The sequence below is a fragment of the Anolis sagrei genome, chromosome 3, assembly GCF_037176765.1.
Source record: "Anolis sagrei isolate rAnoSag1 chromosome 3, rAnoSag1.mat, whole genome shotgun sequence".
Taxonomy (NCBI): domain Eukaryota; kingdom Metazoa; phylum Chordata; class Lepidosauria; order Squamata; family Dactyloidae; genus Anolis; species Anolis sagrei.
In genome coordinates this window covers 35730757-35784596 of record NC_090023.1, presented here as the reverse complement: position 1 = coordinate 35784596, position 53840 = coordinate 35730757, and the positions used below count along the sequence as shown (strand labels likewise).

The 53840-nt window shown below is 38.9% G+C and overlaps 2 protein-coding genes across 8 annotated transcripts; one reads left to right on the top strand and one right to left on the bottom strand.

Moving 5' to 3' along the window:
- Window positions 1–889: 889 nt before the first annotated feature.
- On the top strand, window positions 890–19490 carry LOC132772080 (beta-1,4-galactosyltransferase 3-like). Of its 3 annotated transcripts, none has more exons than XM_060770802.2 (7): window positions 890–955; window positions 7592–8080; window positions 12819–13054; window positions 13963–14153; window positions 15876–15998; window positions 17293–17397; window positions 18283–19490. In XM_060770802.2, exons 2-7 carry the CDS (start codon window positions 7825–7827, stop codon window positions 18461–18463), a joined length of 1092 nt encoding a protein of 363 aa, XP_060626785.2. In that variant the 5' UTR covers window positions 890–955; window positions 7592–7824; the 3' UTR covers window positions 18464–19490. The 3 variants fall into 3 exon arrangements, with proteins under 3 accessions (XP_060626785.2, XP_060626786.2, XP_060626787.2); XM_060770803.2 differs by lacking the exon at window positions 890–955 and adding an exon at window positions 1093–1114; XM_060770804.2 differs by lacking the exon at window positions 890–955 and adding an exon at window positions 6421–6442.
- A 1252-nt stretch (window positions 19491–20742) lies between these two features.
- B4GALT4 (beta-1,4-galactosyltransferase 4) lies at window positions 20743–47117 on the bottom strand. 5 transcript variants are annotated; one of them, XM_067466599.1, is made up of 10 exons: window positions 46942–47117; window positions 41039–41324; window positions 39417–39595; window positions 37929–38042; window positions 35656–36126; window positions 33995–34227; window positions 29830–30017; window positions 27903–28025; window positions 23008–23112; window positions 20743–21939 (listed from the first exon to the last, which is right to left on the bottom strand). In XM_067466599.1, exons 5-10 carry the CDS (start codon window positions 35924–35926, stop codon window positions 21798–21800), a joined length of 1062 nt encoding a protein of 353 aa, XP_067322700.1. In that variant the 5' UTR covers window positions 35927–36126; window positions 37929–38042; window positions 39417–39595; window positions 41039–41324; window positions 46942–47117; the 3' UTR covers window positions 20743–21797. The 5 variants fall into 5 exon arrangements, with proteins under 5 accessions (XP_067322700.1, XP_060626788.2, XP_060626789.2 ...); XM_060770805.2 differs by lacking the exon at window positions 37929–38042; XM_060770806.2 differs by lacking the exon at window positions 37929–38042 and having other exon boundaries at window positions 41039–41091.
- Between the last annotated feature and the right edge of the window lie 6723 nt (window positions 47118–53840).

The following is a 53840-nucleotide window of genomic DNA, read 5'->3' as shown; positions in this document are numbered from 1 at the left end:
CAAAAATTTAAAAGTGCTGAGCCTGACAGGTAATATATAGAGCTATTTGGCGGTAGGTGCAATGTGCAGATAATCCTGAATCTCTAACAAAGTGCGTTTGGGACTTGAAGCCAGGAGTTTCCTATTCTGGGAAGGCACACTGGAACAGCCAGGTCTTCAGGCTCTTCCTAAAGACAGCCAACGTTGGGGCCTGTCTGAGGTCCTTAGGGAGAGAGTTCCAGAGTTGGAGGGCCACTACAGAGAAGGCCCTGTCCCTTGTCCCCACCAAACGCACCTGCGATGCAGGTGGGAGCGTGAGCAGGGCCTCTCCGGATGATTGGAGGGAGCGTGCGGGTTCGTAACCTCTTTTAATATAATAATAATTATAACCTTTCCAGAGTCAGGGGGCCACTACTGAGAAGGTCCTGTCCCTCGTCCCCACCAAACGCGCCCGCTACGCAGGTGGGATTGTGAGCAGGGCCTCCAGATGATTGGAGGGAGCATGCAGGTTCCTAACCTCTTTTTTAATATAATAATAATTATAACCTCTTTTTATATTATTATTATTATTATTATATAACCTCTTTTAATCTATTTTAGGAGAACAAATATGAGGTAATATATATATTACTATTCACAATAATAACGTCAATGGTGGTTGGAGATGCCCTTAGAGATGATAAACACTTTCCTAACAACCTACTCCGACGACGGTTCACTCAGAACTGAGGGAAAACAGCCGCGCTTCACTCTCTTTTATAGATTCCGACGACTCCCGGCATGCAACGCCCCGCGTTCGAAGAGTTCTAATCCTCGCTTTGCATCCTAGGAATTGTAGTCCTGCTCACTGTAGTCCTGCTGTTATGCAAAACACAGAACGGAGGGAATAAACAGCGAGGGCGGGGCCAGGGGAGGGGCGTGTCCTTGGGAGAGAGCCGTGTGGCGGAAGTGCTGCTCGCGCGCGCCGCTCGAGCAGGTGAGCCGTTGCTTCTCTCTCTCTCTCCCCCTCCCCTTTATTGGTCAGGCGAGGAGGGCGGGATTAAAGGGGAAATGATTGACGTGTGAGCCCCCCTCAGTTGCCTCCAGTTCATATCAGTCTCCAGTCTGTAAGAGGCCCAGGGATAAAAGTTCACAGGTTTACTGTGGAATGAATACGATTTGACACTACTTCAACTGCTGTGTGGACACTGGAGTTGTGGTTCCTACAAGGCCTTCTCTGCCAAAGAGTGTTGTAGTCTCACCAAACCTCAACTCCCACTATACCATAAGCATTGACTCATGGCAGTTAAAGTGCATTAATTCTACTGTGTAGATGCACCCCACTTTTTACATATGGGGTGTCCCCCCAAAAAGTGACAGCTAGTAATTGATATAGTGGTTACTTGAAGCTTAAGGAAATACTTTGATGTAGAACAGGCCTGGACAAACTTGGGCCCTCCAGGTGTTTTGGACTTCAACTCCCACCATTCCTAACTGCCTCGGGCCCCTTCCTTTTCCCCCTCAGCCGCTTAAGCGGCTGAGGGGGAAAAGGAAAGGGCCTGAGGCAGTTAGGAATGGTGGGATTTGAAGTCCAAAACACCTGGAGGTCCCAAGTTTGCCCAAGACTAATGTAGAAGAATACATATTGTAGTAATGATTGACTCAGAGCTGCAAGTTTCCATCTGAAACTACAATTTTGCTTGCAATTAGTGTTGTCCCTAGGCAGCAATGCACTGCTGACATTGTCAAAGCACAGGGTGCAAGCCTTCAAGGTTTATCTGGTAATTACAGCAATTTCTCTATTTTTGGTATCTTTAATCCTCAAAATCTGCTAGAGTTTGTAACCCCAAATTTGTGGATGCTCAGGTTAAATGCAACAACATAGTAAAATGATGTCAAGCTTTGCTTTTTATAGATACAATATTTTCAAGCTGTAGATCAGGGGTTCTCAAACTTTTTAAACAGAGGGCCAGGTCACAGTCCCTCAAACTGTTGGAGGGCCGATTATAATTTAAAAAAAACATGAACAAATTCCTATGCACACTGCACATATCTTATTTGTAGGTCAAAAACACTTTAAAACAATACAATAATTAAAATGAAGAACAATTTTAATAAATATAAACTTACAAGTATTTCAATGGGAAATGTGGGCCTGCTTTTGGCTGATGAGATAGAATTGTTGTTGTCATCATTGTGTGCTTTCAAGTCATTTCAGACTTAGGTTGACCCTGAGCGAGGGCTGGGTAAATGACCTTGGAGGGCCATATCCAGCCCCCAGGCCATAGTTTGAGGACCCCTGCTGTAGATGGTTGAATTTGTGAATGCTGAATCTGTGGGTGTAAAGAGTCAACATTTTTGTGGAAAGAAACGAGAAAAAATCTATAATTATAAGCTCTTGAGTGTATACGATTTACAGAACATGTATTTGAAGAGAGACAGAAGCCTAATCAGCCAGGCCCCATCTACACATCCATATAATCCAGTTTCTGTATCCAGATTATCTACTTTGAACTGGATTATATGGCAATGTGTAGACTCGTTAATATCCTGTTCAAAGCAGATAATCTGGATATAGAAACTGGATTATATGGCAGTGTAGATGGGCCTCCACTGAGTCTACACCAGGGGTCCTCAAACTTTTTAAACAGAGGGCCAGGTCACAGTCCATCATAGAATCAAAGAGTTGGAAGAGACCTCATGGGCCATCCAGTCCAACCCCCTGCAAAGAAGCAGGAATATTGCATTCAAATCACCCCTGACAGATGGCCATCCAGCCTCTATTTAAAAGCTTCCAATGAACCCTCAAACTGTTGGAGGGCCGGATTATAATTTGAAAAAAAAAAATGAATGAATTCCTATGCGCACTACACATACCTTATTTGTAGTGCAAAAATACTTTAAAACAATACAATAATTAAAATGGAGAACTATTTTAACAAATATAAACTTATTAGTATTGAAATGGGAAGTGTGGACCTGCTTTTGCCTGATGAGATAGGATTGTTGTTGTTGTTGTTGTTGTTGTGTGCTTTCAAGTCATTTCAGACCTAGGTTGATCCTGAGCAAGAGCCAGGTAAATGACCTTGGAGGGACGTATCTGGCCCCCGGGTCTTAATTTGAGGACCCCTGGTCTACACACTACCATATAATCCATGTTATGTTTTTCACACAGAACAAACCCAAACTGGAAATGTCCCAAACTAGGATAACATGTTTTTCTTTTAGAATAGGGTGCACTACTTCTAATCCCAGTTATTCAGAAAGCCATGGTTTCTCCATGGTTTTCTCTGGAATGCTTTGCATCTGGGGCTGTGGTTATTATGGCTGGATGTGAAAATGGGAAACTAGTTTTTACCCTTATAATGATCAGACCCCCACCCCCACCCCAAATCTTCTTTCAGTGTAGACAGCCAGGGGTCAGACTTGGTTATGAAAAACCGAGTGGAGAGGATTGTCAAACTATCTTTTTTAAGAAGGAAAAACACAATTAAGATTTAGCATTACTTATAGGACTAACGTACATTTATTTCGTAACCTTCAGTTGACTTTATCAGATGCAGTAAAGTAAAATTAGTGCTACTAATTTTAATAGCTATAAAAACGTACCCTGCATGTGCTGAGATGTTCTTCTATGATCTATTTATATGCTCTTCCGTCTGAACATATATAACTAATATTAAAATATTGAGGAACCCAGGGAATCTACAATTACAGTATCAGTTGAAAATATCTCTTGTGAGTCTAGCTTGTCCTAAAAGGAAGTTTGTTTTCAGATGTTTGCCAAGGATCAGCCAGAAACCACTGAGCAAACTCTCCACCTGTGTGAATTTATTTAAGTAGTTCAAAACAGCTAGCTATATTCTTTTGTACACTTGTAAGTCATGCCATTGCAATAGAAACCCTGAGGTGCAAGTATAATGCAAAAGAAAAATGGCAATAGGAAATAGTAAAGATCCAAAAACAGCACCAGTCAGGAAGAATAGATATCAATAGGTATCAACCTGCCTGGGAGCTCCAGAAGTATTAAAGAAAGTGGTTGAAAGGTGAAGTAATTTTGGATGGAAAAAAAAAAGAATCGGTAAGATTGTACCATATGATTGTATGGAGGAAGGAGGAAGTAGAGTTTGAATCTCCAAGTAGAGGTCGGTTCAACAAAGTTGTCTCCTAGGGACATAAGACAGAGGGACCTTTCACACTAAATAATTACAGCAATATCTTTGCAGACTTTGCCCTGATGACCAAACTGATATGAATTTCAAAAGACAAACCAAACAGGGTTTTGAAGGTTAAGTCAAATCTTGAGATAATAAGGTACAATAAAAGAAGTTGTTTAACATGTGAAGTTAGCAGGATGACAATATTTTCATTGTACGTGTTTAGATTGAGAAGTTCATTTTGACTTTTTATTTTACGTAGGATTATTATTTTTATTTTATGTATGACTATGATTATTATTTTTAGGTGGTGGAGGGTGGGAAAGTTAGTGTTGCACCCTAGAGCAGGAACAGGGCCCTGTAATCATTAATCACACCACACCTTCAATGTAGGAAGAGTCCTTTTTATTGAATAATAACTTGAGCCAATAAAAGAGATGATTATAAAATAGGTAGAAGTCCAAAAGCAAACAAACCAAATAGAGCAGTGTCCAAACATAGGAATAATAACCATGTCCAAAAGCTTTCAGAAATAATCCAAATGCAGTGAATAACCAAAAGCCTTCGATAGAAAACTATGAACAGACTAGCCACTGCTAATCCACTTGAAAAGCTAGTTATATCCTTAGAGACGAGGCCACTTGAAACAGGAATTTCCAAGAGACTTGAGCTTGATTCCAAACGGTGCCTGAAGAAGATTCTCTAAGGGCCCAATTTAAGTCCCAAAAACTGGTTTCTACTCCCCCCAGTTTTTGGCCTTAACTGCCAAATTCTTTCTTACCTGCGTAAACATTGGGCCTTTTGATGGTTCTGGCTGATTTCCAGACGGCGACTGGTCTTATCTATCTCCTCATTAACTCTTCCAGGTGTCAAGCTGTCTTGCAAACTCGAGCCTGGAGAAGGGAGTAAACTTTCTTCCCTTGGTCTGACAGAAACTTTCTCATGAAACTTAGCCTTTCCCCTGACCCCTCTTGATCAGTGCCTGCAGTAACATTACTGTCCAAAGTGTCTCCATTTTGCACCTCATCCTCATTGATCAAATCAGACCCAGAAACATTAGGAGGGGAAAACACAATCACAGATTCAGGCTCAAACACCGACTGAGTCCCAACAGTTAGTTTTAATGCATGTATTGGTGGTACAAGTGATGTATTGCAATTTTTGTAATTTTATGAATTGTATAATTATACTTATACTGCTGACAAAATAAATAAATATATAGATTAAAATTATTTAAAAATAAAACAAAAAACAAATCAGTTGAAGGCTTTCTGAAAGACTGGAAACTATTAATGGACTTTTTGAGCCGTACGAAATCTAATGATGTAATAATCTATAGTTATGGTTACTAGTAAATTGAATTTAGATAGATCTGTAATGGTACATTAATATATTTTTACCGGTTTCTTTTTCCCCCCCATAATTTTGTGTAGGGAGGGCTGAGAGGATTCAGAGTTCTTTTGTGTTCTGGTTAGCGATTAGTTAGGTTGTATTTATTGTAATAGATAAGTGTTTTAGTAATGTATGGTCACTTTAGGTTAGGGTTAGCTCTGTATGTGTGTGTGTAATCATATACAGTATAACTTGTTAATTCATGGATTTATTATCCACAGTTTCACTGACACTTCTAAAATATTTCTCTGGAAGTGTTTGTGGACCTCTCTAGGTCATTCAGTGAAATCCTATGCCATTCTTCTAGCACATTCTTTCAGGTCCTTTAGTGCTCTTCTATGGTATGCTTCCAGCCGAATTATAGTCAAAATTTAGGGTTCGCTATTATCCACACTTTCAGGTATCCACTGTGGAGTGTATCCCCAGCAAATATGGTGTCATACTGTATACTGTATATGTATAGTGCTTTTCTTTTTCTCCTTTTCTCTCTGAATATTGATTATTCTGCAGTGAATTATTTTCCATTAATACAAAATAACAATTGGTTGTTATTAAAAAAAAACCAACCAATTATTGCAATATGATTCCACTGTCACAATTCATTCTTATGGAATCTAAGAATTGTACTTGAGAGAAGCACATATGCTACATTTATACTGCCATATAATGCAGTTTGAACTGCATTATATGATGAATATGTAGACCCATATAATACAGGTCAGTTCATTTCAAACTGCATTATATGGCAGTGTAGACCCAGCCTTAGAATTCATTCATCGCCAGAGAACTCTAGTGCCCCTCCCAACTATAAAGCATGTGATGTCCCTGTGGCAATTAAACTGGAATACAGTCCTGCAATTGTGTAGTGAAGCACCCAGAATCAGACTACAGGGTTGGAGTGTGAGGGAGAGACGTCAGATGATTGGAGGTGAAAGGTAGGATGAAATGAAGGGAGGAGATGAGGGTGAAGTTCTATATGTAAAATAATTGAAATGCTCTTATGAGGGCACAAAACATCTTTTAAATGTAAGGGAGTAATTTCATACTCTTTAGCACGGAATAAGAGCTGACGGTGTTCAGCAGCCATGGTAAATTATCAAATGACAAATGTAAAACTGTAAAGGTACAAGAATATGGTGGAACGGTTTGGAAGAGTGTAGCTCATTAGTACGTAGAACTAGTGTTAATCAGTCTCATTTACAATAATACTTCAGTAACAGAAAAGAGCATTCTTGGCTATTCCCCCTCCCCCACAATACTTTCATCTGGAGTGTGAAGGTCTATATTGATCTCCGAGACATCTTTAACATCTGCATTTTGAAATGGTACTCCCTTTTGTGATGGAAGGAAGAAAGGAGAATGGATTGCATATATCTGAAGTAAGAACTAAATAAGAGAGCCAGTGTGATGTAGTGGTTTGAATGTTGGAATTGGACCCCATTTACACTGCCATATAATGCAGTCTGAACCTGCATAAAATGGTCAGTGTAGGCTCATAAAATGCACTTTAACTGCATTATATGGCAGTGTAGATAGGACCTCTGACTCTAGGAGACGAGGGTTAAAATCCCTATTCAGCTATGGAAACCCACTCTGTGACCTTGGGCAAGTCATGCTCTCAGCACCAGAAGCAATAGCAACCTTTCCTTTCCATCCAAATCCTCCCAAGAAAATCTTATGAGATTGTCAACCTAAGTCAGAAACAATACACATTAAACTTTCACATTAAATAACTTTAAAGGTTTATACATTTCTATAAATTAAGAATATAAGTGAACAGAGATTCACAGTTCTCACTTCTAGTATATACAGATCTTATACATTCAACTCATTTGTCTACATAGTCCAGTATTTGCTAATTTTGATTGATAGTGGCTCGCTCAAGCCTCAAAAAAGGGTGTTTTGGAGCCATGTCTCTTTAACTGGAGATGCTGTGGGGCCACTTCATACAAAGATATTGCAACCTTTCTTAGATCTAAAATGGTCTTCCAAGCCATCAGTGCTTTTATATCCAGTTAGAAGAGTAAATTTTTGTGAAGTTCTATATTAGCATATTTTTATTGTTTCTCTCATCTTTATTTCAGATTGAATAATGGAATATTGGGTGAAGATGCACAGAAGATGGCTAAAATCTGAAATGTTAATCTGAAATAATATGTGAATTGCATAATATTGCACTGAAGATGTAGGGTACTTTCTGGAAAAATGCTAGCTCCCTTACTCTGCTGTCCAACAGGAATATTTATTGCTTTTAAACCACTGTACCCATGAAGCACTGAAGTGTCCTGAAGAATTTAATATATTGTACAGCTGACTTATGGCGTTTTGGAGGAAAGCCACACTTTCTCGCATTGAAAATCCTTGTTTCCTAATTTTCTTGATAATCTTTCAAGCAATATTTATCTTGCTACTGTACAGAGGCAGCTCTTCAGTTGTGCTTCAGGATCATTTAGATATACCTAACCAAGTGGACTATTCAAAAACACAAGATGTATACACAAATCTCAGTTTGTATGCCCCTGTTCCTGATAAAGCAACTATGAAATACTGCACATCCGATACTGTGATGAATGGTATGTATAACATTAAATTTTTGAAATGCCGAGTAAAAAAAATACCCTTTTTTGTTCCACAGTTCTAGGGTCATGAATTGATCTGGATTAGTTCAACAGCTTAATTATTTGACTAAGATGTGGAAACCATACAGATGTTATGGGCACTACAGCAGGTTATGTCTATCAATGGAGGTTGGATGAAGGCAATTTTCTCTTCAATTTCCCGTGTCTTAAAATCCTGGTATTGAAGGCTGGGAATTATCTGGTGCAAGGGAGCAAGGAGAGGATGAAAAGCCAGTTGCCACTTTAGGAGTATCATTTAGGAGTATGCCTTAGTAGTATATAGATATGTGACCTTTTTGTGCTGGGACATGCCCCAGTTGTACTGATGTGCTAAAGCAAGCTCAGTATCCATTACTAGCATTGGAAAAATGGATGGAAATTGAGAACTTTTTGTCTGGTTTTTATAAAAGAAAAGCCACCTGTTGCTTTTCCAGTGATGGGATTTCCAAATATATTTCCATCCAGTGTCTCGAGCCATTGGAAAATATTTGCATTTCTCTTCTGTATTTTGGATCAATAGGCAACAAGCATACATTCTGATGACCATCTCTGCTACTTTGTGTCTTTGTCTTCTTATGTGTTACATTCCATGTGGTGAAATCTGAGTTACTGCATGAGACACAGAGTTGAAACTGGATAACCTGTTAATGGAGCAAATAGTTCTTGCCTTAGGCTAGTTGACAAGCTGTTCAGGATGAATTAATGAGACATTATTTTATAGATATTGTTTTTCCCCATCAGCCAAATTAGAAAACTGAAAAACCTAAAATATTGTAAGAACAGTCAAAGATAGATCAGACACTATCCTTTAAGTGTATTTACGCGAGACTGCTGGTTTGTAAGTAATATTTTTGAGACATTTCTGTATTATAGCAATGTTTTGTAGATAATAATAGTATACAGTATTTAGAATACAAAAATTGTGGGTTTAGTGAAGGTTCAGGTACAACTGAAGGAAGAACAAGAAATAAAATTATTATTTCTTGTCTATAACACAGTTTGGACTATTTGTAGAACTTCAAAAGACAACTTATGTCAGGAGCAGTTTAGTTTTGTAGAACTGCAATATCAGTAAATAACTGATTAAAATGCTACCAAGAACAAAGAACAATATCCACAATACTTTATTGAGGAAGTGGGAGTAATATGGACATTTTTAAAACTACTTAGCCAGAGCTAGGAATTGAGCATTATCAAGCCTTATTCAGCTACTTTTTGTATTATCAAAAAGAGCTTGTCTTGGCAACAATGATAAAACATCCCATTTTTTAAATTTGGGCTTATGTTCTCTGCCTTGATTAGAATGGTGTCCTAGCTAGCTCTTGCTATGAAGTATCATCTGAAGAACTATTAAAAAATGTAAAGCAAATGTTTTAAGGGTATTTAAGTAATAAGTGAAGTAAGAGCCACAAACATCTGTTAAGGTTGCAATCCTATAGATGCAAAATCATACTGGTGCCACCCTGATTTATGACAAATGAACCAACCTAATATAAATTAGAGTTCTTAAGAAATAATGCTTCAATTAGACTTAACAATTCAAAACTAAAATGTTCATTATACCACTTGAACTATGGAAGTTATAGAAATTTCATAATCTTAAAATTAAGATGTAAAGTTGCTTAAGTAATAATTTAGAATCTGATTTATATAGTTCAGAAATGGAAAACAGAAACTGACTTGACTTCAGTGGTAATATTAAATATGCTTGTTAGTCATCTTCATCTCTTAATTTTATCCTCTTTAAATATTTTGAATTTCCTTCTCCTTTGATGTTATTGGAATTTTCAGTATTTTTTAATATGTCCTAATTATCTGGTATATAAAACTGTTGAAGGAGAATGCCATATTATTTGTGTTGGTTTTGCTCTTCATTGCCGACCCATGGTACATTGACTTACATGTATAAAAGAAATAACAAAGATCTGTTCCATTATGCAGTGGCAATCCATAGACTTGCTTGAGTTGCATGAATCATTGATTTCCTCCATATAAATCTAAACCATGGGGGATACTTTGATATGCAGTACCCCTTTTAGCTCTAAACTCTTTAACTCTAAACCAGCACATATTTGCAATGACCTTTCTCTGCTGGTGGAATGTCATGTTCATCTACATGCTGGCCCAGCAGTTGGCATAGCCCTATTATAAGCAGGATCAATCTATCAGAATAGTAAGTAGTTGGTCAATGTATAGCTTTGTTCTAACCTCTGGTGTCAAGGCTTTTGTTTGTGAAAATGGAACATTTTTAATTTTAAAATGTTAATTGAAGTGCTGTGACTTGAGTGACCCTGGGAAGCTGCACTGTATACTTAATAGCATTTGCTATGTAGAAATGAATTGAGGATTGATTCCACGGTTTCATTTTTCCTCGTTGAAGGAATAAGAAACATGATGCAATTGAAGATTCATATAAAGTTGATTAGCTTCTTTATGATGCCTGCTCCATGTAGATTTTACATCCTGTCATAACCACCAGATGGAACGTTTACAGGAATTATCCTCTTGGATTATGTTCCCTTTCTTTCTCTGTTGTGATTGCAATGTGATCAGAATAATTTGCTTCCATTTAAGACTAGCTGCACCTTGATGTGTGTCCAAACCTGGACAAACTGTGGTTTAGTTGATTTACCAACTTGCGATCACAGTTTACAAAGGTAGGCGGATATCTTGTTGGTTACTACCAATTACAGTAGGCATATTGAATCAACTGTAGAATATCAAGTCAACACAGAGATTAATCTCATTGCTGGGGACTAAGAATATGATTCAAGCCATTGACATTAAATGCTTCCAGAGGAAGAAAATAAGGTGCACAAGAGCTCAAGGCTTATATACCATCCTTTTATTGTAAAACATGGCTTTTAGTAGTACTGTCTGCTAGAAAAATTGTTATAATAAATAAATAAACAATAAATAAATAATAATAAACGTTATTTAGATCCCACCACCATCTTCCAAAAGGGACTCGGAACAGCTTACAAGGCATACCAAATGCAGTATATAACATAAAATGATACATGAGTATATAACAATCTATATAAATAAAAATGTAATGTTCGTTTGTGGGATTAACATAAATCAAAAACCACTGGACGAATTGGCACCAAATTTGGCCACAATACACATATCAGGCCACCGAGTGACCATCATTCATAAAAACCCTGAAAAACACAGCAGAAGAGATTTAAAAAGCAAAAAAACTAAAAGATACATTACAACACATGTGCCACACATATACACACTTATACACAAATATATACACACACATATATATGCATATATACATACACAAAACACATATACACAGACTGGACCACAGCAATGCATGGCAGGGGACAGCTAGTTATATAAATAAAAATGTAATGTTGTCCATTGTCCTAATTCCAACAGACCTCACTACCTTTGAGGATGCTTGCCATAGATGCAGGCGAAACGTCAGGAGAAATGCCTCTAGAACATGGCCCTACAGCCCAAAAAAACCCACAAGAACCTAATGTAATGTTCGTTTGTGGGATTAACAGAACTCAAACACAACTGGACGAATTGACACCAAATTTGGCAGCAAAACACATTCTAATCCGATCTATGTCTTTCAAACAAAAAAAACCTTTAAAAAATGAAGGGGAAATAAGTTAAAACTCCCCAAAAAGAAAAATGCCTTACAGAGCCTGCGCAAAAGCCCCTTTCGCCATCATGTGAGAAGAATGAAGCGCCAACCATTGTGAGGAAAGAGAATGTTTGTTCGTGGGATTAACATAACTCAAAAACCACTGGATGAATTGACACCAAATTTGGACACAATACACCTACCAGGCTAACAAGTGACCATCACTCATAAAAACACTGAAAAACATGACAGAAAGGACTTAAAGGGCCAAAAAAGTAAAAAGACGCTACAGTGGATGTGTAAAAACAACTCCCCCTGGCTAACGAAAGACACAAAAGCATAGCAACACTCTCTTTCGGACTACAGCTCCCAGCATCCCCTAGACCAGGCCCTTTAGGAGAGGAGGATGACCCCAATCCAAGCTGCAAGCTTTCTTCTCTTTGGATTTCTCTGAAAATATCCCAATCCCTGCATATTTCCCATTTCCTATTCCTGGACTGCAACTCCCAGCAATCCTCCAGATAGATTAGATAGATAGATAGATAGATAGATAGATAGATAGATAGATAGATAGATGATAGATAGATAGATAGATTCGATAGAGATAGGTAGGTAGATAGATTGATCAGAAGGAAAGCTGGGAGTTGCAGTCCAATAACAGGTAGAGAAGGAAGAAAGGGGGGGAAGGGAAGGGAAGGGAAGGGAAGGGAAGAAGGAAGGAAGGAAGGAAGGAAAGAAGGAAGGAAAGAAGGAAGGAAGGAAGTTAGGAAGGGAAAAAAAGGAAGGAGAGAAAGAGGGAGGGAAGGTTGGCCACAGCAACGTGTGGTGGGTACAGCTAGTATCACATGAAAATTATAAAAGAACCACTATCAACACATAAAATAAAATTACACAATTTAAATACATAGACCATCTGTAGTTAAAACTATCTGCCATCCATTCAACAATTATATCTGACTCCTCTCCAAATTGCCACCATCCAGATTTGGGGAATTATTTCTCCCATTGAATGTAAACACTGATCATGAAGCTTGTATTTCACAGTAGTCTTCTCTCACTCACACACAAACTTGTCTTCTACAGTTGGACCCTTGACTATCACCTTTGACGTCCTACCCAGTGAAAGAACAATAATTGACAAAAACCCATATGTCCAGTCAGGTGGCTGCTATAGCCCTCCTCATTGCCTAGCCAGTTACAAAACTGCTGTCATCGTACCCCACAGGAATCGCGAGAGGCAGTTGCACCACTTTCTCTATTACCTTCATCCCTTCCTCCAGCGTCAGCAGCTTTACTACTGTATCTACTTGATCCATCAGGTAAGCCCAGCCAAAGGCATGTTTGAAGTCCCTAGTTCAGCTCACATGTATATGTAAATGAATTATACTAACACAAACATATGTACTTGTAATACAGTATACTACCTGAGATTGTCTACAAAATTCATAGTAAGAGCAGAAGTTGCTTTATATGAAAATTCCTCTAGAGAGATGAAATTTCAAGGATGAAAGAGCTTCCCAAATTTTATGTGGGTTATCTTTTAATCAGCCATGCTGTTTTTTGTGCCAGGCAGGGGAAATGCTGTATAGTCTGCCTTGTCCAGACTATTACCATGGATCCTTCTGGGAAAGAAGCACTCCATTCATGTAGTTTCTTGATGATTTTTTAAAATAATTATTGGTAACCAAGGGAAAGTGTTAAAGGGGATGCTTGTTAGGAAGGGAGTATTTTTGTGTCATTCAGCCTTGTTTTTTACAGCTATGAATCAAACAAGTGTCCCAAAATTCTAATTTCTATTCTTCACTTTAGAACAATACAATAAAAATCCTGAAGATGTCAGGAAACTTGGTCCAGAGCATGATTATTCTCTGTTTCTTCTGTCCCGTCTTCACTTTGCATTATCTGTTTTCAGGATCTTACTATTTAATTCATTTGTTATTCTGTACTTCTCATTCAGTCCCCCTTTTCTCATGAATGGACATCTTCCCAGTGTTCAGCCTGTTTTGTTTGAAGTGTTAATTCCACCCAATGATAATCCTAGGTCTTCCCACAGATATTGGGCAGCAAAAGGTCTAATTTCCTTTTTTAAAAACCAATTATATGACTCAACCAATCACATCATTATCTTCTGTATCAAAAGGGTGATACAATTTGCATTTTGTGAGTATACATTGCCTTATCACTTTCTTCATTTGGTCTGTGACTGAATTGCATGCTCTCTTGCCAGACTGGAAGTGGTCCATTTAACCGAGCAAAGCTCCTTAACGTTGGAGTCCGTGAGGCCCTGAAGGATGATGACTGGGACTGCCTGCTTCTGCACAATGTGGATCTCATTCCAGAGAATGATTATAATGTTTATATCTGCGAGGAATATTACCCCAAACTCATGTCTTCTGCCATTGACGTGTTAGATTACAGGTAATTTCAGTTTTATTATATTGAGAACTTTCAGTAAGATTAGGTCAAATATTGTCATGTAAATCAGTGCTTCTAGAGAATTAAAAAGAGCCAAGAGAGAAGATTTCTTTCTCTGTTTTTTTAGAACTGAATAGTTAATGTAAACAGTAAAGAATGGATGCATAATTTTATATGCCCTGCTGTGTGTGCAATTCCTATTATCTGTTTCTGATTTTAAATGAGTAGGAATTTAATGAGTAGGAATTGGTACCAAAATTAGAAATATTAATGTTGTGAGGAGGGAGGATACAGTTAATGCAAACAGAAAATCCAAGTAGTTATGGTAAAATTAAAGCTAGCTAAATCTTCATTAACAAATGCAAAAGTACTGATGCAAAGAATTAAGTGCTGAAACTATTGATTAAGATGATGGAGGGTGAGAAACTTTATTTCTTAATAAATTGTGGGTTTGCTGCATATACATTTCCCTTTTGTCAGCAAGTATACAGACTTCTGCATAACAAAAAATAACCTATCTGAAAAGTTGTTACATGTGCAGCTTCTATTTGACACTTTTGAGTTGCAATCTTATACACACTGTCTTATGTTAAGTTCTCAGTATAGATATGTTTATAGGCATTTATTGCATATTGTCCTGATAAATGCCCAGTTTGCTTCTGCGGAGTTAGATTTATCTTCATAGAGGGCCAAATCCAACTTCAGTCCTTTTTGGAGAAGACCCACATAACTCAATGAGAAGTTAATTTAGTTGTGACTGACATAAGCCATTAATTTAAGTACGACATGCATTAGATTTAGTCTATAGAAATGTATTGTTGTACTTTCAGCAAAATATTCTTAGCTTTTACTTGTTCAAGAAATACTTGTTGCAAAGAAAAGCTAGTTCCCTTGTAATGATAATTAAAAATCAGTACCAGTTCTAGGTCAGAAGAAGGCAAAGGAAAACCCCTTCTGAACAAATCTTGCCAAGATAATTTTGCCTTTGGGTCACCATTAGCTGGAAATGACTTGCAGACACACAACAGCAACAACCAGATGTATTCTCAAAGGCTTTCATGGCCCAAATCACTGGGTTATTGTAGGTTTTTTGGGCTGCATGGCCATGTTCTAGAAGAAAAACCTACAACAACCCAACAACCAGATACCTTTTGTCTTTTACAACTGTATCCAAAATTGCTCTTTCGATAATTTCTCAAATAATTTTATTTTTTGGAATATGACTTTCAAAACAATTAGCATGCCTCACCTCTACGAAAATACTGTGAAATTATTTAACTTCCCTAAATTTTGGTCCAAGGTATTTACCTCAATGTCTGGATAACATTTTGTAATGCTGTACTGAAAACCTATCTGGTTGTTGCTCAGCACTTTGAAAGTAAATGTAATTAATCAAGTCTCATTGCTGTTTATCCAAATAGGGCTTACTTACTTCCACCTCAACTATATATAAGAGCATAGCCTTAGAATTGGGATGCAGCAACATTGAAATTTGATAGAACTCTGTACGATGAACCCATGAACATTTCCATAAGCAAATATACATACAGTCCTTTCTTCTCTGATATGAATGCTAAATGTGCATTAAATTTTTGTTTATGCTGCATGTGGAACTGAAGAAAAAGATGTTACTCTAGCATTTTATAGCCATTTGAAGGCAAATCCATAAGATCTTTTGTTTTAATCTATGTTTGTATACTGCCTTGAATTTATTTTTCTGTATAGCTTGCCCTACTGGTCCTTTTTTGGTGGTGTGACTGCTTTAACGCCAGAACATTACATGAAGATTAATGGATTTCCAAACACTTACTGGGATCGAGATGGTGAAAATGATGACATTGCTAAAAGGTATGATTGAAAGAGTCATTGAAAAAAAAGATGGAAATGTACACCAGCTCCAATTTGCCAGTTTTATTTTCCCAGGCACTCTCTTTTTAAATAATACATTTCAAAGACAGTTATTAAACCCCAGGAGATATGTAGGTTGAGTACCTAAATTTTAACATAAAATTCATTTGAGTTTCACATATACCTTATACACATAGCTTAAAAGTAATTTTATATGTAGTACGTTTAATAATTTTGTCCATGAAACAAAGTTGGCGTACATGGAACCACCAAAAAGTAGTACCATGTTGAGAATTTTGGATTGTGTAGCTTTTTGAATTTCTGGATAACAGATACTCAATCTGTACAAGTTTCGGACTGGTTTGTTTACACCTAGAATATTAAGAATAAGCCAAACTGCTGCCTTCACCACCTCCACTCAGCTGCTACTTTTACCAGTTGAGGTGGGCCTCTCTTCCCTTTTTATAGGCTTAGGCATCCTTTGAGGAAGAGCAACAGGACTATCTGCTTTAGGAGCATGCCCGTGTCATTTGTATGCTCTAGAGCCTTAATTGCTGCAGTAGGAACAAGATTACATCACATTCTTTCTAGCAAACTCCCCAAAATGTCTATCTACAACCACAGTATCAAGCTGTATTATAGCCACTTTCAGGAAGACCAGGTAGCCAGTTCCTCACTGATTGCAGCTTGGAAAGGGGCAAAGACTAACTTGGGCATTTTTTAATGATTTGTGACCTGTTCTGGAAGCTTTCCTACCTGACAAGTGAGGTGAAATGCTTTATATAAAGTATGAAGGAGTGTTACAATAGAAATAATATACCAATAATATATCCTTAATTGCTGAAGCCCTATTCAAAATGAGCTCTGAAAGCATTCAGTTCCTTCCTGTATGCTGTGGTAGATGGTGAGATTGAGCAGTCTTCCGCAGAGCATACACAAGGCCTATCATTCACTTTTCCCAAGGTTTTCTACACAGGAACATTTGAGTTGAAGGGGCATCTTGTGGTACTATGTTGTGGTCTATAATATTGCACAACTGTCGGAAAATGAGGCTTTCTCAATTTAATTTCACCCATCCTGTATGAACAAATTAGCCAGACCGAATTCTGTATGGTTTTGCTGTGCTGAAAATGTATTCCTTTAGAAAGCTGGAAAGGGAATTGTATATACTGAATTGTTGCACTGTATTTTATCTTGGTTGAAGTGTTTTCTTATTAACAAGCACACTTCTGTATGTGACACATTGTCCTTAAGCTCTGAAATAACATTTTCCATTATGTCTTCTTTTCAAAAGGATACAAATTGTAGGGATGAAAATAGTTCGGACGCCACTTGTTATTGGAAGATATAAAACGGTGGGTGGTAAACAACCTTCTGATCATCCACAGGAAATTATAAGGTGACTACAGGTTTTTCTTTGATCCTGTGCCTTTTTCCTCCCTGTAGAAAGGCTAATCAGACATGGGGCACTAGTATGAAATTGTCCTTGGATCAGTACATAATCCTAGATCAGAGGTGTCATCCAGATGTTTGGGTCCCCAACCCCCAGAAACCCTAGCCCACTTGTCCAATGGCAAGGAATTCTAGGAGCTGAAGTCCAAAATGCCTGTGACACCACTGTTCTAGATGATACAAGCAGGATCCTTCACATTTCCAATACAGTGCATATCTGACAAATTGCTAGCAAAATATGGTTTGTGTTTAAACTGGAAGTGTTGCAAACAAAAAGCCTGCGATACCTGGCAACTGCATGAGAAACTAATCTAAATCTTCTCAGTAGAAACTGCTTCTGGCAGTTTAGAAATGTGAGGGAGACACTCCATATATGCTGAAAGACATATACATTAGGTTGTTCAATTACTTCGCAGCAGCGAGGAATGAAACTAGAACAATTCTTAAGGCCAGAATAACTAGCCACAAAAAGCAATTGTAAGAGTAAGTTTTCAAAGGACTTTTCAGGAGTTTGCTGAAGATTCATATATTAAAAAACATAATCTAGTCGCCAACTTTGAGAGTCACTATGAAAATGGAATTTCTAACATTTTGTGCTCATTTCACTTCATTAGATGCACCCATTGACAGTAGTCCAGGAAAGCTTATGTTAAAAAAAATTCCCAGTCAGATTGGCTTTCTTCAGTCTTTTATGTTAAAACAGTGTAACACACAATGTAAATACTATTGGACATTGTCAGCTATTCCATTTTTATTCTCTACTATCCTTAAGATGCATAAATTTTGCATTTTTATTTTCCTTTCTGCATTTTTTACTCTCCTTTTCTTTCAGACCCCAGTTACACACCAGGGAAACATGGAAAGATGATGGAATGAATTCTCTTGACTTCAAACTTCTGGCAAGGAAAAAACATCCTCTTTATATGAACATTACTGTGGATATTGGGGCTGCACCCGTGATATCTCCTCAGGGCAAAAAAGAAGGGAATAAAACAAGTTTTGGCAACCTGTGAGCCTTTTGCAATGTTGATGTTCTCTCAGGAACAAAATGTTGTGGGGTGGCAAGATGTAGCTACCCCTCTATCTGAGGATGAAGCTTCTTTTCTGTAAGCTACCTGTAAGCCATAAAAATTTCAGCAATGGAAACCACACATCTGAGTGAGAGATGTAGAAAGCAAGTCAGTGAGCCAGGCAGCAAGATGACATTTCTGTCACCAGAGAGTCCCCACGGAAAACTCAGTGACAGGATAATACACAGCATTCTCAAGCATATTAAAAGTCACAGCATTCTAAAAATCTTTGTTCTAGCAGCATGTTCCTAAAAAGGCACTTGAATTCTGCAAACTCTGGCCTTAGTCATTTCCTTTTGAACTCACCAAAAGGAAAATCCTCTCTTCCCAGTCTGACTGCAACAAAACCTGGGAAGGAGCAGTAGGTCTTCTATACAATCTTCCCATGGATTTGCTGGATATGTGTTGTGAAGTGCAGTATCTGCTGAACCCTACACTGTCCTGATTCTTGGATAATTCTTAGATCAGCTCTCCACCGGAGGTCCCTGTAGATGTTTTGCTCATAATTCCCATTAACTGTTGACGAACTGACCAGACCTGATAAAAGATGTAAACTTAAAAATTTAAAGAAATCCATGTTGGAGAAGGTTAACTTTGGTTGTAATGAGTAGGAATTGTGCATCCGTCCAGATCTTGCTGGATTTCAGTTTCCAGTATTCTTACAAGTGATTTTTTTGTAGGAGTTGTAGTCCAACATGTGAAAAGACATGTAATTCCTACTCTAGATTTAAACTCATAGGTACTTACCGTCGCTATACCCTCCAGCAACTGGCTGGGAGATAAATTGAGATATTTGACCTATTTTAGGCATCTCATTGTACTTTATTCTTCACTGGAAATCAAATTTTCCTTCAGCAGTGTTCAGACTTTAAGAGTGCAGTTAAATGTTAACTATATTTCAGAGTATTACTTTTGTCAAGGTGTATTTTTCAATGAATTCAAATAAACTATTGGCTTATGAAAGAACTCAGATGTGCCTTGGCTCTTTTCAAAAGAAACCTTTCTTAGCAAGTTTTACAAGCTGAACTTCTCTGAGACTTCTGTGTCCCAGAAGCTTCTGTTACACAGATATATCAGGCGGAACCAAAGCAGCCCTGATGAAGCAGCCTTGATTCTCCAAATACCTCACTGAAGAAGGCACTAGGCAGGCTCCAGCCTGAGTCCTGCCAGATAATGGTCAGTTTCAAATAAACACAAGGTGCTTACCCGTAACTGGTTCTTCAAAGTGGTCTTCTGTGAATTCACACCTATGTGCAGTGCAGTTTGGAACTTTCTAGCTCTCTCAATAACTTTTTAGTGGTAACCTCAATCACTCCCGAGTGTATATATACTGTGGCAGGTGACTTCATAGCCTTAATTTTTTCTTTTTTTCTCCACTGTGCCAGCAGCTAAGAACATTCACTCTTCCTTCCAATACTACTGATGGACATGGACTTTGGACTTGTCAATGGACCAACCTGACAATGGCTTTGAAGAACAGTTTGACTACTACTTTTAAGAAGTGTCTTGATTGCAAAGGCAAGGTCCCTAATAATGATGGCCTCCCGAAAAGCTTATTGTGTTTGGGGGAGGTGCATATTGTGTTGCCATGTAAATATTACCAAGCATTTACCCCAGCAGCTAAAAAATTAGAGAGAAGCACCTCAAAGTGTCTTTTATGAGACAGTCCTCTGCCAAGGGGCTGGCAAAGGCCTCAATGCCCTTAACATCTGGCAAAGGCCTCAACACCCTTCTAAGCCATCAACCTCAGAGGGTTCTCACTGCCTATCACCAGTCTAAGGAAAATCCCAAAGCTTCCAAACTATGATAGCACAATGCCCATAGGTGTGGGTTCACAGCGACCACAAAGAAGAACATTGTTTCTATTTTATTATTTTTTTAGGTTTTTGCGGATTGGTTCATAAGGTTGTCAATTTGACTTATTATTAATATTAGAATGTAAAGCCAGTAATACTGCATGAACTATTTTACCATACATTTCTTAAAAGCAGGATGAGGAAAGAAAATGGTTTTGTAGCACACTGCTATAATCCCAAACATTGACCTCATTTTCTGACAAATGTCAAGAAAACACAACAAGGTATAGCAATTGTGTTGGATGTAGTACGGGTGGTATAGAGAGAATCCTCATCCATGGAGTTTGCAAGGGGACACTGATATTGTCTCATAATTTTATTTTTGAACACTCTCTCACATCTCAATAAAAGTAACTGACCCAAAAATACTTTCTTTAATAATTCCAATTAGTTTTTATTTCTTAAAAAAAGTAGAACTGGTAAACAAAGACAAGTTGATTTTGTTCTAACATGAAGTTCTTGTAGAAGTTGTGATGTTTCACTTCTCCCAATAAAACCGGCTATACTTTTACATACAAAATCCAGGATTAATTAAAGGTCCCTAGAAGTCTTTTTCTGCCCAAGACACTTGCTGTGTTTCTAGGAAATCCTGCATCAGAACAGTGTGTCTACCTTGCAGGGAGTTTCAAATGCCTGCTTGTTATTAATCCTGCATTTATTTGCCATCCTTCTTAAATACAAAAAAACAAAAAAAAAACCCAACGACAAAAACATCTTTGCTACTGCCATTATGACAAACTAGCTGCCGAATAAAACAGGCTTCTGACACATTCCTAAACTGACACACTAATTGGAAAGCTTAACTAAGACAACAGACTCCTCTTTGGTGAGACCTGCTACATTCTAGTGAGTTTTCTGCTTTCTCTCATTCTCAATGTGTCTGTTCTTACAGATATTGCTTATGATGATCACTGGTTTGCGTAAGAACCTGCAATTGTCAACATTGTTAGCCTATTTTGTATAAAATGTAAGAAAATTGAATTCATTATGTTGAATGAAATAGCCCTTGTCTCATCTTTGCACCTTTGAAAAAGTATGGCAGTAGTGTTTGTATAAATCCCTCTTTCCACTTCAAAAAGGTGGAGATTCAACATCAATTATAAAAAGGATAGCTTTCAGATGGAGGGGAGGGATGAATTCTTCTCTGAAAAAAAGAATTGTTTTCATCAAAAGAAAAAAACCTGACAGACAGAAATGTCCTCCCAGCCAAACCCAATCATGAAATGATAAGTGCTGTCTGCAGGGAATATCTATCAAAATTACTAGGGATGAAAAAAAAAAACATTATTATACCTCCCACCCCATGTATTTGCTGCTGGGGAAGAATCCAAAACAAGGATGTCCAGTTGCTCCAGCCCTAACGCTAGAAGATTCCCCTCCCCAATCATTCTGACAAAACCCATTAGGCACAAAAGAGATGGTTATGAAATCTTCATTGGCTTGCCTAAATCCACTGTAATGTTGGTATACAAAGGGTTGTACTCCATAGCAAGCAGGTTATAGGAGCAGGAGTTGAGGCCATCCATTTTCCATACTCGAGAAACCTGACGCAAAAGATTCATCCTGAACAAATAAAAGGAATGATAGATTATAGGATATGAAAGCTCCTGTTTCAGACCAATTCCACTATGGAATTAAATTGCAATTTTGGAGACAAGATGCACCAAAACAGTGAGTTTTGAACTGGCACATCCATGTATCTAAGCAGTCATGCACTGCTTAGACCAGGGGTGTCCAATTCATTTTCACTGAGGGCCACATCAGCCTAATGTTTGTCTTCAAAGAGCCATTTTTAATTGTTAAATATATGAATGTAACTACTACTTAACATATTGTTAAATAACCTGAGACACCATATCACACACCATCCTCACTGCATCCTAGTTGGTGTTTCTCTCTATATTAAGTTCAGGCAGAAATAACATTGTTAAGAGTCAATTTTTAAAAGGGGGTGCACAGCGATGATCTGATTGATTTTAACACTCTCAGCTTCAGTAGAAGCATCACAATTGTTTGTCGAGTTATAAAGGACAAGGTTGACATCTGAAATATGTATTGCGGTCCTCTTCCCTCTCACCCTGTCTCTCTCCCCCCCCCCCCTTCCCCCAAATACACAGAAAGAGAAGAATTAAAGCTGCATACCCAAGGCAAGGAAAAGACAGGAGTGTATGAATGACTTCTTCTTTCTGACTTTCCTTTACAAAACCAGGGAAAAGTTAGAGGAATGGGTTAAGAGCCTTGAATGCACAGAGGCAGAAGTTTTGTAGAGGGTCAGGTTGTTGGGCTGAGGGGGAGATGTTACACACTTTTCCTTAAGAGCAAGTGTCTCTAGAGATCAGGATTTGGTCAGGGAGGGACAGAGTGTCCATCCAGTTGGCTCTTTTCTTTTTATTTGCTTTGGCAACGCTATGACCGAGGAGAATGGGAGGCTCTGACATGGCAGATGGGATTTGACCCATGGGCCTTGTGTTTGACACATGTAGCTTAGGCCAAAGTTGTCTTCAACTCGAGGAATTACATCTCCCACTGTCCCTAGTCAACAGTACACCAAATTTGGGAAAGCTAATTTAGACTGTGTCCATCCTATATTCCATCCATCTGCTTATGCTTCTGAGTAGATTTGTGTCTCACCTCTGTCCATTTGCCTCATTCCCTCGGTCTCTTGTATGAAAGATCATTGTGTACTTGGCTACCCTGGGTGAAGGCCTGATAACCTTCATTTTCTGCATTTCAACCCTGAAAGCAAGAACATAGTTATTAGAGAGCAATGATGTAAAAACCTATGGAGACAGAAAGGAGTGTATACTTCAACAACTAGTCAGGAGGAATACATGCAGCCTTTTAACATTTATCATTGTCAACTAACAACATAAATGGACACATTTCTGAAAACAAAAAAGGGAACTGGTTCTTTTTTAGGTTACCTGTTCATCAGCCTATCTTGAGGAGTAATAACAACAACAACAACACTTTATTTATACCCCACCACCATGTCTCCGAAGGGACTGGGGGCAGCTCACAAAAAGCACACCATAGTGGCGCAACAAATAGAATACATTTACATAAACAACATACTTTGTATAAAAACAACATGCATTTACATAAAACAGAATACTAATATAACCCTACCAATTTAAAAATTCAATAGACACAAGCAAGCTGCAGATAAAAACAAGCTGTGTATCATCTCATTCCATAAAATGCTAACATAAATCAGTCACTAGACTCTAGGGTTTCAAGTAGAATTCTAAGATTTGCCAAAATAAGGAAAATACAAGTCACCGATTACATGGAAATTATGAAAACCAATAATTCCAGTAATGGTAATGGGGTAGTTCCATAAAGTATAGTGAAGTTCTCCTATATGTCATTTCTCTTAAATGTTTAAACTACAATAATTTCAAAATAAAAGCAGGAAGGATACCGTGACTTACTTACTGTTACTAGAAGCTAGAGAAGAATTCCCATGAGCATATAATGCAATGAATCTAGCTTGAAGACAAAATATGTGGAACCACAGAGATACTGGGACGCCAAAAACCCCACAACAACAAATAATTAAACAATGAGGGCTACGGAGCAATATGTTCCTTAAAATTATTTATATTTAGAAGTGCATAACTAATAAGTAATAAAGAAATGAAAAGGTATAAAGCCAGGGTTAAGTCAAACCTACCACCACAACCAGTTTATCACCCAATTGCTGGAGGAGTAATTCTGGAGAGCATGCCATGGTCAGTCCTACTGTTAGATAGAACGGGATGACCACCTCAGGCAATAAATATGGGGTGCCAAAAAAGAGCTGCCATTTTAAAACTAACCAGTCTGTTTAATGCAAAGGGATGAATGTAGTATATTACAAAATTCCTTGCCTCTTGCACCCAGAACTCTGGCTGTCTTTAGAACTCTGAAAAGAGCATGCAAATGCATGTTTTAAAAAATCCCAAATGCCATTGTTTTTCAGAAGAAGAGGAAATACTTTTCTGAAGAAGAGATATGAAGCAGAGAAGGCTGCCCACATATCTCCTGCAACTTCTTTGCCTCCAGGGACATCTCTCTCTGCAGAATTCTAGATGAGTCTTTGCCCCATTAAAATGCAAGCAGAAACGTACAATGGAGAGAAACAAATAGAAAACTGAATTGCCAAGCCATACAGCTGAAACACAACAGACATTTTTTCTAAAAGGTTGCTCATCTGTAAAATATATAAGAACTATAATAACCTGGAAAGAAGAAATGAATCCAGTCATTTATAAAGATTTCTGAATAAGCAAGGAATGTTATGTTTCAGTATAATCCTTGGGGTATCAGGTAACATGCTAATCAATTACAGACACTTGGTGAACTGGACCCAGATACCTACTGCATATACTCATGAATCAGTCCAGAAATTTTAGTCAAAAAATTGACCCCAAAAATTGGGTTGACTTATCCACCACAGATCAATGTAAATCTCTCATGATCCTGGATCCATCACTGAGCCTGGAACTCCAGGTTTTAGCAGTGGCCAGGGGAGCTTTTGCACAATTAAAACTTGTGTGCCAGCTGCACCCATACCTTGGGAAGTCAAACTTGGCCACAGAGGTCCACTCTCTAGTTACATCCCATATAGATTACTGCAACATGCTCTACGTAGAGTTGCCTATGAAGACTGTTCGGAAGCTTCAATTGGCCCAAAGGGCGGCAGCCAGGTTGCTCATCGGAGCAGCATTCTGGGAGCACACAACTCCCTTGTTACACCAGCTCCACTGGCTGCCAATCTGCTACCAAGCACAATTAAAAGTGCTGGCTTTAGCCTATAAAGTCCTAAACAGTTCCTGTCGGAACGTATCTCCCCCTATGAACCATCTCAGAGATTAAGATAATCTGGGGAAGCCCTGCTATCAGTCCCACAGCTGGTGGGGACAGAAACAGGGCCTTCCTAGTGATGGCCCCTTGGTTGTGGAACTCTCTCCCTAGCGGTATTAGATCTGACTCCTCCCTCCTAGCCTTCAGAAAGAGAGTAAAAACCTGGATATGGGAACAAGCTTTTGAAAAATAGTGTGGTGCAATAATTTTAATGTGGAATATGTGCAATGGATTACGGAATGGCCTTCGACTCTGATCCTTGGGTGGTGTGTTTTTACATTGGAATGTATTTTAATTATGTTTAATATGTATTAATTTTAATCCTATTTATTTTTAAGTTAACATTGTATGTTTTAGGCACTGTGTAGGTGCCATATGTAAGCCGCCTTTAGTCCCCCTTGGCATAGAGAAAGGTGGGATATAAATAAGGTAAATAAATAAACACATATTGTACCTTACATTTAATTTAAAAGGATTCATCTTCTTCTCTGAGTGGAAAAAAATGAAAGCTTAGTCCATCAATTGACAACCTATATAAGGCAGTTACACCTCTACTCTCTTTGCCATGACACCGGCCTTTTTGAATGCCTGGGTGGGAAAATGGTGGTGGCAGCCAGGGGTGGCTGGCCCCCAATGCAACACTGCTCCTTTCTCTGTGAAATGGCCCTTATCCATAGGTCAGGTCAAAATCCAGTATTTTGGCCCCAAAACTGGCACTTGGCTTATACATAAATATATTCTGAACTCCAAAGTAGATCTACTGAGTCTCTTGCTGAATGTTAAATCAATACTAATGCAAATTCTATGGCTTCAACAGGCCTACACTATATTGGACTAGTAACTGGATTTAGACCTGGCTACAGAGTATGTAGGAAGTTAGCTTATGCTGAATGAGACCATGGGCCCCTGACCCTGCACTGTCAACAAGGAGTGACATTTCACTCCTTCAGTGGTGTTTTTTTCCCCCCAGCTGTACTTGGCAATGGCAAGGATTGAATCTTGTGCTTTCTGTATGCAACTCATGTGCTCTGCTTCCTAGTTTCTGCTTCTCCCTAAAGTTATCATCAGGTTATCTCTAGAAAAAGATTGCTTCTTGATCCTAGAATGTCCCATTGCTAGTTTCCTGTTAAAAGAATACTTCTATTCTTCATTTTTATTACTTTTTAAAAATAAACAAAAGTTCCATTGGCTTTCAAGGACAAACAGAAAGGACAAGCTCTTCAAGATGGTAACAAACAGATCCTGTAAGCAAAAGCCAATCGAAGCACTCCTGGCCAAAAAGACCAGGAGTAACAGAAAAATAAGCATCAATACAGAAATTTGGTTATGGTGTTCATTTTACAGGAATCCTAATGCTTTTAATTACAGCTCACAATCTAAATTGGGTTTTTTTCATTTAGGATAATCCTATGAAAAATCTCAAATACAAAGCTATACCACCATCATTCCTTCAATTTAGATTTTTTTTTTAAGAGCTGATGGTATGTGGCATAACTCAAACACCACACACATTTTTTTAAGTTCCACGTCTTTATCCTTCATTTACAGTGAGGTAAATGCATGGATACATGCTAGTGTGTGAGAGAGAAATGTAGCATGCTTTACTTTCCGCCTTATTCTTGGTTATTTGCATGATACACCATGTAATGATCTCTAGAAATAGTCGGGAACTACGTGCTCTAATGAGGTCCTCCCTTTCATATTTCAAGGAGGTTGTACAATTTGTTTTTCCATTGATATTATTTTTAATAACATGGAAACACGGGCTTATTAAAATAATACATTTTTTAAAAATAGAATTCTTTTGTAACAATAAATATATGCTACTACTGGTGTGATCTGCTCCCAAGAACTACAAATTACTCCTAAAAATAGAGGCTCTAATCTCCTGACATCTATGTGTTTTATTTTTAATTAATATTCAAATATGTCTTTTATGGTATCCCAAAATTTACTATTTCTTTAACCAATCACACAGGCAAGCTGTTTTGTTGTGCTAAGGAGTAGTTATGTTAGAAACATTTTGTTCCATGCTATTATCACAGGGACTTCTTAGATAGCGATACAGATTTCACCCATCTTCCTGCACCATTCTAAATGCCCTGGTAACTCAAGAGTCCTCTGCTGGTTTGTGTTCACTGACTCCTGCACTCAGAAGCCACACTAGTTAGGGTAAAGTAGCTCTGTCCTCCTGGAAAAGGCATCGGGAAACATTTACAGTATGCAACTCAATGTAATGACAAAAAAATATTGAGGCAACAGTCTCATCTAAGTGTAGCAATTTCAGTATTCTCCAGTTTTATAACGGATAGCTGTCAAAGCTTCATATCCCAATGTAAACTGTATTGTCGAAGGCTTTCATAGCTGGAATCACTCAGTTCTTGTGGGTTTTTTCGGGCTATATGGCCATGTTCTAGAGGCATTTCTCCTGACGTTTCGCCTGCATCTATGCTCGCCATAGACGCAGGCGAAACGTCAGGAGAAATGCCTCTAGAACATGGCCATATAGCCCGAAAAACCCACAAGAACTGACCAATGTAAACTATTTGCAGCCCACAAAAATGGATGACCTACAAAATATCTTCTGTATTCTAAAGTAAGCTATAAATTACCTATACCCAAGAAGTTATCTTCATCCACAACCCAGGCTACCCATTTTGGCTTAGATATGCAATTACCTGATCCGGAGGTCATCGTCCTCTCCTCCCCAGCCCCAGTAGTTGTTAGAAAATCCATTCACCTTTGAGAATTGCTCCCGTGTTAGAGCAGTTACACCCCCAAAGTATCCTTGGTAACGCAACCTAAACATGAAGTAGAAGAAATAAACACTTTTTTTTATTTTACAAAGGCATAAATCTTAACATTCAAGCAATTCCCACCTTTCTAACATAAAGAGAACTATGTAGCTTCTTGCGTCCAGGGGGCTTGCTCTTTTCTTTGCCCGAGAAGAATAGTCACATCAAGTGATTGGAACACCAAAAAAACATTGTCCCAGGAAGCTTTCCCAGGAAGTACCTATCCAATCTAAAAATCCAGGTTCACCCAACAAGGTTTTGTGACCTTCACAATAGTGCTGTGTCACCCCCTTCAGTGACACATTCATGCTTACCACAAACCTTAGGTTTTTTTAATTTATTCATCCATTGATTTTTATTTTTAAGCTGTTTTGCTAACCTTACATTGCATTCAAGAATATATATCCAGTAAGCTTAAAACCATTTTTGAAATGTTTAACTCTCAATCAGAAAGCCTAGTTCCAAATTATTCCTTTTTATTTTCATGGTGAGAAATGCTATTGCACATTAATAGTTCCATCTACCAATATGATCATGAGAAAGCCCTATCTCTCCAAAAGCTACTCAGTAGCAGAAGACACAATTCCAGTTCTACTGGGGGTCACATTCAGCCATGAAACGAGGAGATTTCATGTCCTCCCAATGGTACATATTTTCTGGAGTCTTCCACACCTATCCATTGAAGCACTTTACAAGCATTCAGTTTTACCCAGAAGCAAGTAGCAATAGATGTTGGAAGTGTCACTAAGCTGACACCATCATTATGCATTTGGAAAAAAAATCTGCTGCCTGTTTTGATCCAACACTATACACTTTTTTCTACATAGACAAATTCAATGTGGTGTGCCCAATGCAGGTGCCCATCTTCTTTCTTCCAGACTTCAAGTATGAGTGTCTGCCTGTGCTATACAAGAACTGGGAAGCCCTGGCCCTTGAGTGTTGTAACTGGAAGACACCTGTTATTAATGGTTCTATAGATTTTGAAGAGCCACAAATACAAGGCAAAAGGAAGGAACATGTCAAGAGAAAGACGCATCAAGCAAACCTGTGTTGTGACCACCTTCTATCTGGAAATCTATGTCTTCAATGTCAAAGACAGGACATGAGAGAAGCCTCCCACAGGATGGTAAAACATCCGGGCATCCCCTGGGCAACATCCCTGCAGACAGTCATTTCTCTCACAACAGAAGTGACTTGCAGTTTCTGAAGTAGTTTCTGGCATGATTTAAAAACATGTGAAAGACTATGTAGATGCAGAATAGGTCTTCACTGTAATTTACAGATCCACCGCCAAGAGTCTACCTCTGGAAGACAATCATATTCGGCCACGAGTGATCGCCCATGATCACGACAACCACCCCTACTTGTTTTCTCATTTCTGCCTAATGAAATTTAGATTCAGACTTAGTCATACTTGAGAACTAACTCCCTGAAATCAATGTTAGTCACAACTACCCTAAATGTTATTGATTCCCATGGCTGGGTGCAACTGTATATAATTTTATGTTGTTTTAACTAATTTTTAAATGTTGCCATAAGAAAATTGTGCCCTTAAAGATATAAAATATATTAATTTAATAAATTAAATAAAGCCAGGTGTTTATTCTGGGCCACTGGCTTCTAGACATGTGTTAAGTAACACAACAGCCAGAACACAGACAGAGAGATCTATCACCTTTCCAACTAAAGATTTCCAACTCAAATGACAGGCACACACACAAGAAGCAAAGGATCACTTATTAGTATGCAAATGGAATGCAAATCAGCATTGCTTCGTAACATGTTAAGATTTCTCTACCAACTTTCCTACCTGTAGCCTGTGCTGTTTCTGCCCACTACTAAGTGCTTTGGCTGACTGCCACACATGTATATGTTGAAGTCATTTTCGGGCACCAGGTCAACATCATGGAAGATGAAGCAATCCCAGCTGTCTTCCTTCAGGGCTTCCAGATATCCTACATTCAGCAGTTTTGCCCTGTTGAACTTAGCATTGCCAGCCTGCAGACAAAAAATTCACATCAGACCCATCGAAAGAAGCAAGCTTTCCAGCCTACAGGAACAGTATCAGAAATACAATGAAAAATATGTGGGCTATTACATTTTAAACTGTGGGTCCCAACCTCAATTGGGGTCCCCTAAGGTCAATACTGGGGTTACGGAAAATTTGGCAACAATAAAAGATTTTTGAATAACACTCATTTATACAAATCTGTTAGCAACAAAGTGTAGGGTTTACAGTGGACTCTGCAGAAAATAGTTCAGCTTGATTAGCAAGTCTTGCAAATCCTGGTTTACTGTCAGCAAATGTTGGATTTTTATACCTAGGGGTCATGTAAAAATGCCTTGAGCAAGAAGGGGTTGCAAAACAAAATATCAGATGGAAAAGGGGTTTTGAGTAGAAAAGGTTTAAGAAGTCCCGGGCTAGAGATTCAAAACAGAACATATATGCTAAACATCAGTAGGTTGTCCTCTGTGGTTCTGAGACCAATTTCACCCTTGTTAAAGACAAGGAGAGGAGGAGGAGGAGGAGGAGGAGGAGGAGGAGGACAACAACAACAACAACAACAACTTTATTTTTCTACCCCGCCTCCATCTCCCCGAAGGGACTCGGGGCAGCTTACATGAGGCCAAGCCCAGGCAACATACAATTATGTTGATTATAATAAATAATACACAGCCCTCTTTCCTTCCCAGAAATCTCTCAATCAAATACCTTTTCACTTGGCTGCATCAAAAGAAAACATGCAACTGCACAAGCCATCAACTCAACTAGAACAAACTAACATTTGGTTACTCCTGCCTCTATCAGCAATCTTTCCTTATCTGCACATTATGTTAAAAGTATGAAACTGCAAATGGAGGTCATTCCCCTTTTTCCCCCTCCATTCCCCCCCCCCCTTTGCATAAAGTATCTTAGACTGCAATCAACTAGATTCCTATTCACACACTTATTAGCTTGGGTTCAACATGTGAACAGGGGAGCAACAAGCCCTGACCTCTCCATCATAATTTCTTCATGAGAATATGATACATTTCAAGAGATGAGGTTGGGTTCAAAAGTAAATGCCCATTCCAAAAGTACTAAAGCAAGAAATTGTGGCATTAAAGCAGTGGTGCCGCAATGCGAAGGCATCATGTTCTCTAAAGGAAGACATTTCTGTAGGCAGGCTGGTACACCACTGGATAACCAGATATACCACACGGCACCCAGCTTGGTTCCACTGTGGTGGCAACACTACTTGAGTCTTACTTTTGTAATACAATGAATGAAAAATGCTACCAGGCATTTTTTCCTCAGTTTGGAATTTCCTTCCATACCATCAAACACTTTTGTGGATATAGGAGAATTTTGTCCCCTGAAACTCACTGAAATTCCCATAGTGTCAGAAAATTCCCAAGTACGCTTATCTATCAGAATAACATTTAAATTGTGAAAAACTCAAATGTTCAGAGTAAAAAACTACATCTGTGGTGGGAACATAGATTTCCTGTGGAGACACATATATAAATAATTCAGAACCCTTCTAGAGTAAAAAATAATCAGGAAACAGGAAATGAATAAAAGATTAAACGTCTTTTTAAAAAGCCTTGCATTCTTTATTTTAAATATGAAACTGATTTTGTAAATGAAGGACTGTTGGAAAAATATTGATGTCATACAAGCAATTGCTTTTGTTGTACATTACTTATGCTGTACATTTACTGCAAACTAGAGCAGATGCAAATAACAGCAAGTTGTCACTTTAGAAACAAACTGAGCAAATTTGTAAAACTAAGTGCATGTCACCTGAAGAACCTAAGCTGCCATCTGCACAAACTGGAATAACTCTCGATAGCATTTCAAACTAGGCCTTTTTCTAGTCCCACTTTGGGTTATGACAAATTGAAACTAGAATATGTACTTTGCATGTAAAACAAATATTCTGCCAAGGAGCTACCTACCTTTGCCTATTATTGAAGACACTGATAGAGAAAGTTTCACTTGTTCATTTATACTACATTAGTTATTAATACTTGAGAGCCAGTGTGGTGTAGTGGTTTGAGTGCTGGACTCCAGAGACCAGGATTCAAATCCCTGCTCAGGCAGGGAATCCCACTAGGGGATCTTGGGCTAGTCACACTCTTTTAGGGCCCTTCTACAAATGCTTTAAAATCCAGTAGTAACCAGGTTTAAAGGGGGTGGCTAAACATCATTTAGCCAAGGTGCGGGAGGATAAAAAGAGCTAAAAAACACATTAAATAATCCACTTATAATCCAATTCAGCATGAAAAAAGCACACCTTTGCATGACTATATATCCCTGCAGTCATGCAAAACACTTGCTTTCCTTCCCTCCCCCCTCTGTAGACTGTTCCAGAGAATGTGCACTTTCAAAAAGTCCGAAACAGCTGATCAGCTGATTGGGGTGTAAAATGGACACACAGGTGGTTCAAGGGAAGTACAAGTGGAGAGCCATTAGAAATCTCTGAAACCCATTATTTTACATTTTATAATCTTAAACAGAGGTTGAATTAAGAATTGGGGAGAGAGATCCGACTCAAGTTTTTTTAGCAAAAAATTATTCCATTATGCGCTGGACCTCATAAGCGCACATGCGAATCTACTTGTGTTTATAGTAAGATACAACAGAGACATTTAAAACTTCCGCCAGATGTCCCCCGTCCATCCTCCATCATTATCCGCTACAGAGGAAGGCTGTGAGGATGGCAGGGGACCATATCCTGGAACTTACAGGTCTGAGTGTGGACCTGCTGTCAGGCCTGAGATTTTTTGTCTTAGATTTAAAACACAGATTTTAGAACTGTCTGCCTTAAAATGTAGACCAACTAGCCTTGGTAGATACCAAATACATGCAAAAATGTTGCCTAGTTTCTTCCTCTAATCTCCCTGTTTTACAACAATTTGAACTATTCCAGGAATTTTGGGTGTGGAAAGGAATTAGGGGCTGCCACTAAGCCAAAATGTATTTTATTTTATTTATTTTTATCCTGCTTTTCTCATGATATAAGGATTCAAAATACAGCTGAAACCAATCAAACTTAATACCTTTGTAAATCACTGTTCTTTCAATTTAAAGCTAGAACATGTAGCATTTCACAGAATCAAAAAGTTGGAAGATAATGCAAGGGCCATATAAAGAACTAGGTAAATTCTAATCTCAAATCAGAGCTGATCTAGATCTGCTGATCCAAGCAGCCTTCAGGTCTTCGCAAATCATATCCTGATGCACAGAGCTGTGGCACTGGGCAAGTCATACGAAACAGCAAGAAACAAATTTTTGAAATCTACTTTAGTTTTTTTAAACTATTTACTCTTTAATTGTATATTTTGCACACTTTGCAAATACCATTAAGTTGGGTGCAAGCATTTAGACACAAAATAAATAAACTGGAACCGAAAAAACTAAGCTAATGTCAAAACATTAAAATATTATGATGTTGAGAGTTAATTTTTAAAAAAACCTTAAACAATAAAAGCAACAAGTCAAGGAATACATATAATTTATCCTGATAGAAAATCCACATTAAAGAACTTGACAAAAACCACCACCTCTAGAGAGGAGAATACAAGACGTGAAACTCACCAAGCCTAGCCTTTGAAAGAGAAGTCAGATGCAAAAACGTGAGCTAAGCCCCAGGATGCAAACAGGCAATTATTTGAGCAAGATACATTTTTCAGGCCTGGCAGCTTTGAGAATAACAACGCTCTACCAACAGTGCATAAAGTTAATTTGCCACCCGCTCTGTTTAATTTGTTCGATCCACTGTAAGCTCTTGCAGCAGAAGGCATAAGAAACTCATCAGCCCTAGTACACACAGGAACTCCTAAGAGCTGGTAACACACTGAGATGGATTTGTATTAGAGTTAGGGAAAAGTGATCTGGGACTTGCCTGAGGCAGCATACTGATCACAGATGAACAAAGAGACACAATAAGAAATCACAAGAGAGCTAGTTTTCTTCTATACAGACTCACCTGGTGGATGACATATATGCCATATTCCAGCTGCTGCCGCTGCAAAAAAGGGTGAAGGTGCTCCAGCAGGTACAATAGGTGCTTCTCACGACTGCGATGTGGAATCAATATAGCAACTCGTTGCAGAGCTAAGCAGTCTTTGGGATGAAAGCGTCCCTTTGTGACCTGAGGATTTTCTTTTTGCACCTCTTCTAGGGTGAGAGAATCTTTGAATGCAAGCTTGCTGGGGCCTCCTACGGGAAAAGGCAAGCGTCATCATCATAAACCTAGTTGCTAGAAACATTTTCAGCTGCTTAAATGGTCTGGCACTCAATGAAACCTTTTTAAGGCATGCCTGGGGAAGATGTTTATTTCATGCTTCATTACTTAAACTTAGCACTGTACAGTAACATTCCTACTAAGTAGCTAGGTTTACTGGTAGATAATTTATACAATTGACTGAGGATGGGTTGGAAGACATTTTTTTCCTCACATGGCATCAGCAATTGACATGATTTACCACCTCCACAGTCAGATTTGACTTACAGCAATGGTTCTCAACTGCTGGGTCCCCGCATGTTTTGGCCTTCAGCTCCCACAAACCCTAACAGCTGGAAAACTGGCTGGGATTTCTGGGGGTTCTAGGCCAAAACACCTGGAGACGCACAGGCTGAGAACCAATGGCTTACAGGGTCCTTATGACTTTCAGTTCCCAATCTGTAATACGAATTGTACAGGGCGCATGTGTCATTCCAAAATGGTAACTGCTTACAGCAAGCCCAAAGGGAAACCCTTCATAAGTAACCAAACATGGACCATGTAAAATATATTTGTCAAGGCATATCCAAATATTAGTGGTCAAGTAGAAAAGCTATTTTTCAATAGTTGGACCCCACTGTGGCAATCATGGAGCAATGAATGAGGAAAAATAGTTAGACCATAGGGGAAATATGAAAGTGTCAGTAATTTGGTTAAATTATCTAGCCTGTTCATTTAACACCACAAGATTCAGTCACAGCACTGCCGTAAAAAAAACCAACGGTTTTTAACATAGTCCTAGATCTACATGTTAGAAGAAGAACAAACAAAAAGACTGGCTTTCACAAGACAGATTAAATCTTATTTATATAGAAATGAAAAATTAAACTTAAGGAGTAATGAAAAAATACCTGCTTTATGTTTCTCAACTTGAGCCCAAGAGGCAGGCCCTGTATGAACTTTCAAAACAAACAAGAACTGGCAGAAAGTGCAATTCTGTGGGTTATTAGGACAACTCTGTCCTAATAACCATTAGAATATGGATTTCCACTCCTGGACTCATAGAGTTGGAAGAGACCACAAGGGCAATCCAGTCCAACCCCTGCTATGAAGGAAAAGTACAATCAAAGCACCCCCACAGATGGACATCATTATCCAGCCTGTTTAAAAGCCTCTGAAGAAGCAGCCTCCATCCCATTCCGAGGCACTAAATTCAGCTGTTGAACAGCATTTACGGTCAGAAAGTTCTTCCTAATGTACAGGTGGAATCTTCTTTCCTATAAATTTAACCCATTGCTCCAAGTCTCAGTCTCCAGGGCAGTAGAAAAGCCTGCTCCCTCTTCCTTACGACACCCAGAAAAGGGAATTAACATACATATATACAGTCATACTTTGCTTATCCAACACCTAAAACTACAACTTACGCAGATAGGGAGACTTGGGGGGACAGGGCATCATCGTGATGGGCAGATTCACAGTAGGCATGGAAATCCTGTCTGAGTTTCCATTTTGCTCCTCTGTAGCAGTGGTTGTTTTTCTGTCGTTTCCTAATAAGCTTTGTGTCTTTGGATTTTCATGGATAGCATCCAATAGATAAGTAGAAGTGACCCAACCCACCAGCAAGATACACAAACTAAAGAGAATCAAGAGTTTGAGCTTGTAAGAGCCATGAAGCTTGCCATAGCTCAAGCCCATGGCCCTTCAATGGCTTATGAGTTTCTCCCTTGATACTGCTCTTGACGTATCCTTGTTGTAGCACACTTCAAGGAAAGCAGAAAAGTCAAAATGAAACAAGGAGTTATGTGGTGCTGCATTCTGACAAGTGCCCTTTGGCTTTTGAATGCATGTCTTTCTAGTTCAGCAAGGAGTTGAAGGTGGACATTACTAGATGAGACCTGTTCAGAAAGAAAGAGATAAAAATATTCAGTTTTCCTCAATCACCCACAGAATTCACCAAAAGCAGAATTTGTACAAATATGTTGTTGTATAAACATAAGTTACCAAAGAGCAAGGCTCTCTTCCATATGTTATAATCAAACAAACTCCAAGGCCCTCAGGTTTACAGAGTAAAAAATGCTTCTGAACATTAAGAAAGGATCATAGCTAACTCATAAAGCACCTGCTTGATATACAGAAGGCCTTCAGTTAAATTCCTGGCATGGCCAGATATAACTTAATCAAATGAATATTTTGGGGGGGGGGGGAGTCTCAAAAATATTTCTCAGGCATATTTGGTTCTGAAATACAGTAAGACCCGTATAAAAACCCATATCCATAGTTTCGATAACCATATCCATTTATTTATTATTTATTTCCTGCATTTGTAACCCGCCCTTCTCACCCCCGAGAGGGTACTCAGGGCGGCCTAACAGCAAGCACCATCCAGTGCTGTCATAATTATAAACATTCAACAATACAATTTAAAACATTAAACAATTAATTAAAACAGTTAGTTAAAAACAGTTAATTAAAAACAGTCAACTAAAACAATCTATTAAAACACGCTAATTAAAATCCAAATACAGGTCCAAGTCAATTCATTATTGCGAGTTGCTTAAATTTTCTTCTCACATTGCTGATATTTAATGGTCTAACGCTTGGTCCCATAGCCAAGTCTTGAGTTTCCTTCTAAAAGACAGGAGGTAGGGGGCCAGTCTGATGTCCCTGGGGAAGGAATTCCACAGACAGGGAGCCACTGCTGAGAAGGCCCTGTCCCTCGTCCCCACCAATTGTGTTTGCAATGACGGTGGGATCGAGAGCAGGGCCTCCCCAGATGATCATATGGTTCGTAACAGGAGATATGTTTGGACAGGTAAACTGGGCCAGAACCATTTGGGGCTTTAAAGGTTAAAACCAGCACTTTGAATTGTGCTCAGAAGCAGGCCGGCAGCCAGTGGAGCTGGCGTAACAGAGGGGTTGTGTGCTCCCTGTACACCACTCTGGTGAGCAACTTGGCTGCCAATCGTTGGACTAATTGAAGCTTCCGGGCAGTCTTCAGAGGCAGCCCCAATAAATAAATAAATAAATAAGACCTGTATAAAAACCCATATTCATAGTTTTGATAACCATATCCATGGTTTCATTTATCCTCACCTGGTGAGGGAAAAAATGCTAAGTGATTCTATGGTGTACTTCCCCCAGAAGTTACCATAGAGTTACACAGGGGACAATTCCTGGAAAGGATGCCTCTCTAGGAATTGTCAAGTCCTCTAGCACAACTTTATGTTATGCTAAGACCAGATATGAAATTAATTTAATGGCCTTCTGTTGCATTCTGCAACCAGCTGGGAACAAAAGGATAAGACAGCAAGTTCCAGTTTCACAGCTAGTAATATCTGAGTAAAAGGCTAAAGGAAAACTACATACTCACAATGTACTTTGAATACAAAATTCAAAGACATTGGGTAAGTAAGATACGCAGTTGTTAGGAATGTCATATTGAAACCAATGTGTACCATATAAAATAATCATGTAAAAATGGCTTCTTTAAAAGCTGAATAGAAACAGAAAAGTTCAAAGTTAAAAAATCCCTATTGCATTATCAGTTGTGCAACAGAGTAAAAAAACTCAAGATAAGAACAATTAATTCACTGTCTAAAAATGCTCAGTGTGACAATGTGGATAGTCATATGAAACAAAATGCCTCATCCTTGACCCTTTCTTGCCTCACACCAATTGACTCAATTAGTTATTTTACTTGTATGCAGAAATCCACAACTTGGTATTATGGTCAAATCTTGCTCTTCAACAGGCCTCCAACGTAAGATCGAAAATTATGGTTTGAGATTTGCAAGTGTGGATGGTCTCAAGCCTGTAAGCGAGCAGGATGCCAAGAAGGAAGAATGAAAACAAAATTAATACTAAGCCATAGTTTGGCATTACCATGAGAGCCAACTCAGCATCTGCTGTTTGTTTCTGTACAGTTATCAAAATTTACAAAGAAAGGGCAGGCTATTAAGGTGTGGCTCAACCTCATTGTTGGTGTCATCAGAGAACTGTAAAGCATCCAAGTTCAAGATTAAAGGAGTGTAAATTCAGCATGATCAGGAGAGTGGGTCGCATACAAACACCATCAGCATTCCATCTGTAACTTATGACATCTTTTACAGCTCTTATAACAAAATGACTACCTATCACATAACAACAAGATAAATTATTATGGTAATAAAGCTGTATAGTCTTATCAAATCAGCACTATAATAACAAAACCTGCTACAACACAGCACTGCTACAATTTAAGTAAAGGACATTTGAAGGTGTTTTCCCCCCTGGTTGCCATCTATGTACTACAAATTTGACAGTAGCAGTTACTCATTTAACTCTCAATTATATAGTGTGGTAGTATTTTTATGTACTGAGAATGAGCCATGTGTCTTTACTGGCTTGGCTAGACTATAGGTCATTTATTAGAAATGATCTGTGTTTCACTCTACTGATAGCTAATGGCCCATTTAGAGATGGCATAGTTAAGCATTTAGAAATCAGTAAAAACATCTTACACGACAGAAGTAGGAAAGCCATCGAAACTCACACAACACCTGAAGGGATAGGGAGAATAGGATAAGCAGAAAGAAAGAAAAATGCATCAAGTAGTAGATTCCATAATTAGACATTCCCTGTTTTAGTCCCTTGTAATAATACTTTGTTGGTGAAACTATACATTAATAAACCAGCAATATGAGACTTCTCTGAGAACCAACACCAGGTAGATATAGATAAAGTGTTAGGGTGGATGTCTTGTAAAAAAAAGACAAGTGAGATAAATCGCCACTGACATACTGAAATGCAACTTTAGAAACTCAGAAAAATTAGCAACAAATATAGCACCTTTAGCATTTTCCATCCATAAGTGGGAACATAAAAGGGATACCTACAAGCAGTATGATCCTAAAGAAGAAAGACTCCAAATAGGGCAAGTCAACTGAAATGTGACTACTGAACCTAAAACAGTTTAACACCACAGTTCTCTTTTAAAATCAACTCCTTTCCTGATTTGTCAGGAACACATAGCACAGCTTCAGCTGTCATTCTTATGCCCAATGCTAAAAATCGTGTTGCTCTGGGGTGGAAATTCAGCCAAGCATCCATTCCGCCTGCACCAAAGGAGCACAACAGTCAAGAGCGCAACTTGCTGCTGTTTTTCTTAACTCTTTAAACCATGAGAAAGTGAGATCATTAGACTTACTTAATCCTGCCTCTGCTTTCCTTCTTGTGGTGAAGCTGTTTTGTTCTTCCCGCAGCAAAGACAGCTCCTGTGCCAAGTAGCAGGGGCACTTTTCAGTAGTGAAATCCCACACCATAAAGAGCTCTCTGTTGCCTCTCACAGATCCAGAAGGAGGAGTCGTCTCAAAACTGCATGAACCACTAAAAGAAAAGTCAACAGTTTCAGCTTTTTCCTATTAGATGCCACTCCTTCTCTGTTCTCTATGCATGCAGTTCCCTCCACCCCTTTCCTTTCTTTCTATTCAGAGAAGTCACTTCTTAAGATTTTCTATACTGCTCAAAGCTGGAGGATTCTGGAAATCCTAGTCCCAAAAGTTACTCTCCCATGTTCTGACAAATAGCTCAAGCGTATTTCTGCTCTCCTGGACTTTATTTGTGTGAGGATTATTCTAAAGGTATTTCACCTGCCTTCCTGCTATTTTGCTTCCTGTGGCATGAAAATTACTCTCAAACAGAAAGGATGTTCAAATAACCAAGGTGATCTCAGATAACCAAGGTGATCTCAGATGTAACATTCTTATAAACTGAAAGCTGGCTAGAGTTACTCCAACTCTCTCAAAATGAACTTCAGATGGAACTCTTCAGAATTGAAGGTTACTTTGAAGAAGCTGAACGTCAGAATTTGAAGGCTTTGTCCCACCCTGGTCATTTCACAGATATATAAACCCAAATTTCCTAGTTCCAACAGACCTCAAACCTCTGAGGATGCTTGCAATAGATGCAGGTGAAACATCAGGAGAGAATGCCTCTAGAACATGGCCATATAGCCCAAAAAACCCTACAACAACCCATTCAAACATTTTCTTTTTAATAAAGTTATTTAAAAACAAGGGAAACCCAGTTATAATGTAAATGACAAATCAGTAAAGTGCAAACAAACCAACAGGACACCAGAGCAGTAAATTAGAAGTGTCACTGATGCTCTTACAAGAGGTAAGAAGACTGTCATTTAAAGCAAATGAGACAAAGAGACAGAGCTCTGGCCAACAAATACAGGTGTCAACAATAAGAAAAAGGAAGGATAATCGGAGGAATAAACTGCTACAAAGAGATGCTAACCATCGCTTTAATGAAGGCAGCTGAACTTTTACATCACCAAGGAGGATATATTTAAACAGCCTTATTTCCACTTTAGTTTCCTTTTTCTATACAAATGTTTTTTACTGTATTGTGCTTGTAACTCAACTAACTATATAAGAAAATACAATGTAATATGTAAAAAATGAGTGGGGGTCAGATCTTCTGCTCATGGAATGGTTTCCAACCAATGTAAGCATTTGCTGGGAGAGAGAGGGATCTTTGCTAATATCCCCTTTCCAGTGCAATTTCCTGCATCACTCCCACAAAAACTTTTGAGGAAAATGGGAGAGAAAATATCAACAAATTCACTTCTGTCCTCAGAAGTGCTCCATGAACTCATAAAACTCCAAGGAGACTTCAGATAATTCATTTCCAACCTTTTCATTACAGAAAAACTAAATATCCACAGTTGATTAATTTTCCCACAAAAGAATTGAATTACATAGAAGAAATAGATGGATTTTAGAGTTCACTGATAAAGAACACCAGAAGAAGGAAGCTTACCTTCAGCAGTTGTTCAATAACTTGAATATGACATTTCTGATTATCCCTTTGTCCTGACAGTAAGAAAGCAGACAGTATATGTATTCGTTTTTTGATGCAAGAGTCGTGAAATCAGGATATATCTGTTCCCACTTCTGTCTAGTACCAGGTCAGATCATATGACTGAAATGGACTTAGTCACTCTGACAACCTACTCCAGATGAAAGATGAGGGAGTCCACACACTTGGTGATAGTGCTTGAGATAAGTGGAAGCCACTACAGTAGTCCAGCATGGTATCAAAAACACTGGAAGACAAAGATCAACAATGAGAAGAGTCAAGGATGCTTCCACAAATATTCCCACCACAACCAGTGGTTCCTGAGTTTTACTTTATTCATTTTATCGCCATAATCCTTGATTAACTGCTGCCCTCAAGGCATTGTATCTGAACTCAAGCTTTCCAATATTCCTTATGTAATCTCAAAAGTATAATTATTAAAATTTTAAAAAATGGACATCTCTATCCTGACTGCTACTACTGTAGTTCAAATATCTCTCTCACTGATATCCTAATTCTGATCCTGACTAACGAATCTTTCTGACTCTCCTAACCACTCTAGCTCCTATCCAAAGTCTGTCATACTCTTAATCCTAACCTTGACAGACTTAACATACACCGGCTAACATTCAGTCAATCACCAGTTATTTCCAATATCCCATACTCTCATCCCCACATGTCCTAATCTTATTATATCTATTATGTCTTATCAGATTTTACTATAATTTAGCTAATAAATGCTACAACATATCATCTCAAAAGTCCATAACATGACAGCCAGCTCCATCAGAAGGGACTAGAGGGCACTGTCTTACAGTGGTTCTGCTATTTATGGGGCTGGTTCCAGAGAAGCATTGGGAAATTTCTGCTGTATAATGCTATAGGATTCCATCCTATATCTCTTCAATATCTATATGAAGCAACTGGGATAGCTCATAAGGTGGTAGGGCAGTGATTCTCAACCTGTGGGTCCCCAGGTGATTTGGCCTACAACTTCCAGAAATCCCAGCCAGTTTATCAGCAGAATTCAACTGAGAGAATACGCTGGCAATGCTGCCCTAGCAAAGGAAAAACCACACTGGCACGGAGAAAGAGGCGGAGAAAGGGGCGGAGAGAGAGGCGCAGTCTCATGACGTCAAGGACGTGCTCGCACAGTTTGCTCCCGCAGGAGGCTAGTTTGCGACGGCTCTTATAATTGTTACAGAATTGAAAGTTAATCAACTTGATTTGCACAACGGGAAACATTTCATTAATATTCTAAGAACCTTTGTGAGTGTCAACAAGCATATTGTGTTGTAGTACAGCGTGATAGTGACGTTACTACTACTGGTAGAAGGGAGAAGAGGGCTGCGCAGGTGTTGGAGTTTGTGCTAGAGGAACTGAGTTAAGTGTCTCTAAGCCGTTTCTGTGTTTAATAAACCTTTGTTTGGACCTTTTATACTGTGTTTGGCATTCTTGAGGCTTCTGGGTCTTGACATATTGATTGACAATACATGCATTTATTGCAAGAAGACATCAAAACAAAATGTAGTAATAATATCACATCTGTATTATGTCTTCCTTTCCAAACTCCACCATAAGTTTCCATGTGTATGGAAGAAACACATGGAATTCCCTTCCACCAATGGTGCAACTGGCCCCCTTTCCACTCTCTTGCAGGCAAAGATATTTAACTTAGGTAGAACTTTGGTTCTTAAATGGTGCGACAGAAACGTTTTTTTCAATGCAGTGTTGTGTTCTGGGTTTCTGTTCTTTTAATTTTGTTTTAAACCGTTTTAGCTATGTGCTTATTTAACAGATTTTTATTTATGCAATGCCTTTGACATGAAACAAATAAAAACAGAGTTGCAAGTTTAGCTATTTTTAATGTTTGGAAATAGGATTTTGGCTGAACTTTGTTTAAAATGGTTGTAAGCTGCTTTAGATCCCACACATGGGGAAATGAGGGATTTAAACAAAATAAATAGTTGCTTCACTTTAGTTTTATGTGGCACCAATTACGTCAGTCACACTTGACTTATTATGCTGCCATTCTTTCTGCAAGGTGTTGGCACGGACAGGCAACAGATGCGTACTGAAATGGAACTGTGACTTCAACAATGCAACAACGGGCAATAGATCAGTAAGCAACAGCTCATTAACATCAGAGGAAGTAAGTAGACTGCTGCCCACAGTTTTTCAGTTTAATATTAAACTACTGTGGCTTAACCAGTACCACACATAATTACATGCTACTGTCTGAAAGGTACAGTTATCTAGATCAAAGTATCTGGCGTATCATGCATATTTAATACGGCTAGGAATGGAATGTTCAACAAGTATATAATGTAGTTTACAAAAACTGTCTTTCAATGTCATACTTGGGTTATATGTGGTCTTCTTCCTACAGCGCAACCAGATTATAAACATCCATCCTCTTTCTTTCAATGCTTTATTCCTTTTTTAAAGAAGAATGTCACTCACAACACCACAACTTCATAAACCTGCTCTTTTTAAATGTACACACCATTATTTGCCAGTAATGCGCTATTCCATTCTGCACAGGGCAAACTGATAAGACATCAATCATGCAATAGTATAAATGGAAGCAGGTCTGACAACAGAAAACACAATATCCAAAACATGGTGGCAAATGATTTAGGTTCCCATTATACTATATCTCTGACCTCAAATTCTAGGGGAAAAAAGAATTTCAATGAGAGATTTAAGCTGAAATAGCTGAAGATTTCATCACCAGATAAAGTTATATAGCCTGTGGCTTAAAATTGTTTAAAAATCACATTACAACTAATTAATGCAAAGATAATGTTCTCAGAGTATTAATGAACAATGTTTGTAATTTTTGCATTTCATTTCGATCTGACCCCACTGATTACATACATACATACAAACTGTCAGGTGGGTATATAATAATCTGCCAACTGAGGCATAATGTCATGTATATGATGATGTATACTACAGTACTACAAGGCTCTTCAAAAACAATGCATGGGGGCCAATATGAAAAATCCCTGGGAGTTAAAGGCCCCTCTACACTGCCACATAAAATCCAGAATATGTGCTTTGAAATGATATGACAGTGTAGACTCATAGAATCCAGTTCAAAACAGGGAGTGTAGATTATCTGATTTGATAAACTGGATTATATGGCAATGTAGAAGGGGTCAAACTGGACAAAAAAAGAGAAAAGTGAGTGTGTGTGTGTGAGAGAGAGAGAGAGAGAGAATGTGAAACAATTCAGTGTAAACGTGGAAACTTTTTTTTAAGTATCCTGCAGGTTAGGGATTAACGATGTTGTATGTTTGATAAGAGATATCTTTTAACAATGCAGCCTATTTAATGTTGAAATATTTATTTTTGTTCCATATACACTAAGCTATCAATAATTGAAATGAATGTTTTGCCAAACTGCTTGTCCTTTTAAAATCTAGTCATGAATCAGGGTCCATTCTTGACTTAGAAAGCTGGTTTGTTTGTTTTCAGTAAGCCAAGATCCCACATTTGGATGGCAAACAAAATAAACCAATTCTGGTTCCTTTAACCTGTGGTAGGCATTGCATGGTCTGAAGACAGTGTGCATCCCAGAGTCTCTGGTAGTGCTTAAATTCTTGGAAACATGGCAAGACATAATAATCCCACAAACGAACATTACATTTTTATTTATATAGACTACCCGTTCCCTGCCATGTGTATGTGCTTTGTGTGTGTATATGTATACATATGTGTGTTTTGTGCATGTGTTGTAATGTATTTTAATATTTTGTTTGGCTTTTTAAAATCTCATCTGCTGCGTTTTTCAGTGTTTTTATGAGTGATGGTCACTTGTTAGCCTGATACGTGTATTGTGTCCAAATTTGGTGTCAATTTGTGCAGTGATTTTTTAGTTATGTTAATCCCACAAACAAACATTACATTTTTATTTATATAGACTAGCCACTCCCTGCCATGCGTTGCTGTGGCCCAGTCTGTGTATATGTGCTTTGTGTGTGTATATATGTGTGTGTATATGTGTACATATGTGTGTTTTGTGCATGCGTTGCAATGTATTTTATTTTATTATTTTTTTGCTTTTAAGTCTCTTCTGTTGTGTTTTTCAGCGTTTTTATGAGTGATGGTCACTCGTTGGCCTGATAGGTGTATTGTGTCCAAATTTGGTGTCAATTTGTGCAGTGATTTTTGAGTTATGTTAATCCCACAAAGAAACATTACATTTTTATTTATATAGACTAGCCACCCCCTGCCACGCATTGCTGTGGCCCAGTCTGTGTATGTGTGTTTTTTTGTGTGTGTATATGTGTATATATGTGGTTTTGCGCATGCGTTGTAATGTATTTTTAATTTTTGGCTTTTTAAGTCTTTTCCACAGGCCCCTACCTTGGCAGTCTTTAGGAAGAACTTGAAGACCTGGCTGTTCCGATGTGCCTTTCCAGAATAGGAAAACTCCAGTAACACGTCCCAGAAGCACTTTATTAGAGTTTAAGATTGCCCGCACACTGCACTTACCCTAAAATCCGATATACCACCTGTCACATCAGCACTTTTAACCTGTACCCATTACATTGGCCTGGCCCTGTTTTTCGTGTTTTTGGTGTATTGTTTTATTGTTTTGTTGTTTGATATTGCTTTAATTGCTTTGATTTGCTTTAAGTTGTGTATTTTGTTATGCTATGTTTTTATTGAGGCCTTATTTATTTATTTATTTACTTTGCTTGTATACCGCAGTTTCTCAGCCCGTAGGCAACTCAACGCAGTTCACAACAAGAGCAAAAAACATCCAACAACATACAATATTAAAACCATTAACAGTATAAAATACAAACTAATGACATCTCAATAACAACACATTAACGTCTCGTAACTAAAATCGTAATCCAATTCGTCATCCATAATTCCGTTTCCTATATTCATCGTGTTCATTGCACTATTTATCTGAACGCCTGTTCAAACAGCCAGGTTTTTAGTTTTCTTCGAAACACCATTAGCAAAGGGGCTGATCTAATGTCCATGGGAAGGGCGTTCCACAGCCGAGGGGCCACCACAGAGAAGGTGTTTTTTATAATGCCTTGGCCTGTGTAAGCCGCATCGAGTCCTTCGGGAGATGCTAGCGGGGTACAAATAAAGTTAATAATAATAATAATAATAATTTTTCATTGTTTTTATGAGTTGGCCTGATAGGTGTATTGTGCCCAAATTTTGTGTCCATTCGTCCAGTGGTTTTTGAGTTACGTTAATCCCACAGATGAACATTACATTTTTATTTATATAGATTAAGACTCAGGAGAATAAGATCACTAGAGATGCACCTAAACCAGGCATGGGCAAACTTTGGCCTTCCAGATGTTTTGGACTTCAACTCTCACAATTCCTAACAGCAGGCTGTTAAGAATTGTGGGAGTTGAAATCCAAAACTTCTGGAGGGCCTATGTTTGCCCATGCCTGGTCTACACACCAGCATTACTGCAATTTGGCACCACTTTAATGCTATGGGATCCTGGGGGGTTGTCGTTTTGTGAGGCATCACCACTCTTTGGCAGAGAAGGTCTTGTAAAACCACAACTTCCAAGATGCCATCGCTCTGAGCCAGAGCAGTTAAAAGTGGGGTGTCAAACTGGAGTAATTCTAAGTGTAGATGCACCCTGAGTTCAACAGGACCAACACCTATGGGGTTGCCCCCTTCCCCTCTTGAGTAGAGCTAGTAGAAATGTGCGCTTCAGTGGGGCTCCCTCTGGAGCCCTGCGTGCCCTCACTTCCTCATGAAGTCCATCGAAAACAAGGCGCCCTCCTGAGTCGAGTATCCCTTTGCGACGCCAGGGAAGCGGGGTACGGTCGCCCTGGGCAACAGCTGCCCCAGTCCCGCCACTTACCTGCCTTGACGCCTCAGCCGACGAAGCCCAGCTCCCTGTTACTACTCCTGAGAGGAGGACGGAACGCCAGCCGCTCTGCGCCATAGAGAGTCCTCCCGCCGGATAGAGCGTCGCCGAGCTTCCCCGCTCCGCCGTTGCCTTAGCAACGGACAGCCTTTCAAGGCCTGCTGCGACTTCTTAGGCCTTATCATCCCCATGTGTTGCTCAATACCAGGCCTGGGCAAACTTTGGCCCTCCAGGCGTTTTGGACTCCAACTCCCACAATTCCTAACAGCCTGTGGCTGTTAGGAATTGTGGGAGTTGGAGTCCAAAACGCCTGGAGGGCCAAAGTTTGCCCAGGCCTACCTCCTGTATATCCAATAAATAAATATAATGCCTTCATTTCCTGAAGCTGTGCAAGGTCATTTGACAATTCACTAAAGACAGAGGCCCAGCCTCTTCACTGGAAATAACTCATTTAGGGCAGTATCCATTAAGAAGCATGCAACAGTTGCAAAACATTTCAGCCAGAAGAAGTGGGGGGTTGGTGCATATGCTTTTTCTCCCATTAGAGGCAGTCCCCAAGTTACAAATATCTCCCAAACAGCTCATAGTTAAGAACAGGAGTGAGACAACAGGAAGTGCTGAATAAAATCCCACATTATCTGCTTTGAACTAAGGCTAAAACCCAGTGTTTTTAGCCTTAGTATTATATCTATATCAATGCTCTGTGCATAATGAGTACCTTAAAAACAAAAGAAACAATGAATGAAATCACATCAAATTTGGCAACAAAACGTCTCACAATACAAGGAGTGACCATCACTCGAAAAATTATGATTTTGTCATTTGAGAGTTGTAGTTGCTGGGATTTATAATTCACCTACAATCAAAGAGCATTCTGAACTCCATCAACAATGGAATTGAACCAAACTTGGCACACAGAACTCCCTTGACCAACAGAAAATACTGGAAGTGTTTGGTGGGCATTGACCTTGAGCTTGGGAGTTGTAGTTCACCTGCATCCAGAGAGAACTGTGGACTCAAACAATGATTGATCTGGACCAAACTTGGCACAAACACTCAATACGCCAAAATGTGAACACAGGTGGAGTTTGGGGAAAATAGACCTTGACATTTGGGAGTTGTAGTTACTGGGATTTATAGTTCACCTACAATCAGCATTCTTAACCCCACCAATGACAGAATTGGGGCAAACTTCCCACACAGAACCCCTATGACCAACATCCAGTCCTACTCCCTTCACCAGGGCAAGAAAACGTAATCAAAGCCCTCCTGACAAAGAGCCATCCAGCCATAGATATAGATAGATATGATTCACACACACACAGATGTAGTATCATAGATGTGAAAGGAACCCCTAAAGAAGGACAATTATATGTTGCATGTTCCTGATTAGGCAAACCAGACAATCTCCACATCAACACTGACAAAGGAACAGCAAGAAATACTGTTTACCCAGAAGCATAAAGAAATTACATATATTAGAAACCAACACTTTCTCTTTATATTGCAGATCACCAGACTGGGCCACAGCAACGCGTGGCAGGGGGGCAGCTAGTTCAGTATATGCGGTCTGCTCACTGTTCTGTGTATATTTATGAATGACTAGCTGCCCCCTGCCATGCGTTGCTATGGCTCAGTGTGCCGTTACACCCAGACGTTATAAAAATACAACTAAGATGTGCTTCTCTCTATGTCTGAGCGAACTGTGAGTGTCTTTCTTTAGAAGCTTGAGATATTCAGCAACTGAGGCTATTAAAGGTATTGAACATCAATAAAGGGATATTTATACTTCAAAGTCCTTGCAGACTTGGCACAGCTTATTGAGGTTACAAACAGAACAGTCAATAGTGAATCCACAGATATATTCTTTCTTTCCCTTCTCCTCCAGTCACTGAGTTAACTTTTCCCCAAAAGACAGAGAAGATCCTGGAATCTTTTCACCCTAACCCTAAGCTGTTACTTTTTAGAAAGACCAGGTCTTTCCCTATCTATGCTCAAGGTTAGATCTGGAGATAAAGCAACGAAGTCTCTCTCTATATATCTATATAACTCAGTTTCTCAATAGGCTTCTCTATCTATAGTATCTCATTCCTCAATATCTATCTATAATATCTCAATCTTCAATTTCTCAATCAGCTATAACTCAATCAAGCTTAGCTATCTATAGTATCTTACTAGTCTTAATATCTTAATAGTCTTAATAGTACTTACAATGATTTTCCCAGAGCTACCCTGACTAACCACCAGCACATCTGAAGTTCCTTCTCTAACTAAAAAGGCAGGGGAGATTCCAAAATGGAGATCTCTTCCCTGGGAAAAAGGGTGGTCTCTAAACCCAAAAAGATACCTTCTAAGTCAATAGCTGCAAAAGGCCTGCAAACTGGCTTTCCGGCCTCTAAAACTGTTAACTTTCAGGGCTCTGCAGAGCTGCAGCATCCCTGGGAAAAATGCAAGGGGAAGCAACTTCAGGCAACTGTAAGGTAATGCAAAGCAGGCTCCTGGGAGATGGAACATTCAGTCTGGTGATTGGAAAATAAAGTAATGAGAAAGTGTTGGTTTCTGGTATATGTCATTTCTTTATGCTTGTGGGTAAACAGTATTTCTTGCTGTTTCTTTCTCAGTGTTGATGTGGAGATTGTCTGGTTTGCCTACTCTGGAACATGCAACATATAATTGTCCTTCTTTAGAGATCCCTTTCAAATCTATGATACCATATCTCTGTGTGTGTGAATCATATCTATCTATATCTATGGCTGGATGGCTCTTTGTCAGGAGGACTTTGATTATGTTTTCATGCCCTGGTGAAGGGAGTTGGACTGGATGGCCTTAAGTATTTTCTGTTGGTCATGGGGATTCTGTGTGGGAAGTTTGCCCCAATTCGGTCGTTGGTGGGGTTCTGTCGTTGGTGGGGTTCAGAACTATAAATCCCAGTAACTACAAGTCTCAAATGTCAAGGTCTATCTGTGTCCATATTTGGGCATATGGAGTATTCGTGCCAAGTTTGGTCCAGATCCATCATTGTTTGAGGCTATAGTGCTCTCTGGATGGAGGTGAACTTCAACTCCCAAACTCAAGGTCAATGGCCACCAAACCCTTCTAGTGTGGGAATCCTGTGTGCCTGGTTTGGTTCAGTTCTCCTTGCCCTCCCCATTGGAATGGGGGATCCTGCTTTTTGGGAAATATTTTGGTTTCTTTGCCCCTACAGTGTGAGAGAATTGGCTGTCTGCAAGGACGTTGCCCAAGGGATGCCCGAATGTCTGATGTTTTACCATCCTTGTGGGAGGTTTCTCTCAAGTCCTTGGGTGGGGAGCTGGGACTGACAAAGGGTGCTCGGCCCGCTCTCCCCAGATTCAAATCATTGACCTGCCAGCAATCCTGCTGTCACCCATTGTGTCACTGGGGGCTCTGACTGTGTGTGTGTGTGTATCTTCCCTATGCTATCCAAAGCTTGCATATAGATAGATAAATAGACAGATATAGATAGCTGAAATTACAGTTTAAAATGTACCTGTTCTGACTTACATACAAATTCAACTTAAGAACAAACCTACAGAGCCTATCTTGTTTGCAACTTAGGGACTGTCTGCAACTTAATTGCTACAAGCTGGATTGAAAGCACAAACTGTTATCGCTATTGTATGTTTTTGTATCCCACTTTCTCTCCATATTGGGATGCAAAGTAGCTTACAACGTAAAATGCATTATAGTTAAAAAGCATATAAAAATAAACTTTAAAAGAGTCTTAAATCTATTATTTAAAAAATTCAGTTAAACTTGCCCTTAGTTAACAAAAGGGAGAGGAAAAAGAGGGGCAAAATCTTGCTCTAGATTCAGGCAAAAGCAAATTGCTGCAGCTTCTCTTCACTGGCCTGATTTCTGTTGTTTAAAACTTTTGCCCTCTTGACCAGACTCTGGTGTGGTTTAGTCACATGTGTCCTAGCTTTCATCTATGAAATGTTGGAGGATATGACACTTTATACTCCGCATACAGAGCCCAGTCCAATGGGAAAGATTTTTTAAAGTCTCCATTTCCGATGGATCTCTCCACGTTCTCACACATTCTTTTTTAAAGCAATATGCAACAATTTGCTAACAATTTCATCTTTACTTCTTACATCCTATTCCAATCTTTTCCAAGATTATTATCTCAAAGCAAAAGATCAAAATAAGCCACGTTGGAAACATTTTCTCTTAATTCAGTAACTTGCAACATAAACAAGTTGTCTTGAGCACGAGCAATGACCTTGGCAGATAAAAGGGTGCTATCACAAATTGGCAAGGAGAAAGTATTTCCTTTTCAAATGTGCCTGCTCTCACCAGTGGCAGGTTTAGACTCGGAGAAAGCAAGGCATAAAAATTGTGGGAAGGAAAAATCAACAGATGAAACCACATTTCTTGTAGAAAATAGCAACAATCTGGAATGACTCCTGGGGAAAGGAGGAAGAAAGTGCAAAACAGGGTTACAGCTGAACGTTAAGATGAAATGATTATTTGCATGACTTCAAAGCAGTTAATAAAGACACGGAAATAGTTAAAGATTTTCTACACGTTGGCTCATTCATTAACAGAAATTGAGACTTTAATCAAGAAATCAAAAGAAGACTAGGACTTTGAAGCACAGCCATGAAGGAACGAGATAAGATCCTCAAGTGTAAAGACATAGCACTAAATACGCAAGTCAGAATAATCCAGACCATAATATTCCCTGATATCTGTGTATGGTTGTGAAAGCTGGTAAATGAAGAAAGTTTTGTGGAGGAAAGTCAAACTGCTTGAAATGTGGCACTGGATAATGAAAATCAATGGATGGATCTTTGATCAAACCAAACCTGAATTCCCAGAAGAAGTAAATGCAACTAAACGGAGGTTGTTATACTTTGGACATATTGTGAAATAATTTGACCGACTGGAATAGGCAATCATTGGTAAATTGGAAAGCAGTAAGAAACGAGCTTGACCTCATTGTAGGTAAATTGATTTGATTAAGAAAGCTACAGCCCTGAGTTTGCAAAAAAAAAAAAAGTCTTTCATTCATAGAGTTGCCATATGTTGAAGTTGTCTTGATGGCAAATAACAACAAGAAATCACAAATTTGGGTTTAGCTATAGATTGTCCTGGCTTCTATTTCAGTCTAGGTCGGAAATGTAATGTCACATTTTCCTACTTTGTGTCTGCATTTCAGGGGCCAGCTCTCCAGATGTTGTTTGAATGCAACTCTCAAGAACCCTAACCAGCAGAGCCAATGATGACAAATGCCGGGGGTAAGAATCCAACAACATCTGGAATTGTTGCCATACAGTTCCTACCTCTTTTCTGAATATTGTGAGCTAGCCAGGCATGCCATTAATATAGGCTGGACGTACACTGCCATATGATGCAGTTTGATTCAAATTCATACTGCATTATATGGCAGTATTCATCCAGCCATCGACTATGCCTGAATCTAGTTCCAATTAGAGTGCACCCATTGAATTAATTACATTTCCTTACATGTAAATAAATAATTGGTCCAATGAGGTTACTTAGTGGGAGTAACAAATAGGATTCAGACAATATGTCTCAGAATTTTCTCAGGAAAAGCAGCAATAAATAAATAAAGCCAGCCGTATAGTATATTGCTTAGGACAGGCATAGGCAAACTTCAGGCCTCCAGAAACTTCCAGAATTCCTAACAGATGGTAGGCTGGGTTATTGTGAGTTTTCTGGTCTGTATTACCATGTTCCAAAAGCATTCTCTCCTGATGTTTTGTCCATATCTATGGCAGGCATCCTCAGAGGTTTTGAGGTTTGTTGGAAACTAGACAAGTGAGGTTTATATATCTGTGGAATGTCCTGGACACAACATATTATTTGAGAACACAGAAATGCTGGACCACTCTAATAACTACCATGTCAGACTACACAGAGAAGCCATTGAAATCCACAAGTATTTGTACAATTTCAACAGAAAGGAGAAAACCATAAATATGAACAAAACCCGTCTACCAGTATTAAATAACTCTAAAATCAGGACAGTAAATAAAGAGAAACACTAAAAAAATGGGGGAAATTCAGACAATAGTCAATCAGGGCCAGCTCGCACCTCACAACAAAGGATCCCCAGGCAGCAACCAGCAAGGCTTTGAAGGTGCAAGGCTATTCAATCCTAACCAAGGTGGCCAATTACAACATTCACACTTGCCTCAAACAGACAAGAGTTCTTTCTCAAACCCTGCACATTCCACAGATACATAAACCTCACTTGCCTAGTCTCCAACAGACCTCTGAGGATGCCTGCTATAGATGTGGGTGAAACGTGAGGAGATAATGCTTCTGGAACACAGCCATACTGCCTGGAGAACTCACAGCAACACAGTGATTCCGGCCATGAAAGCCTTTGAAGCCGGTAGGCTGCTAGAAATTGAAGCCGGTAGGCTGCTAGAAATTAGGATTTAGGAGACAGGGGTTTAAATTCCCATTCAACCCTGGAAACCCACTGGATGATTGTTGGCAAGTTACACTTTCTCAGCCTTAAAAGATGATAATGGCAAACCTCCTCTGAAAAAGTATTGCCAAGAAAATCTTAGGTTTGCCATACACTGGAAATGACATGGAGGCATGACACAACAAGACTTACCTTATATAGAGATCCAGCTGTCACCATCACCTCCCAGTCTTAGGTAGGGTAGATAAATTCCTATCATCTTGAAAGGATACAAAATTATTCACACCAATATACATCCAACAACTGTATGGCGGCAGATTTATCTTCATTTTTATCATTGTCGTCATCAGTTCTATTCCTCCTTTTTAAAAAATATACACATTTTTTCCAGTCACTGAATTAAATCCAGTTAGCTATATGGAAATTCTATGGCTTTATTTATGTAAGCTGTCAAAGAAGTGTCTCTTAT

Excerpts from the sequence above, each read along its gene's own strand:
- B4GALT4 (XM_067466599.1), bottom strand. The coding sequence starts at position 35,926 with ATGGGCTTGAGCTATGGCAAGCTTCATGGCTCTTACAAGCTCAAACTC. Across the intron at positions 34,228-35,655 it reads CCCCAAGTCTCCCTATCTGC|GAGGCCCCAGCAAGCTTGCA; the intron begins GTAAGTTGTAGT and ends CTTTTCCCGTAG. Across the intron at positions 21,940-23,007 it reads AATGAGGCAAATGGACAGAG|GATGAATCTTTTGCGTCAGG; the intron begins GTGAGACACAAA and ends TTATTTGTTCAG.
- LOC132772080 (XM_060770802.2), top strand. The coding sequence starts at position 7,825 with ATGGCGTTTTGGAGGAAAGCCACACTTTCTCGCATTGAAAATCCTTGT. Across the intron at positions 13,055-13,962 it reads GTATCTACTTGATCCATCAG|ACTGGAAGTGGTCCATTTAA; the intron begins GTAAGCCCAGCC and ends CTCTCTTGCCAG. Across the intron at positions 17,398-18,282 it reads CATCCACAGGAAATTATAAG|ACCCCAGTTACACACCAGGG; the intron begins GTGACTACAGGT and ends CTTTTCTTTCAG.